At 43.7% G+C, this 72,089-nt stretch overlaps 1 protein-coding gene across 1 annotated transcript; it reads left to right on the forward strand.

The window, feature by feature from the left end:
• The first annotated feature begins 1,249 nt into the window (after positions 1-1,249).
• Positions 1,250-52,536, forward strand: ntsr1 (neurotensin receptor 1 (high affinity)). The gene is made up of 4 exons (XM_068000785.1): positions 1,250-1,944; positions 24,089-24,290; positions 47,548-47,638; positions 52,172-52,536. Exons 1-4 carry the CDS (start codon positions 1,261-1,263, stop codon positions 52,419-52,421), a joined length of 1,227 nt encoding a protein of 408 aa, XP_067856886.1. The 5' UTR covers positions 1,250-1,260; the 3' UTR covers positions 52,422-52,536.
• Positions 52,537-72,089: the final 19,553 nt, after the last annotated feature.

A 72,089-nucleotide genomic window follows, 5' to 3' on the forward strand; every position in this document is an offset into this window, starting at 1 on the left:
TCACCACATTATAGAAAAGATGTGATTGCATTAGAGAGGGTACAAAGGAGATTTACGAGGATGTTGCCAGGGCTGGAGAATTTTAGCTATGAGAAAAGATTGAAAAGGCTGGGAGTGTTTTCTTCGGAACAAAGGAGGCTGAGGGGAGATTTAATTGAGGTATATAAAATTATGATGGACTAGATAGGGTGGATATGGAGGACTTATTTCCCTTAGCAGAGAGGTCAGTGACCAGGGGGCATAGATTTAAAGTAATTGGTAGAAGGATTAGACTGTATCTGAGGGGAATTTTTTTCACCCAGAGGATGGTGGGGGTCTGGAACTCATTGTCTGAAAGGGTGGTAGAGGCAGAAACCCTCAACTCATTTAGAAAGTATTTGGATGTGCACTTGAAGTGCGGTAACCTACAGGGCTACGGACCAAGTGCTGGAAAGTGGGATTAAGCTGGATAACTCTTTTTCGGCTGGCGTGGACGCGATGAGCCGAATGGCCTCCTCCTGTGCCATAAATTTTCTATGATTCTATGAAGTGAATTAACCGAAATGAAAACTGCTCCATCTGCGTCCACACTGGTAAGTTTAAGATGCACTAACTAAAGTTGCCAGAATCTCTATACATAATCCAGAATGCTATTTATTCTGGTAAAAGACCAAAATAAATGGATTTCAAAGTCTCTCCCGACGTCTGAAACATAAAATCACGGAATCGTTTTTTCAGGCAAGCAGTGGATTCTCTTGCATTGCTTAAACTGCCAAATGCACCGAAAGTGATACCTGTACACACTAGCCAGGACTTCCCTCGGTTGGGCTTAGGAGCTGGTGAGTAAAGCTGTCCTATTAAGAAAGCCTTGAACTAAAGCTTGACCTTTTCACGCCGAGTAAAGCAAAGCCCGAATGGCTATTCACCCTTAAGGGAAACGAAAATGACAGATTTCCTCTTACACAACTTGCCCTATTCCCGGTGTGGTTGTGGTTATGTCTCCCATCGAATTCCGTTATCGTGTGCAACAAATATTAATTTCAGTATATTGATTTTTAAAAAAAATTCTGAACCTTACCAGTCTGCCCATTTATTCTGGTCCAGTCCTCCCTGCTCATTGCGTCACTTACCGAGGTAAGGTACTTGGGGCAACCCAGATATAAAAGGGCGCTGGTTCATTCGGCAGCAGCTATTACAGCCCGACCTCTACCATCACGTTGAACGCTCAGCCCTGTCCAAGATTTTTGCCCCCCCACGATCTATCGGAAAGTAAATCATAAAATGAGCCTTGTCTTGAATTCCAGTGTGGAAAGGCGCGATGCTTTGAATGGGCTGCCTGGTGATAACCTGCAATCGGACGATTATTCACCCAACAATCGCACCAATGTGGACCCAGAAGCCGATGAAAGCGAGCTGGATGTGAACACTGACGTTTATTCCAAAGTGGTTGTCACCCTGATCTACATCAGCCTCTTTCACCTCGGATCCCTGGGCAACTTCATCACCATGTACACGCTGGTGAAGAAGAAGACTTTGCAGAACTTGCAGAGCACCGTACACTACCACCTGGCCAACCTGGCTTTCTCCGACCTCCTGATCCTCCTCCTGTGCATGCCGATCGAACTGTACAACTTCATCTGGGTCCACCACCCCTGGGCGTTCGGGGACGCCGTGTGCCGTGGCTATTATTTCCTCCGGGACGCCTGCACCTACGCCACGGCTCTCAACATCGCCAGCCTGAGCATCGAGCGCTACATGGCCATCTGCCACCCGTTCAAAGCCAAGACCCTGATGTCAACCAGCCGCACCAAGAAGTTGATCTCAGTCATCTGGATCCTGTCTTTCCTGCTGGCCACTCCAATGATATTTACCATGGGGGAAAAGTACGCCAATACAGTCCCTGATCCGGATGATTTAATCTGCACCACTATAGTCGAGGAATCGACTGTCAAAACAGTCATCCAGGTAAGTAACTCACTGCACGCCGTCTGTACTGAAGACTAATATCATTTAAAGAATTCATTAATTCCAGTGCAACTTGTGTCCAAGCAAAAAAATAATTGTTCTTGTTCTTTTTAATGGTTCTTTCTCTGTTTAAAGGGTCACTGATCATTTAATTGCTGTTAGTTTCTGAATTGTTTCTTGTTGATGTAGAGGCTTTCTTGGAGACACGCTCATCGAAAACGGGAGCAAGCACCAGCGTTCAAAGTGGGACTTGGACTGTCCCCGTATAGGAAGCGGCATTCAGAGAGACATTGAGCGGGCTCGGAGCAGGACTTGGGCTTCACATTGGGGGCGGGGGGCGAGGATGCGCAGCGGGCAGTGAAAGGCTTGACAGGGAAGCATTTTGAATGGAAGAAAGGGGTGGGGCTTGGTACCACAAATGTAGGGGTATAAAGGCACAACTGAACGCATAAAGGTGGATCAGAGAGTTGAGGAAAATGAGACTCAGAGGCATTGAGGGATGCATAAGATTAAATTGGACGCATGAACATTAGAAGTGTAGAGTGAGGGAGAAGAAGGCGGAAGCAGAAATACAGAATGGAGGGAATCAGTGGCAGGGAGTGGGAAACAGAGGCAATTAATTCATACAACCCCCTCCCCCCACTAAAATGAATGAAATGGTTGGATTTCAAGGCTGCCTCCTGGTGTTATTTGGAGTACAAGCACCATAGCTCCTGCAACAGGAGATCATGCTTGACTCCTGGGCTTTAATTGGGAAAACTAATAGTAGATGTTGTTGGGGGACCTGAGACATATCGGTACTAAGAAATGAAACGCTTTACTACTTTGGGAGCTAGTATCAGTTTCAAGCACTCCCAAGTCAGGTAAAACATTGACTAGAGTCACTCTCCACTAAGTCCCAACAATATGCTTTAGTTCCCAATTTCACAAGAGCACAGTTTACTATTCAGCTGTGACATTCACCTTATTCACATGACCTTTATCGTTTCTATGAGTAAGAGGGGTTATTTAGTACAAATTTGTGCCAAATTATAGACAGTTTTATTCTTTAAAACTTTCTAAAGAAATAAGTGATATTTTACAGCAAAGTTATTTTTAAAAAAATGTTAAACTTTTTAAAGTTTAAAAGGCCTCCAAATGATTTACCCTCAGGCTTCTAATGTTAGAAAAAACAGACTCTTGTCTGTTCTTTTCAAACACTGGAATTTCACTGGCATTCAGATAGCAGTGAGCAGAATCCTATGCATGAGTTTAAGTACACCTGCACAGAACTGTTTTATCAGAATAGATCAATGCGAGCAGAACTTCGGGGAACATTTCTATTTATAGCCCCTTTCTTTTAACCTCTTAGAGTGAAACTGCCAAATTAGATTTACATCCATTAGAACTGAATTAAGACTAGATGCAGAGACAAGATCTTAATCCTTTCAGTCTGAGGCCAGATCCAAAGAGCTAAGGGACAGTGTGTAAACCCACTGCACCAACCACTTGCTTCATTTTAAATGCTTTTAAGTATCATTTGGCAGTAAAGGATATATACAAATATCAATGTCTGCTGGCTTTTCTGGGCCCCAGGATCTATCAAACATGATACCAACTGTACTTACCATCACAAATACTGAGACAGTTAATGGACTTGTGCTGCTTTTTCATTTATTACATCTTTATTCTGGTATTTTTTTGTTTCAATCTCCTCAAGTATCCATACTGTGTGCCTTGGGCAGAAGGTTCAGCTTTCCTTTGGTTGCCACATCAACCAACAAGCTCGAAAGAGAGAGAGAGAAAAGCAGAGGTGCAAAGGAATCTTCTCTCTCACTACATACATTCTGTCCAAAATTGGTAGGCTCTGAGGGATAGGTTTCTGGTTCAGCAGGAGGCAGGGAGATCAGTGACTTGAGAGAGATTGGTGTAAGTCCACAATTACCTAAACAACAAAGTGAGCTGGGATGGGTGGGCTGAATGACTTGTTCACATTTCTCCATTCTAATATTACCACTCTTCACCCACATATGCCAGGGCACACTCGGATTTCCACATTGTTGTTGCGTGCCACGTTCTGGTGCTTACAGTTGCACTTTCTCCTGCTTATATTGAAACCAACATAGGAAGGATGATATATTGAAAGAGAACCTTTGATTCAATACATTTTCGCAATCGTGTTGCCTCCTGATGATTTTGCCATGAAACTTATGTTGCTAAGTCTCAAATCACTGATCCCACTGCACTATCTCTGCTAAACAAATTAATCTAGCCACAATGGGCCTATTTTTATTTGATGCTATGCAGAGACAGTTATTCCACTGGAGAGGCCTTGTTTTAAGCATTTGAAGCATGGACACCTACCCAGGTTCATCCGCTTTACAGGGCCATCATGGGCAGGCCTCTCCAAAACAAGGCATTTTGGAGGGTAAGGCTAAAAAGTATAACAGGAGGTTGGCTATGATAGGCTGAGAACTATTTGTCTTATTGAACTGCCGACATAGACCAGTTGGGCTGAATGGCCTGTTTCTGTGCTATAGACTATGTAACTCTATGTACAATTCAGTACTTTCTGTTCACATTGCTTTCAAATCATGTGGTAGTCTCAATCATTTTTTTCATTTAGTCTATTTCTAACAATTCAGACTTTTTGTGCTAAAAATTGAATTATCCAATAATTTGAATTAAGCAACATAAAAACCACAGCAAGGTGGGAATTTATTGCTGAAAATTTTAATTATTAGATCATTTGAATTAAGCAATCTCAAAATAAGAGGAATATATTTGGAATATGCTAATAGATAAAGTTTATCCCTGACTGTGTTTTGTGCTGTTTAAAATGAATCTGAGCCTGCCTCTTACACTCAGTATCAGGAATTAATCATATTATTTTCATAATGAAGTGCCCATATGTCTGTGAGGAGTACGCATCAGAATACAAGTCCTTTTTTTCTACCAAGAAACTCTCTCAAAATGTATTCAAAAAAATGATACAGTTCGGCAGTCATTACTTCAAGTTTTCTTTCCTTTATTGAAATGGAAATTTTAATTAATAGAACTTGCTGAACCTTCAGTATCTCTTTAGCAATATAACTTCCACAGCTAATTATGCAGATTGACGAGGAGCATGTGTATGGAAGGTTGCATGAATAACTGAAGAGCTTTTTCCATTGTACCTCTGCAGTTTGCTGGCCTTTTGATCTTTGATGCTTAAACTTGAAATGGAATGCAAAGCAGGCGGGTTCCATTAAGGGTGGGCAACCCAGCCCACCAGATGACTGCCTAGGTGCTGAAGATAAAAAATCTACCCCAAATAGTGCAATATCCATAATAAAATGAATCAAAGAGATTAATAGTTTTGCCGATTTGATTGAAAGTAATTCAGACATTTCTCATTGCCCGTGAGTAGAACTTTGTCCCCTCTGTGTTTTTATTTCTGCATTTTCTCTCTCTTTTTCTCGCTACCCTGGCCAAGTACAAACCTTCCTTTCTCTCACACTCATGTCTCACATTCATTTTGGGTGCAGTTATATGGTCACTTTTTCAGTACACTATTACATGTGAACACTTAAACCCTACATTTAATTTTGTGTAGATCTTTCATTCCAGAGAACAAAGAAGGCTAATGCACAAATGCAGCAGATTCTATATTTTCATTTTACTTGACGTCAAAGGAAATTCTATAATTACATGATTAAGTGGTGATTTTAACAGTAACCCATCAAGCTGCCTGTGCAGTGCAACCTGGGTCTCAGGAAAGTGAGCTAACTGAGTCACCCTTCAGCATTTAGTTATATAATGTACAGCTGGTCTTCTTATAAGCCGACTACCCTTTGGGGCTCGACATTTCGTGCATGTGTACGGTGGCTATGACATTTTGGCCAGTGCACATGGTGTCACTATGGAGATAGCTGAGATGTTCATGCCTGCTGTCATGACGTCCTCACCAAAACATGGGCTGTCTTTGCCGTCAGTCTGAGAATATCAGGTAGGTTTATGTTGATGTAGCCACCGGCTGCATTAAACCCTTGTTACAGGAACCAATGGCCAAAAACAATATAAAAACAGCTTTACACTATTAAACCTTTAACAGTGACCAGTTTTAAAAGGATCTGTTTTCAGTACTATTAAGAGCTGTCCCTGTTAATTAATCTTCAGTTTTACTGTGTAATTTGTGGGCCAAATTATCCTCTAAAATGCACAGAAGAACTGGTCTGAGTCTTATCATAGACCTTCCGTTTTCCATGTTGAAATAATATGTGAATAGCAGTAACTTTAGGGTTTTTTTCATAGATGCTTTAATAACAAGAAAGGATTCTATGGGGCTGGTTTTAACATTTGGCTTGAAACGGGTGGGTGTTGAGCACAGTGCACCTTTCGCCCACTCGTTGCTGCTATGAGGGCTGAGGCATTTTGTTTTTAATCCCTTAGCACTGATTTCCATGTGGCGGAGCATCTGGGCAATAGTAATCAATGTGTCATCAGGTTTCAGTTGGTTCAGCAAACTACTGCTGCAGTTAATTTAATATTAGTACCAGATTTCAGGAGGATTCTGTTTTTTAGGATGAGGGAATAGTTGGGAAAGATAGACTGGGATATGCTGCTAGGCAGAAATAACTGCCACAGAAGTAAACAGAGTTTATTTAAAACTTATCACATGGACAGGTAAACCTTATATGTTCCTCCGAATAAATCGAAGGCATGATAAAAGTGAAACCCAAATGGCTCATCAGGGAGGTTGGTAGGGAAATTCATTTAAGAAATATATATAAATCACTTGCTTATAAGACAAAATATTGTCAAGTAGGGACAAATATAAGAAGTCACTGAGAATAACTAAAGCTACTATCAGATATGCCAAAATAGCATTAGAAAGGCATTTACCCCAGTGTGCTGAAGGAAATGTGAAAGAGGAGATATATCATGCAAGATACTGGCTCATATATTCAGGAACTCTTTGAAGTTTTGAATACATGCAGTGGTCTGAATGGAGGCTTATTTAGTCCAATGTTAAAGAATCTAAAGAAATAGGACTCTGGGAATGACAGACCAGTCAGTTTCATGTCAGTTGTAGGGAAGATGCTGAAAAGTTATTATTGGTCTCCCAGGATGGCTTTAGGAAACTGAGATCCTGCCTTACTAGTCTGATTAATTCTTTGATAAGGTGACCAAATTATTGGATGAAAACAGTCCAATAGCTGTTATAGACTTTGATTTTCATAAATAGCATTCTGTGTATTACACTTGATGGGTAGCTTGTTGTAATCTCATAGACAGAAAGTTATCAACAATGGGAATAGAATCTGTATGGGGCCAGCTGTCTGGGGAAGATCACAAATAGAGCTCCACATCATTGCTGTTCATCGTCTCCATTAATGATTTGGATGAGACATTAAGGGAGTCGAAGAGAATTTCAAAGAGTTTTTCCTAAATTGGTTTCATTTTTTCTTTCTCCTTTTTTGGACTCTCACAGGTGATTGCATGATTAGCTGAATAGACGGGGCAGGCTTGATGGATCAGATGTTTTTCTTCTTGCAATTTTCTTGAATTCCTTGCAATTTCACTCCAGAGCAAATATTTTGGAGAGAGTCATGTTGCTGAAGAGAAGTGGTTGAATATATAGTGGCACTTTATCAGACCTACCATGCTTTGCAAGTATGACTGGAATATGTGTTCATCGAACCAATTTTTTGAAAATGATTAAGTGTCTCCCTAGCCAATTAACATTACAATTTGAATAAATTCAGTTTATGCTAAACAGCAACAAGCTACAGTATATTATTTGGTGTTTCCTGGCTGCTGACTGAAGTTGAAAGAGTGTAAATGTTTATGTACTGGCACTAGTTAAATTTATTGGTTTAATTTTTAAGCTCATTCACTGTGAGTCCTTGACACAAAGCTTTAAATATTCTGTGGTGCTGTGCTAACTGTTTATAGGTGAATGGAATATTTTATATATAATGAAAGATATCCCTGTAGTAAAAATAACCATGGCCTATGTCCTGCACCTTATCTTGCTGAAATAAATCTCTGTGCATTTTAAAAGTCGTTGACCTGAGCATAGAGAATAATGGTTGGCTTTGAGAGTATCACAAGATTGTAATTAAATTTGAGATGGAGTGTATTACAAGACTCTAATTCTATAGAGAAGATCAGGTGATATCATAAACCATGATAGTAGCACTTGAGTGGGTTGTGGATCTCGTTTGAATCTTGCAGCCTTTGTTGCTACAATGTTTCTAACTTATTCCAATCTGAGTATTTTACATTGTGCTCAGGTTTTTTTTATATATAGTTATATTATTTAATATATATAGCAGTTATTTTTGTACTTATCCATGGTTGCTGTGCTGTAATGTCTGTTGTGGCATCGTTCATTCTGAGTAAGTTTTTTAGCACCATTGCAGATGGATACTTGAAGGATCACTTGTTTATTAAACTCTGATTTTAAAAAAAGAATACATTTTTCAAACATAGATGGCAGTTCTCAATTTGGGGAAATCCCTTCATCAAGCGATCTGCTCTGTTTACAACCTTCATCGTATGCTTTAGGCATTTCCATTTTAATCAATTTCCATTTGGTACCTCTTCAGCTTCAGAATATTTCCAGAGGCATGTCAATAAACTACATTAAATAACAAATTAAATAAAGTGCATTCAATTAAAAAGCTTTGTTTAATGGTGCATTAGTAATCCACTAGAGTGGACACAGACACTAGATAGTAATAACAACAGTACTTTATTCCAAGTACAGTTTCCACCTAATCTCCAACCCCCTCCCTAGCCCAGTATGTTTTTCCCGATTCTTATTCTGTGTACACCCACTCAGTGCTCCCCCTCCCAACCTTTTGGTTCATTACATATAACTGACTTATAAGGACAGAAATTGAGAGTGCTGCTGGAATGTGATCTGGCTATATGTTAGCACGGGGCACAGAATCCAGGCTAGAATATTCTGTGAGCATTTTTATGAATGTTTAATGCATTCATATCTAATTCCTGTCACCAACGTTATAATGGAGTCATTAACTCATTTAAAATAAATAGGTTAACACTGCTGTTAAAATAATGGAGACAAGAATTTGATATGAACATATGTGTTTCTATAAAACTACTCAAACTAATTTCTGGGCCCATATCATCAATTAGTATATTGGGCTGGGCTTGAATCCACAATGTGCTGTTCCCATTTTTCACTTTGAATTCAGAACTCTGTCACGAATATGCAAATAATACTTTTAATTAATTCTGTGAGCAGAATGACACAGTACGGAGCAGCTTTGTGATCACGTCTTCACCACCAGATGGCATTATTTAAAATGACACTGCTTACAACTCACTTGAAAACTCTATCTTTTTTAAAATCAGGTATACACCCAATAGCAATCACTGCATTGAGAACTGATTTTCATTTCCAGAAATGGTTTTAGAATTACATTTCACAAATGCTCTGATTTTCTGATGGATTTTTTTGTCTTTTCTCCAGATAGAAGTATATACATTGAAGAGTTATAATGAGATGGAAAGGCTAAATTAGATTGTTGCAAGTTGCTAATGCTAATTACTCACAGTGTGAATCTATTAATTTGAGTACTACTGGGTTCCTTTATATCTTTTTAAATTATGAAATGCATTAAATTGACATTGCTGAGTCAATGGTTTCTTTATTCTGTTATTTTTGCATTCTAAACTTTAATTTTATTTTATTCTTCTTATTCAAATCAATTAATATATTTGATTATTCATTTTTCAGGATATTGGTGGATCAATATTCATGGTAAAATGTCATAAAATTCATAAATTTGGTGGATTTTGTATTAAATTTTGTCTTATGAACTGTACCTATTGCAACACTTAAAACAGGGCTTTGCAATCCAGGCTTTTTCCCATCACTATTAATTCATGTGTCCACCACAAATGCAGTTTCTATAAGCACACCTGCATTTACAGCACCTTGTCTACAGTGATCTACACTGCTTTCCTGTCCCCTAACGCACTAAATTTAAAATCATCATCCTCATCTTCAAATCCCTGTATGGCCTTGCACCACTCTACCTTTGTGACCTGTTTCAGACTTATGTCCCATTGTTGCCATCAGTCCATTGACTGGCCTTCTGTGCATCCTCCCAATTTGCCCCAGTACTAGTGGCAGAATCTTCAATTATCTCAGTCCTACACTTTGGAATTCCCCCTCATAGCTCTCTTCTGCTGTCTCCACCTTTGAAACCCTTCTTCAAACTCATCTTTTTAATCACATTTTCAGTCACTTCTCTCAGTTCTATTACTCTGGTTCACTTTTTATGTCTCTCTATAAAGTGTCTTTGAACATTTTTCTACATTAAAAGTGCTGTATCAGTGCAAGTTGTTGTTTGTTGTGGTAATGGTGGTGATGATTAGCTGCTGCTACTGCAGAAAGGCAGTTTCTACAGGCAGACTGAATCTCCTATGATCTGAAACCTGTGGCTTTATACAATCCACGAGTCAAATAGTGTGCTATGGCACTAACAATTACACCTTAAGTACACTGGAGATTATGTAGAATGGCCAACACATTCTGCTGTCTTCCCTGAAAAAACAGTAAGTACCACATGTGCAGATCATTACATTCAGGCTAAAGCTTATATTTATTTAAAGTAAGATAACCTACAGAAGCAGTAAGACACATAGGAACAGGAGTAGGCCAGTCAGCCCCTCAGAGACAATAAATTCATCTGTTCCCCCAGTCTAGGCACTCGGGTACTTTTAACATCTCAAAAAATGCTACCCCAATCTTTTGACACAATTAATTTCTGAATACAAACAATGGCATCTACAAAGGGGACTAACCAACTCTCACTGAATATGTGGATAGTTTCTGTTCTGTTATGTGTACTGGCTCCCACCATCACAGAGACAAAGGGACTCCTTTAAATATACAGTTTTGTGAAACCAATTTTTAATTTACCACATCTATGTAAGTGGTTCTATGAGATATAAGAAAGAATTCTCCCAGCTTGCCACATTAAGTTTATTAAATTCCAGTAGACCATCCAGGTATCTCAAAATCTGTACCAGGAATTTCTTCCTGAGCTTCTCCAGTTCCACTGCCGTAACTTTGTTACAAGTTTGGCAGAAACCCCATTTACCCGCATAAATGGAGTTTTTACCGATCCTCTGCCAAAGTTTCAGCAGCAGAGCGGGCGATGCCTCAAGGAAATTCCCAGTAATGGATTTACATTGGACTGGAGTTATACTATTCTTAGTAAAAAGCACAATTGATGTGGGCTTTCATATTATAGGTGATCTCACAGCTCTTGACTTCAGTGCTCTGACTCCCCAGCAAAACTATCACTTTTGCTTCACTGAAAAGGAAAATTGAGCGGCTCGTAAAATGAGCTGCCAATTCGCTATTGCCCGTTTTACACTGCCGCCCAAGACCAATTTATATTCCAGTAATCCTTATAAGAATATAAGAAATAGGAGCAGGTGTAGGCCATGTGGCCCCTCGAGCCTGCTCCGCCATTCAGTAAGATCATGGCTGATCTTTGACCTCAACTCCAATTTCCTGCCCTTTCCCCATATCCCTTGATTCCCTTAGAGTCCAAAAATCTATCGATCTCAGTCTTGAATATACTCAATGACTCAGCATCCACAGACCTCTGGGGTAGAGAATTCCAAAGATTCACAACCCTCTGAGTGAAGAAATTTTTTCTCATCTTGCTCCTAAATGGCCGACCCCTTATCTTGAGACTGTGCCCTCTAGTTCTAGACTCTCCAGCCAGGGGAAACAGCCTCTCAGCATCTACCCTGTCAAGCCCTCTAAAGAATTTTATATGTTTCAATGAGATCACCTCTCATTCTTCTAAACTCCAGAGAATATCAGCCCATTTTATTCAATCTCTCCTCATAGGACAACCCTCTCATCCCAGGAATCAATCTAGTGAACCTTTGTTGCACCACCTGCAAGGCAAGTATATCCTTCCTTAGGTAAGGAGACCAAAACTGTACACAGTACACCATGTGTGGTCTCACCGAGCCCTCCTTCATCAAGACCTCCTTACTCTTATACTCCAACCCCCTTGCAATAAAGGCCAACATACCATTTGCCTTCTTAATTGCTTGCTGTACCTGCATGTTAACTTTCGGTGATTCATGTATAAGGACACCCAAATCCCTCTGAATACCAACATTTCTCAGATTCTTTTAATGAATTAATGCATAAAAATGGGTTTTAAAAAAAAGCAGAGTTCTTCATTCTCAGCAGATATATCAACTAGGCCAGTCTGAAAAAGGAGAGCTTTAAAATATAGCTGCAGGCCAAATTCAAATCCATACTTTTACCGCCACTGTAAATGTCTAGGTTTTGCAACCATCTTTAACAAGGTAAATTATTGTATTATAGTTTGGACTGTGTATCTGTCTATAGAGATTGAAAAGATGTTACATGATTTTTATGACATCTGAACTGAGATGTGTTTTTTTATGACATCTGAAGTAACAAGTGTGATTGTTTGCCACATATTCAGCTGCTGGCAACTATTATTTTGTGGAATCTATTCAATGTAGTGAGGTTTTGAATTGATGGGCAGTAATGTATCAGTTATTTTTAAGACGAATATCTTTACAGTTACTTCAGATAATGTATGTTGGGGCATAGTGGGACGGCTTATCCTATCCTTCAAAACTCACTCATGTCATTTTTACTCTCAGGATTTTCAGTCTTTCCCATTTGCAGATTGAACTGGATCTTCAAAAATCTCTATTGTAAATCATCAGTGTAACAATGAAAAACAAACAATGAAAAGAACAGCTCCCTAATCGCCTATAAACCAACAGTCTGAACTCTGGCTATGGTCTGATGAAAATGTTAGCTCTGTAGGGAAGCTTATCTGATGCAAGAAGTTCTTTAATTGCCTTGATGTATTTGATGCTCACCACTGTACATCCTGACCTGTCGATGACCTGTTTGACTTCATATGATGTAGCAAATGAGATGACACATCAGGGAGCATTGTCTTGCCTCAATACATTTTTGCTGTGACCTAATGCTTGCTGTCAACTCCTGTACAATTACAACTGTTGGGGGCATAGAAAAGAGAGATTCTGAATAGTTGCTTCAGCTGGCATGCTGCTTGTATGTGACTGACTGAGTCTGCCACACTAGTGGTCGTTGATGCTGAGTTACGTTACATCGAAACTACAGCACAGAAACAGGCTGTTCAGCCCAACTGGTCTATGCTGGCGTTTATGCTCCACACGAGCCTCCTCCCCCCCCCCCCCCCCACCCCCCAACCTCATCTAACCCTATGAGCATATCCTTCTATTCCTTTCTCCCTCATGTGCTTATCTAATTTCCCCTTAAATGCATCCATGTTATTTGCCTCAACTACTCCTTGTGGTCGTGCGTTCCACATTCTTACCACTCTTTGGGTAAAGAAGTTTCTCCTGAATTCCCTATTTTATTTATTAGCGATTATTTTATATTTATGACCTCTAGTTTTGGACTCCCCACAAGTGGAAACATTTTCTCCATGTCTACCCTATCAAACCCTTTCATTATTTTTAAGACCTCTTTAAGGTCACCCCTCAGCCTTCTCTTTTCTAGAGAGAAGAGCCCCAGCCTGTTCAGCTTTTCCTGATAAGGGTATCCTCTCAGTTCTGGTATCATCTTTGTGAATTTTTTTGCACCCTCTCCAGTGCCTCTATATCCTTTTTATAACATGGAGACCAGAACTGTGCACTGTACTCCAAGTGCGGTCTAACCAAGGTTCTATACAAGTTTAACATAACTTCAGTTTTGTGCTGTTGACTTATAGTTATCTGGAACTGGGTTGAGGATGGAGAAATGTATTTTATTTAGCTGTAAAGGTCTACACATCCTTATGGAGTAGATTTGAACCCAGATCTCTGTAATCTCCTCCAGTCCTACAACCCTCCAAGATCTGTGTGCTCCTCCAATTCTGGCCTCTAGCTCATCCCTGATTTTAATCGCTCCACTAGTGGCGGCCATGCCTTCAGCCGCTTAGGCCACAAGCTCTGGAATTCCCTCCCTAAGTCCTTCTGCCTCTCTACCTCGCTCCTCCTTTAAGACGCTCCTTAAAACCTATCTCTTTGACCAAGCTTTTAGTCACCTTATGCGGCTCGGTGACAGATTTTGTTTGACGACACTCCTATGAAGTGCCGTGGGATGTTTTATTACATTACTGGTGCTATATAAATGCAAGTTGTTGTTGCTGGAGAGGTAGGGCACATTCAGCCATGTTGAAGGCACTGGGGGAGCATCTCATAGGAGTATAGGATAGTTTAAGAAAAATTTAAGAAAAGCATTACGGGTTGACACGTGTGACAAATGAAGTTAAGGCTATTATGCATTAGCTGTAAAAAAAAAAATCACCTTTTGTAATTTTTCATATTTGTCTGCAGTGTGGTTTTATAGCAGGTTACGAGCCTGCAATGTCAGGACGTCACGTATATGATAGTTGGCTCAGAGGTTGGAGGCTCTTTATTGCAGGGTGGTAGGATTGGTAGAGGAGGTACTGAGGACTGTTAATGCCTAGAGGGGGTCGGAGAAGGTTTGAGGGGAATGAGCAGATCAAGTGAAACGCTAGGCAATCAACTGATCCAGAGCATCTCTGACTGCACACTGGTGTTTTTGCCCTCTCTCCTGTGCTCCTTCCTCACCTTCTTCCGAGTCTTCCTCATCCGAGGTTCTCTTGCTGTTCTTCCTCCATGTGCAATCCTCTTTGCGCAGCGAGGTTGTGCAAGATGCAGCACACAACCACAACTTGGGAGACACACTGTGTGCTGTACTGTAGCAAGCCCCAAGACCTATCCACATATCAAAAACATTGCTTGAGGAGCTCAACTGTGTGCTTGATGATAATCCTGGTAGCCCTTGTCTCCAAGAGGCCAACCTCTGATGTTCTGAGATGGGCAAAATAGTGTGAGGGTGGGGGGGGAATAGTTGATTGTTGATTAGTGCAGAATGAAGGCATCATGACAGCTGCCTGGAATCCGGGGAACAGACCTGCATGATTCTGTAATGGTGATCACTAACCAGCTGCTCATTGATTGAATGATTATCTTTCCAGTCAACGAAGGCTGCTGGCTGATTGTCAGGTGCCCTGATAGCTATGGGTTTATGACACTCTGCACTCCTGCGAAGCCAACTACTGCAGCAAATCCCACAGTCCTTTCATGCTGACTGCTGGGCCTAAATTTTAACACTGAGGCAAGATCTCAGCAGGTGGTGGTGGTGATGGGTGGTGATGGTGGGGGGGTGTCAATAAATGGGTGGGAAACCCGGAAAATTTTTTCGTGCGTGTTCCCGAACGATCGCGACTCAATTGAAGCCACTTAATTCAACTTCCCGGTTTCGCTTCCACAAGCTGCGCAGCGAGCGGACTGCGCACCCACATGACGTGATTTAAAACCCACTGTTTAAAGGGCCAATGCAACAATGCATTTTGAAGCAGAAAGGAGTATAAAGCAGAATGGAAGGACATAGAGGAAAGGCAGCACCCAGGTTCTCGGACGCCACCCTGAGATACTACTGGCTGCTGTGAAAAGCAGGAGGGAGGTGTTATACCCACCTGACAGGAGGAAGAAACCTGGTTCTGCTACCAAGAAGACGTGGCAAAACAGGTCAGCAGCAGGAGCACGGTGTCCCAGCCTTGGCTGCAGTGCAGGAAGCGATTTAATGACCTAACCAGGTCAGTAAAAGTGAGTACAGTTACTGATTCACCTGCATTCTGTGGTGAACATTATCCCCCCCCTTCCCACACTGTCCTGCGAAGCCTACTCCGTCACATCACTCCTCACACCCACCTAAGGCTCAGTGTCAAGTTACCTTCACTTTCTGTGCCCTTCTTCACTCCCCCCGTTTGTGCACACACCTCTCCCACTCACCCCAATCCTGATGCAATGTGATCAATCTGTCTGTTAGTCACCCTCATGATGCATCTCATTCATTGTCAGCCTGACCCAGAGCAATGCATCCATCGGGTGACCCTGTCACCCTCACTCACTCATACGTCTGTACTTTCTCCCTTTGTAGGAGAAGAGAGCGCAAAATGCAAGGGAGAGGAGTCGGACTGGAGGGGGGCCTCCACAAATCGTGGCCCTTACAGAGGCAGAGGAGGAGGCCTTAGAAATTAGCCGAACGGTGGAGTGCCTGGCAATCGGGGATGCAAAGACTGGAACCCCGCAAACGTCTGGTGACAGAACTTTAACATCCCTCACACACAAAGTGGATTGATGTTATCAATGATTGACGTGTTGCACACCTCAGTATGCTCATCACAACATTACTTCTGCAGTGAATTTTAATATTGCTGTATGTCCTATTCCAGGACCATCAAGGAGTGAAGATGTGGACTAGGGCGATTCCTCAGAGCAGCTCCCTGCCTCTGAGGGTGCACCGTCACATCTTAGCGAGCCATGCACCAGCGAAGATACTCACACCTCGATGGGTGCTATTAGAGAGGTAGTTGGGTTGTCACCTGCTGAGTCACCACACATAAGTAAGCACGAGCAGACACTGGTGGCAGTGGCAGCGGTGGAGAGTCCGTGTCAGTGGGCGGATTCCTTTCCATGCTCTGCTCAGCTTGGCACAGATGCTGAACTCCAGGGGCCATATTTGAAAAGGAGAATGATAGAGGCACAGATGCACCTTTACGACGTACTGGAAGACTTGCCACGCTGCTCAGTCTCCAAATTATCGCAGAGGATGGAGGAGTCCACCTCCAGCATTAGTAGACTGGTGACGCAGGTAAGTGCGGGAATGAATGTGATGGAGGAAATGGCAGCCTGCACCGTGTTTTATGCACGGCTCACAAATGAGTCCATTCAAGCCCTGGCAATGGCCGTATGGACTCAGGGTGAACAATATGCTGCCCATCTTAAACAGGCAGACAGAAACATTAGCACTGGCCTTACAAGGCATCAACACGTGCTCCAAACTGTTGTCCAGCAGAGTGGTAGGAGTGATGTAGCCCTGGCCCAGGAGAGGGATGATGGGGGTATGGAAGTGGGGACGCCACTCAAAGTGCTCCCACGTCTCACCCATTGCCCCTCCCTCAAATGGTACCCACAATGCCGCCTCCTCTCCAGATGGCCAAGTCTGCCCCTGCGCAAGCGCAGGTGGAGCCATCTTTGGAGGGGCCCTCATGCACTCCAAAACCCAGAGGTCATAGGCCGAAAGCATCTAAGTAGTCCGGGCATGATTCTGAGCATCCTGCCACTACCTCTGCTGCAGCCACATGGGATGCACCACGTAGAAGCGGTAGGAAGAGGAAGTCTAACATTTTGTAATCAGCAAGCGTATGCACAAGGGTGTCTGACAGAATGTCATGTTTTTCATTTATATTTGGTTTTTGTTAAATACACAAGAAATGTTATGCTTCTCACCACCACTGCCATGTCTTAACCATTCTTGAGTCCCTTTTGTGAAAGCGCCCTTTCACGTGTTTCACCATGAACAGCGCGACTTGATGCCACCCATTGGGTGCATTTGCAATGGGTGTATGTGTGGCTGTGGGACTGTTTTGTGCAACCTGGGGGGTGGGCTGGTGTTGGTGGTCATCCCAGGTGGTCTGCGTCCTTGACTATCTCCACTTTGCAGATCTCCCTATGAGAATCTATCAAATATGAGTGACTCTCTGGCATCACGAGCAGCCAGGTGAGCCACTGTTCTGCCAATGGTTCTCCCATTGTCCTCCTCCTCCTCCTCCACCTCATCGTCTTCAAGGTTGATGGAAGGTGCGGCTACTTCATGGCTCATGGGACCTCATCCATCGGTAACCCTCTCTGTTGAGCAGGTCGCAACACACGAGTATGATTCTGCGCACCCTTGCTGGTGCGCACCCCAGATCAATCCAGGCTCCTGAAGCGCATCTTCAGCATTCCTATTGCTTGTTCAATGACAGACCTGTTGGTGATGTGACTGTTGTTGTACCGCTGCTGTGCCTCGCTGGTGGGGTTCCTCACAGGTGTCATGAGCCATGTCTGCTTGGGGTATCCCTTGTCTCTAAGGAGCCAGGCCTTAAGTCGGTTTTGTGTGTAGAAGAGGGCCGGGATGTTGGATTTGCGCAGAATGAAGGAATCATGGCAGCTGCCAGGGAATTTGGCACACACCTGCAGAAACCTCTTCCGGTGGTCGCAAACCAGCTGTGCATTGATGGAGTGATATCCTCTTCAGCTGATGAACAGTCCTGGCTCATGTGCAGGTCCTCGGATTGCTACGTGTGTGCAATCAATTGCGCCCTGTATCTGTGGAGAGCCAGTCAGAGAGTGGAAACCCACTGCCCTCTCAGTCTGGTTGATGTCGTCGATGGGGAGGTTGACAAAGTCGGATGTCCTGGCAAACAAGCCATTCGTGACACTTGCATGCAAACGACTGAGATCCTGGTGATGTCAACGGTGGCGCCCTGGAAGGATCCGGAGGCAATAAATTGAGGGCAGTGGTGACTTTAACTGTGACGGGCAATGCATGGCCACCAGGCCCATCAGGGAGCAGTTCTGCATGAAGGAGCCTGCAGATATCTGTGACCACCTGACTACTCAATCTGAGCCTTCGTAGGCACTGCTCCTCAGAGAGGCCCAGAAAGCTCAGCCTCTGCCTGTACACCATCTCACAAGGGTAGTGCCTCCTGCAACCTCCATTGGTCCCCTCTCTGCTCTTCTGCAGGTCCTTGTGGTGCACCTCTGTCTTGTGGAACTGCAACTCCCAGAATTGCAGGCCGTGCCTGCCGCAGATGCTGATGTGCCTCCTCCTCAGATGTACTGCTGAATACATCCATTGTGTTCCCCCCCCATCCTTTTTTTTTTTATTCGTTCATGGAATGTGGGCATCCTTGGCAAGGCCAGCATTTATTGCCCATCCCTAATTGCCCTTGAGAAGGTGGTGGTGAGCCGCCTTCTTGAACCGCTGCAGTCCGTGTGGTGAAGGTTCTCCCACGGTGTTGTTAGGAAGGGAATTCCAGGATTTTGACTATGAAGGAACGGTGATATATTTCCAAGTTGGGATGGTGTGTGGCTTGGAGGGGAATGTGCAGGTGGTGTTGTTCCCACTTGCCTGCTGCCCTTGTCCTTCTAGGTGGTAGAGGTCGCGGGTTTGGGAGGTGCTGTCAAAGAAGCCTTGACGAGTTGCTGCAGTGCATCCTGTGGATGGTACACACTGCAGCTGCGGTGTGCTGGTGGTGAAGGGAGTGAATGTTTTGGGTGGTTGATGGGGTGGCAATCAAGCGGGCTGCTTTGTCCTAGATGGTGTTGAGCTTCTTGAGTGTTGGAGCTGCACTCATCCAGGCAAGTGGAGAGTATTCCATCACACTTCAGACTTGTGGATGGTGGAAAGGCTTTGGGGAATCAGGAGGTGAGTCACTCGACACACAATACCCAGCCTCTGACCTGCTCTTGTAGCCACAGTATTTATGTGGCTGGTCCAATTAAGTTTTTGGTCAATGGTGACCCCAAGGATGTTGATGGTGGGGGATCCTGATGGTGTCAGTTTGAGGGGTCCAAAATGTAGGTAAATATTTGTGAATACAAGAATTCTGAGTGTGAACAAAGAAATCCCAGTCTGAATACAAAGAACTCCAATCCAAAGGTTTGTCTGTGAGAACTGATTGCCCTGCTGCAAAAACTCACCTTTTCTTCACGTGTCAATCACTGGTTTCAAGGTCCAAATGGCTGCTGGCTGCAACTCGCCTCCGTTTCCATGGCCTCTGAAACACACCATGAGAGACACGTTCAGATAGAGTTAAAATCACTTGTCTGCCTCAATACAGTATAATTTAACTCCCTTAACTGCCCCTTTAAATGTCATCCCGCCAGCTTTAAGTGCCGGTGGGACTTCTGCGTTTATGAAATGCGCACACCCGGATGCATCTGGGTGAAACGTGAAAGTCGGCGGGTTGGAGCTGGGAGTCGTTCCCGCTGCAAACTTTTAAAATTTTTACTGCCCCCCACCCCCAACTCACCCCTTCTACGGGGTTAAAATTTACCCCCTGCTGTCTATTGGTAAACCGATGTAATTCGCCCTAGCAAAGAGGGATTAGTGAATAGTTTTATGTATTAATGGACTGCAGCCTGACTGATGTGAGAAACATCACCTGTTACAGCCTGGAAGGAGCCCGAGGCAAAGAGACTTTCACTGCCACAGTCAAAGCATGGCCACCTGGCCCAGTAGGCCGTCTATCTTGATGTAGGAGACTGCGACAGCCTGGCTGGAGAAGCACAGCCTCCTCATGCACGTTCCTCAGACAGTTCCAGGAAAGTGATTCTAGGCCTTTAAACCCTATGGGCTGGGTAAGGAATTCTCATGTATGGTCTCCTGAGAGGCCCAGCTGTTGCTCCTGTTGCCCCTGTTCATGCAACCAAACTGAAGCAGGCACCTCCGATGCCTAACAAAAACTGCTCGGTTATGATAGCAGTAGGCAGAAGTCAAGCAGGAACGGGGTGGTCAATCCTCTGCCATTTTAACTCCACTACCAACCAATTCCTACCAGGCTGAGGGAGTGAAAATGGCCCCTATAAATTTTAAAATGATGAAATTAGAAGTAAATAAAGCATTATAGACATATGAAGTAAGCAACCAAGGAAGGTCACAGAAGAAAAATATGCATGTAGGTTTAAAAAACAACTAGATGTGTTTCTGGAGAAAATGGATATGGTGAGAAGGCAGTTTAAGATAAATCAAAAAATCTTGTTGGGCCAAATGTTCTTTTCCCATTCCTAATATTCCTTTTACTTCTTGTGAACAATTCCATCTCAGAAAAGGAAAATATTTCTGTTCTATAACCAATGTTTTTATCCTATTGCTGTTGTGCTTGTTACCCGAAAACAATTTCTGGAATCTATGTTCAATGTTTCCAAGGTAACTATTGAATCATTTTGAGCTAACAGAATGCAGCAAAGTTACAGTTTACTACAATTCAGTTAATAGATGTCATTTAGCTCACAGAAGTAATTTGCTTACCAAAGAATCTGTCATGTTCTCCATTAAAGAGTCAATTCTAAAGCTGTTTGTCTGAAGTTTATTTAACATAGCTACATGCATTCTGACATCATGGGATGGAGAACTGGGTTTTTCAGTCCTCTCCAACGGTTTGTTTTTGAAACTACATTTGTCATTAAGGAGCTTTTGCTGTAGATGTCTTAAAAAGAGCACAAAGATATATTATTGGTGGCTGTAGCTGTAGTTGGGTTTCTGTAAGTCTGCATTTCGAGTATTTAATGGAATTTTTAACAGTTTTTCAACTTTCAGTCTATTTTATAAAGAGTCAGCTACTTCATATCAGTACCAATACCCCCATTACAGGAAGTGAATAGCTACCAGTGCATAGTATTCCTACGAACCTCTAAAAAGGCAAAAAAGAACAAAAGGGTGCAAGATCTGTGAAGTGATTACATTTCAATTAACCATCTCCTGAAGAGTTTCTTTCTCAGCTTGAAGCTTACATTTAACTAGTTGAAGTGAAGGGATGTAGAATAAATATGAATTAATTAAATGTGTTATCAACTGGGCATTGTTAGCAGAGCACAGACAGAATCGGAACTTGGTTCCTGATTATAGTTTTAATATATCACGTGGATCATTAGTATTGTATTCAATATGAATAGATTCTTCACAGTTACAATATTGTTGGGAAATCAGAAGGATGTATGGTGGCAGTAATAGTCTTTTTTACTTTCATTACCAATATAAAGACACACAAGTTATTTCATTCTATTGTTGGTCATTGTTTGACCCTTGCAACCTTTCCTTTCACCTTAAATAACATTAGGATCAATGGATGGTTTAGTCTACGGAAGTGCCTCTATTTTTCCAGAATATATTGTTCTAAAAAGTACTTGCAGTAGATAGATTATATGATGTTCAAGGTGTCATATTATTTCTATATTAGCTTTTGAAATTATATGTTTTGGAGCATAGTAGTGATTCAAATGATAAGCATGTGTTTTTAAATCAATTATAATAATCATTTCACTCAAGCTCATCGTTTTAGTGGTTTGTATATCTTCTGAGCACTTTTTAAAAAAATTCCTTTGTTGACTTATGAGCATTTTGCTGAAATATTTTTCCATTTACTTTCTGTGCTAGTCCTTTATATGTTACATACCGCTCTGTGGTTTACAGTTATCATAGAATCTTACAGCACAGAAGGAGGCCATTCGGCCCACCGTACCTGTGCTGGCTCTTTGAAAGAGCTGTCCAATTTAGTCCCACACCCCAGCTTTTCCCCCATAACACTGCAAATCAGTCCTCTTCAAGTGCAGGTCCAATTGCCTTTTGAAAGTCCCTATGGAATCTTCTTCCACCGCCCTTTCAGGTAGTGCGTTCCAGATCTTAACAACCCTCTGTAGGAAAAAATTTCTTCTGATTTTCCTTCTAGTTCTTTTGCCAAATATTTTAAATCTATGACCTCTGGTTACCGACCCAATTGCCAGAGGAAACAGTTTCTCCCTTATTGCTCTATCAAAACATAATTTTGAATACCGTTTTAGGTCTCCCCTTAACCTTCTATGCTCTAAGGAGAACCATCCCAGCTTTTACAGTCTCTCCACATCACTGAAGCCCCTCATCCTTGTTATCATCCTAGTAAACCTCCTCTGTATCCGTCCTAAAGAGAGATGCCCAGAATTGTACGCAATACTCCAGCTGAGGCCTAACCAGTGATTTGCAAAGGTTTAGCAAGACTTCCTTGTTTTTGTATTATTTACAAGGCAAAACATCCCATTCGCTTTCTTAACTGCCTTATCAACTTGCCGTGCCACTTTTCAAAGATTTGTGAATCTTCAAAGAGTTGTCGCACATTATCACTGGAACTATTTTACAATGCTGCCATGTGCACCCAAATCATCATCTGCTGGATCATAATCACTTACTTTCTTCTCAAGCATTGTCTCTGTTTAAAATGTTCCTCTCATGAATATACTTCCTTTTGTTCAGCTCTGTCTCTTTGTTATTCTCACCTCTCTTCATCTTTCCTAATTGCCTTTCCTCTTTGCTACTGTCCATCCAAGTGTAATTTTAATGAAATCCCCAATGTGTGCTCCAAATGACATTGGCTTCAGATAGTTTGCAGTACCAAAGGTATCAACCCACCAGCAATTGCACATCTGAACAATCTAGGACATTAAAAAACTCACCTTTTAAAATGACAGTTCTATGCTGTAAGGATAAGTGCATTGGCTTCAAATTTTCTCGCTGGACTTCCATGGCAACTCTGGTGGGAGTCCGGCAGAACCCTCCAGAAAAAGGCGACTGCAGGGGTTCCCAGTCAATGCTGTAAAGGGCAGGACCTCATCCTACCCCTTACAAGGCCAGTGATACAAAAGGGGCAGACTCAGGGGTGGGGACTTCCTACACCAGGAGTTTCTGCTTCCCTGGCTCCCAAGGCACCCAGCGTAACACTGGAGGCTGAGAGAGATAGTGTATCTGCCCCCAGAGGGGCACAGGCGACCCCAATAGAAAGAAAGAATTGCATTTAGAAAGAGCTTTTCACGACCTCAGGACACCCCAAAGTGCTTTACAGCCAATGAATTATTTTTGACATGTAGTCACTGTTGTAATGTAGGAAACGCGGCAGCCAATTTGCACTCAGCAAGCTCCCACAAACAGCAATGTGATAGTGACCAGATAATCTCTCTTTTATAGTGATGTTGGTTGAGGGATAAATATTAGCCAGGACACAGGGAATAACTCCCCTGCTCTTCTTCAAAATAGTGCCGTGGGATCTTTTACATCCACCTGAGAGGGCAGACGGGGCCTTGGTTTAACATCTCATCCGAAAGACAATAAGGAGGAGACCAGGCAAGGGAAACAGCCTGGACCCCCAAAGAAGAAGTCAGTCCTTTTATAGTAAAAAAAAGAAATATTTGCATGAGCCACCTTACACCTGTATCTAAGAGAGGAGCTCCATGGGCTCTTGAGACAGAGGGTGTGGGTGCTGAGCATCTCCTCAGATGGTAATCAGGTGCTGGAGATATACCCCTAGTGGCAAATGAGGTGCCCTCCTGCTAAATCCACAAACTCCAGCAGCGTCAGAGGGCACAAGTGGGTACGATCCCAGTGTAACTGCAAGGATGACAGCCCATGGATTTTCAGGACCATTATGTAGCTATGTTGGCGATAATTACATCCATTTTTCTATTTTCTAATTACATCTATTTGTCTTATTTGTAGGTGAATGCATTTCTCTCCTTTGTTATACCCATGGTAATAATATCAGTCTTGAATACAATCATTGCTAATCAGCTAATAGCGATGTTCAAGCAAGCAGCACAAGACAGCCGGGTGTGCACTATTGGAGGACAACGAACCATGCTTAACATTTCAGTGGAGCCAAGCCGTATCCAGTCCCTCCGACATGGAGTCAAAGTTCTCAGTATGTATCACCCTTTCCTTATTTATTTATTTAAGATAAAAGCATCCTATAGAAAGGACTTTGTTTGTGTGTCCATGTGTAGAAGCAGGGCAGTCTTCCCCTATATTGCTCTGACAGTATGGGGCAGAAAGTGCGCCTGAAATCACAGAGGAACTCAACAGCGCTCTGCATTTTCTATGACTAATCAAAGGAGCAAGTTCCCGCGTTTGAACATGCACACTAAAACGTGGAAACCGTGAACTTGCTCCTATTGGTTCGCCGCCGATTTGACAGCTACGAATTAAAGGGACATCGCATGCTGCAATCATAGAAATCACTGAAAAATTGCAAACTTGCTCATCTGCTCAGCTAGTTATGCCACCAAAAGGTACACTGAAAAATACCAGGTCTGAACTAAGTTTTAAAAGCATGATAACACTTTATGACTGCCAAAAAAACTAAAAATTTAAAATTTAAAAAATGTGACATCTCATATTACTCATTTTAATAATTCTTGGTGATTAAAAAAAAATAAAAATTAGTTTTTGTTTTACATTTCCCTTCAGTCTTTTAATTCAATTATTTCTTTGGCTTTTTATTAAAAAAAATCTAAAATTTTTGTTTATAATGACTTTCAGAATATTAACTTTAAATGAATGAAGTCTGCTTGCCTGCTTGTGGGCGTGACTTCTCGTCCTGACAGATTTTGTGGGTGTGTCTTCTATTCTCACAGACATTTCCATGCGAATCAACTTACCCTGTTCAGAGGCTAGGTTGATAGCGCACAATTCTTTAAAAGTTCAAAATCACAGAACCCGCAGCAAGTACATTTATTAATTTAATTTGCAGGAGCTGCAGCAATCGTTGCCATGGCCATCCTGCGCAAATTCTGGCCTCTATGACCTGCAGGGAGCACGTTTATATCTGGTTAATGCGAGCAGTGCGCCGCTCATACAAATTACACCAGCATTTTCCTCAGGATGTTCTCCCGATCGGCCGTTGTACTTTCAACGGAAGGTCAGTGGCAACCTCAGACATGCGGCATAATTGGATTTCCATCGATTTTCTGCCAAAATTATGGCACCTGGTTGGGAGAAAGTCCCGAGGAAATTCCCGGCAGTGGAGAACTAAATGAATATTAAAGGCTCATAGTAGCTCTGTAAGCAACAATTGAATTATTCTGATGCAGCACAATTAGACTACAGTTTAGAATACATACCAGTGTTGTCAACTTAACTTTACAGAACTGTCAGCTGAGTCGGTTTAGAGGTAATAGAATGATCTTGATGCAGAAGGAACCACAACCCGAGGAATTCAATTAATAGTACAAGCCTAATCCCATTTTTAATAAAATGAGGAAAGTTATAGTACTGGAGAAATCTTCTATTAAATAAATAGTGCAGCATCCAGGGGGTTAGGAGGGAGGGTGAGGGTGAAGAGGGATGGAAATGTTAGGCAAGCTGCAGAGGCGATTAACCTCAGGGCCTCAGGCTCTATTCAAGGTGGGAATAAAGCTAAAATGGTGGCTCCAATTGGAATGCTAGCCATAAATAATTTAAAATTTACGTCAAATAAAGGAAAAAATGTGACACTGAACTTCTAAAGTGAAGTAAGTCTTTAAAAATATTGCTACATTTTTGCAGCTGAAGATGTATATTATAAAATATATTTGTTTTTGTCCCAGTTAATAGGCTTCTTTCCATAACCATAACTAGTGGTTTAGCTGGTACTGCCTGATAAGAAAATGAGGAATGATTTTGGGTGAATGTTATTTGAAATGCTGAGATACTTCGAGGCCAAATCTTAAAACTGTGGCAGAATTTAACTAAATACATACCAAAACTTATTTGTTCTTCAACAAGTCCAAAGCATGCAATTTTAGGGTGATTCCTGATTTGATATTTCTACGTATTTCCACAATGGTTCACTCTGTGTGAGCACACCCATGCATCCCGAGCATACACCTTTCTGAATCGAGCATGTGGGGCCCGTGCCCTATTTGTGAGGTGCCGAATTGGAGGACCTAAAATTTTTAAAACTTTTTTGAGGTTTCATTCCACCTCTTAAATTATAGTCAATAATGTGTAAATTGCTCCCATGCCAAAATCAGCAACCTTTTTCACCTATTCACTCTTACGGTGATGTTTGAAATGTGCGCTGCTGAGATTTCCTGCTCTGGTCCTCAGAATTTTGATTCTTAAAATGTGTGAGTGATAAAAGTTCTCCTTAACTTTTCACATTCCTATTTCTGCATTACCTTTGGTGCATTACTTGCTACTGGTGTTTGTACTTTTTGCAGTTTGTACTGGGCATTTACAAAAGAACACAGGAATGCTAATGTAGTTTTGTATGTAGATTGCAGAGAATGCTTCAGCACAGTGCTGCCTATTTGCCTTGACAATTGTAAACAATTTTACAACACCAAGTTATAGTCCAGCAATTTTATTTTAAATTCACAAGCTTTCGGAGGCTACCTCCTTCCTCAGGTGAACGATGTGGAAAATCGCTCTTTTTAAGCTCTGATGCCCTTATCAAAGTGATGTGGAGATGCCGGTGATGGACTGGGGTTGACAATTGTAAACAATTTTACAACACCAAGTTATAGTCCAGCAATTTTATTTTAAATTCACAAGCTTTCGGAGATTTTCTCCTTCGGAGATTTTCTCCTTCCTCAGGCAAATGTCGAGATCTTGAAACATTTGCCTGAGGAAGGAGAAAATCTCCGAAAGCTTGTGAATTTAAAATAAAATTGCTGGACTATAACTTGGTGTTGTAAAATTGTTTACAAAACTCATCAAAGTGATAAGGCAACAACCATTTGTATGGAGAGATGACAAGTAAATAAAGCCACAGCAGGACAACATCCACTGTCATGAGTATGCACCAGGTCAGAGAAATAGTGATTCTTCACATGCAGTCAAAAGGCCAAGAAATTAGTTGTCATGAATACTCAATGAGAAATGCCATGGCAAGAATGCACAGTTGTCAGCTCTAAGATTGGATAGCTATTCTGAAGTTTTAAGATCATAAGATATAGGAACAGGAGTAGGCCACACGGCTCCTCGAGCCTGCTTCGCCATTCATTAAGATCATGGCTGATCTTCGACCCCAACTCCACTTTCCCGTCCGATCCCCATATCCCTTGATTCTCCTAGAGTCCAAAAATCTATTCATCTCAGCCTTGAATATGCTCAATGACTGAGCATCAACAGCCCTCTGGGGTAGAGAATTCCAAAGATTCACACCCTGCTGAGTGAAGAAATTCCTCCTCATCTCAGTCCTAAATGGCCGACCCCTTATCCTGAGACTATGCCCCCTAGTTATAGTCTCTCCAGCCAGGGGAAACAGCCTCTCAGCATCTACCCTGTCAAGTCCTCTCAAAATCCTATGTTTCAATGAAATCACCTCGCATTCTTTTAAACTCTGGAGAGCATAGGCCCATTCTACTCTATCTGTCCTCATAGGACAACTCTCTCATCCCAGGAATTAATCTAATGAACCTTCGTTGCACCGCCTCTAAGGCAAGTATATCCTTCCTTAGGTAAGGAGCCCAAAACTGTACACAGTACTCCAGGTGTGGTCTCACCAAAGCCCTGTACAAGTGAAGCAAGACTTCCTTACACTTGTGCTGCAATCCCCTTCCAATAAAGGCCAACATATTTGCCTTCATAAGTGCTTGCAGTACCTGCATGTTAATTTTTTGTATTTCGTGGACAAGGACACCCAAATCTCTCTGAACACCAACACTTAATAGTTTCTCACCATTTAAAAAAATCCTGTTTTTTTTATTCTTCCTATCAAAGTGAATAACCTCATATTTCCCCACATTACATTCCATCTGCCACCTTCTTGCCCACTCACTTAACCTGTCTATATCCCGTTGCAGCCTCTTTGCGTCCTTCTCACAGATTACTTTCCCACCTAGCTTTCTATCATCAGCAAACTTGGATACATTACACATGGTCCATTCATCTAAGTCATTGATATAGATTGTAAATAGCTGAGACCCAAGCGCTGATCCTTGTGGCACTCCACTAGTTACAGCCCGACAATCTGAAAGTGACCCATTTATTCTTACTCTCTGTTTTTTGTCCGTTAACCAATCCTCTATCCATGCTAATATATTACCCCCACCCCCTGAGCCCTTACCTTGTGTAACAACCTTTTTGTGTGGCACCTTATCGAATGCCTTTTGAAAATTCAAATATACTACATTCACTGGTTCCCCTTTATCTACCCTGTTAGTTACATCCTTAAAAAGCGCCAGTAAATTTGTCAAACACTATTTCCCTTTCATAAAACTGTGTTGACTCTGCCTAATCATGTTATGATTTTCTAAGTTTTTTTTTTATTCGTTCACGGGATGTGGGCATCGCTGGCGAGGCCGGCATTTATTGCCCATCCCTAATTGCCCTTGAGAAGGTGATGGTGAGCCACCTTCTTGAACCGCTGCAGTCCATGTGGTGAAGGTTCTCCCACAGTGCTGTTAGGAAGGGACTTCCAGGATTTTAACCCAGCGACGATGAAGGAACAGCGATATATTTCCAAGTCGGGATGGTGTGTGACTTGGAGGGGAACGTGCAGGTCGTGTTGTTCCCATGTACCTGCTGCTCTTGTCCTTCTAGGTGGTAGAGGTCGCAGGTTTGGGAGGTGCTGCAGTGCATCCTGTGGATGGTACACACTGCAGCCACAGTGCGCCGATGGTGAAGGGAGTGCCCCATTACTATGTCCTTAATGGATTCCAGCATTTTCCCAACTACAGATGTCAGGCTAACTGGCCTGTAGTTCCCTGTTTTCTCTCTCCCTCCTTTCTTGAATAGAGGGGTTACATTTTCTATCTTCCAATCCACTGGGACTGTTCTAGAATCTAGAGAATTTTGGAAGATCACAACCAATGCATCCACTATTTCTGCAGCCACCTCTTTTAGAACCCTAGGATGTCGGCATCAGGTCCAAGAGATTTGTTGGCTTTTAGTCCAATTAATTACTCCAGTACTTTTTCTTATTACTAATATTATTTACTTTAAGTTCCTCACTGTTGTTAAATCCTTGGTTCCCCACTGTTTCTGGTATGTTTTTTGTGTCCTCTACTGTGAGGACAGATACAAAATATTTGTTTAACGTATTTGCCATTTCCTTATTCCCCATTATAATTTATCCTGTTTCAGCCTTTAAGGGACTCACGTTTGCTTTTGTTACTCTCTTCCTTTTTACATACTTGTGGAAGCTCTTACAACCTATTTTTATATTTCTTGCTAGTTTACTCTCACATTCTATTTTCTCCCTCATTATCAATTTTTTGGTCATCCCTTACTGGTTTCTAAAACTCTTCCAATCCTCAGGCTTATTACTCTTCTTGGCAACATTATAGGCCTCTTCTTTTAATCTAATACTATCCTTAACTTCTTTGGTTATCCACGGGTGGATCAATTTTCCCATGGGGTTTTTAATTCCTCAATGGAATGTATATTTGTTGAGAATTATGAAACATTTTTAAATGTTCACCATTGCTTATCTTTTCATATCTTTTAATCTAATTTCCCAATCAACCTTAGCCAACTTGCCTCTCATACATGTACAGTTGGCTTTGTTTAAGTTTAAAACTCTAGTTTCGGACTTAAGTACTTCACTCTCAAACTCAATATGAAATTCTATCATATTATGATCACTCTGCCCCAGAGGATCCCTTACTATGAGATTAATAATTAACCCTGTCTCATTACACAAGACAAGATCTAAAATGGCCAGTTACCTGATTGGTTCCATGATGTATTGTTCTAGGAAACTGTCTTGAATGCATTCCATGAACTCGTCCTCCAAACTACTTTTGCTAATTTGATTTGCTCAGTCTATATGAAGATTAAAGTCCTCCATGATTATTGCATTACCTTTGTTAAAAGCTCCTCTTATTTCTTGATTAATACACTGTCCAACAGTATAACCACTGTTAGGGGGCCTATAAACTACTTCCACCAGTGTTTTATGCCCCTTGTTAGTTCTTATCTCCACCCATACTGATTCTATTTCCTGGATTTATCTTTAGATAGGAAGGAAAAACCTTGCAGAAAGTTTCTTCAGGTGAGTAAATGGGCTTGAAGTAATAAAGCAGACTAGATATTAATTTAACTTTACCCATCCTGTGGAGAGCTGTACTTGAAGCAAGAGTTGTAAAGAGCACCAGTCAGAAAATAAGCAGTACAGTACAGTATTGTAACCCTATCTCCAATCCACACTCTCTTCAAAGCAGCTGACTGCTGGAAGCGTGGGCTTGGTGAAATTACCCAAGCTACAGAAGGAATGGATTTGAGGGGCTGGTGGCCTTTATGAAGGTAACTCCCTCTTTCTCTCCCTTCCAGTTTTCTCCTCTTTTCTCCTGTAACACTGAATAATGCTTGGGTGTGGTTTCATGGACAGTCGCCATTTTGCATTACCTCAGCCAAGTGTCCATTCTTTAAGTGTAAGCTTAGACAATGAATATCAATGAAGTTACTATGATGGACATCACAGCTGAGCTCAATCCGGTCCACACACGTTCACTTTCCAGCAATAGACGAACTGCTGGTCAATCAGGACTAGCAGTGTTGGCTTTTCTTTTTGCCTTCCCTAGCCTAGAATTGCTAAAAAGCCAATTATAATGCCCCTATTGCTACCCTGGAAGGGGTGTGTTTGTGGAGTATTAATTATATAAAGGAAAGAAGTCATTAAAGGGATCAAACTCAAGCTGGAAGGATTTGAGTAGTATTGAATGTTCCTTTTAGTTTGGCTGCTGTGAGTGGGATGTTTGAAGTTCAAAATAAGGACTGAAAACATCAAAAGTGGGGTATGGGGGGATAAGGAACTTTGACGTTCATGCTGTGCTAGCATGCTCTGACACTGATTGCTCTAATTATTTGTCTTCATGATTGAGATGAGAAGGGAGGACACGTCATCCGCTTGCATTTTCACATTCTGCCTTGATCCAATTTCAAAGTAGATTAAAATTGAAGAGTTTTTAGATACTTTAGCCATGGGAATCCTTTCATCCAGTAGCTTCCTGCCCTGTCAGTAACTGTTGCGCTGCATTAACAAAATAGCGAAAGGACAAAGGCTGGTGATCACTAGCGTCGGACAAGTCTTTGAAACCTAAATCATGCATTATTCATGTGTGAAACTACTGGCAGCTGTGAATTACTTTTAGACTGTCCCTGTGGGCTTGTCCTGATGGGTTGAATAGTATGAGCTACATCAAGTTACATTGCAGCTACAGCACAGAAACAGGCTGGTTAGCCCAACTGGTCTATACTGGCAAAAAATTTCCTCAGGTGAGTAAATGTCTGCTTTATCACTTCAAACCCAATTGGTCCATGCCGGCATTTATGCTCCACACGAGCCTCCTCCTGACGATCCGGATTCTTTCCCCTCAGTCTGGTTCAGTAATAACTGAAGTCGAATACATTTTAAAGTTCAACACATCTTTAATAGCAGGGTACTTAGTCTGCAGCATTGATTTGGACTCCTGATAGAGTCCCTCTATGCTGGCAGAGCAAGAACAAAAACATACAGAAATCCACACGTTTTTATACAAATCAATAGGGTTGGAACATACTTAACGAGGGTCAACACCAATCATAAGCCGGGCATAGGTTGCCATGCGAGGTTACATTATTTCCGGCCAATCATAAATAATCATGTGCTGACCATGCTGCTGTTAGACATCAAAGGGGATAACTTCCTCACTTTCCAACTTGGAATGTTCTTCCCTGTTCCTTCTGTTCCTTATCTCCCAACCTGGAATGTCTTTCAACTTTGGCTAAGCTCGTTACCTATATTGATCTGCCATAAACATGGAGACATTCAGACCAGTCCTTGAATCACATCAAAGACTCTACATTGATAAGACCATGCAAACCTGCTGACTACGCAAACATATGGCCCAGCAGGAGGGCCAGGCCACTTGTATCAATCTCAGTTACTAACTAATTAACCCTTTCTAACCATTTTGCATTCTGCTTCTTTGCCACGTAGACATTTTAATATTTTACCGAAAACTGACCACGTAGGGATTCTCATTCCCCCCTTTTATCATTTCATGATAACCAATTATTACGGTGCTCACTGGTTCTGCAGGTTCTGCAGTGCAGCAACATTTACGTAAGCAATAAACTATAAGAATTATAACAATGAATATGACTAGCCCTTGAACTAGAGAAGTCCCAATGGAACACAGACATGTTTCATCAATACGCCTTTGTATCTTATCTGTTCTCAGGAACAGACTCCTTCTAAACATCTCTCAAGTAAGCTGCGAATGCCCTTGGTCAGCTAAACCTATTCATGTTAGTTTGAAAAGGCTAACATAGTCAAATATCCCATGGTGCTTTATATTTTGTTTCCAGCCTAACTAGACTGAATGGTACCTTTTAGACCATTTTACACCTGTGAATTGGTGCCCTCCCCATTATATCCCTTAATCCAAATTCTCCCTACAATATCCCATTAGATGCTGTACCTCATCTTAACCAGGTTCCCTTCGTGTTGGCCACCAGTCCGGGTGGAAGAGAGGCAGAGCATCTGATAATCCTATCAAACTATAATTGTCTTCCCTTTTACATGCACCTTACCCCAGCGGGTGCTACTCCCGGTACCATTAAGATGTGTTCTTAGTTGAAACCACAGAGACAATGGGGACATTCTCACCCAGGCTCTGTTTTACTATCTTTGCCAAACCCTTCATCCTCTACTTACATTGATTACATGCAATGAAAATCAAGAAGCACATTACAACAAACTGCACTACGACTAATACATATGAAATTAATCTAATCCAAGGATGGATCTGTATATTCAGTCCAAAATTCCAGAGGTCATTTCACCAGGTGGTGACTTTAATTTGGTCAATGTCATGCTTAATGTTGTTATTGTCCTGTTGTAGGTTATAATAAACCTTCTAGGAGAGGCGTATCTCCATTCGCAATGCTTTCAAGTATTTAGGCAACAGGGGTGTCAGATACCCAAATGTGTCCTGATATTCTTTTAAGTCCTTTCTGACATTCTCAGAAACTTGTACGGTGGTGAGGTTATGCCGATGTATCTCTACCAGTTCCTCGGGTCCAATCCGAACCAGGACTTCAGAAATGGAGTAGAATTCTGGACTTAAAATATCACAAGTTAGATTGGCATATTTAAACGTTTTCAAATTAGTTGTAACACAGTATTCGCCCTCTCCGGCATATACCACTTGAGTGGGTTTTAGATCCACCTCTAGGGCCTCCATGGTACAGTTAATATCCCGATTGGTACCGGTATTATTAAACCCACACTGTGCTTCTAGGCTGTGTCCAACACTATGTGGACACACAGTGACAGCATGTCTAGTAACACATCCCTTTAATTTTGTTCCAGCCAATCAGCTTAAATCTACGTCCTCTAGTTCTTGAACCCTCTGCTAGGGGAAACAGGTACTTCCAGTCTACTTTATCTGGGCCCCTCATAATCTTGTAATTTTGTATCCATCGTGCGGATATCTTCTAAATATTGTTTCTCCCAATTTTATTGTTAACTGATGGGAACCTAACCCGGAATTTTGGAAATCCAAATTACTGTGTCCCTCTTTACTTTAATTTCAGTCCTTCTGATTGATACCAGTGTTTCCTGACTCTTTCATTAATTAGTTGGTTTCTCTATGGACCATGTGTCAGTGCCTTGTTTAAAAGGATTTCTCACTCGCCTGGACCACATTAACCATTTTCCTGTTCTGTTGTCAAGTAACTGAGCCTGTCTGAGACTCATTCTTCAATGTATCTTCTTCATGTATCTCCGCATACTAGCAGCATCTCATAGGAATGAGCTTAGTGTTCTTGGATATTAACTTTCTGCTGGCCAGTCTCTTCTTCCTCATGGTATTTCCGAACATTCTCCATGGCACACATCATATGTCCTGTAGGATTCAGCCCTGTAAAAGCAACTGGTTTGTTTAAAGAGTGGTTGCAATAGCTCACCAGGCCATAGGCCTTTGTAATCATGTTCTTCATCCTGATCTCCATTTCAGATGATGGCAACATACATTTGTATCTTTTATGTCCACTGTAGCCATTCTTAGGTTTTCAGGTTATCTTATCAAAAAGATCAGGGGTGTCTAGAGTGCTTATCTCCCCCTGCATGGTCCCGATGTCAGGGTAGTGGCCAGGCTATTGAGTGTAGTTTTCTCATTATTCATTATAGGCAAGGACACAAATATCTCCACGAGAAAGCTATCAATTTACTATTCTCAACTACACTTTCCTGACTTCCACTAGATTATATATTTATGCCAGATTGATTTTTTTATCATGCCCAATTCAATGACTTTAGAGAAATTCCCATATCTCCCCACCTCGAGCATTCTGTCTCGGAAGACAACAAATAGGCTAAAACAAAACAAATCAAAATGTTTTCAAAAGAAGAGAATCAGGTTGATATCACCTCACTGTGACATTTGGTATCTGCTGATGTCTGCAGCTAAAGTCTTAAATCTTTAACACCACTGGATCGTTTCCTGCACCAAATTTCTCCAGCAAAGGTTGCACCGTAACTTTGTAACTACTCTTGGTAATCCTGCACCATCAACACTCACGTGGTCCCCAAAAAAAAACCAGGGTCACCTGTTTTAAAAGAAACACAGAAAATCCATTGCGGCTCTTCTTGAGAGCCCAAGCGATTAATTTGTCAAATCTTCATTTATTATTTATTTATCCAAAGGAATAATCCCTATACCCGAAACAAATTTAGAAAACAAAACAGGAGAGAGAATTTGCCTAGTTCCACTCTCTCCCTCTCTCTGAAGCACGCAGCCTGTCTGAAATAAACACAGTCTCTCCCACATACAGATGTACGCAGGGCTGCAGACTGGAATTTCTAACTCCAAGTCCTAATCTCTGTGTTTTCAAGATGTAACCACATTAAGCAGATATCATTAGCAGCCGCCTACTAAGATATGTTATATTCCTCTTTTATTAATTTATTAATGGTTTGGGCATGTGTTTCTAGAACTGTAGCTATCCTTTGCAAATATATGGTCAGCATTTGATCCTCAGACAATTCCTTATCTGTATTTTCATTTATCTTTTAATATATCATTAATGCGAGACCCTAAATCTCTGACCTTTTGATCTAATGTTGTCAAATCAATGGTGTTAACAACTGAGGCAAAGGCAGTTGCTATATCACTTATCACAGATCTTTACGTCTCCATATTTGCCTATCTCTTTTTACGATGTCCACCTCCATTCCATGTCGCTCTTTGTTTTAACACTTGAGTTAGGAGGTGTTGATCTAATTGTTGAGTTTTCTTAGCAGTCTCAATGCGAGTTATATAATTTGTCAGGGAAGGTCTCCCCTCTTTGGTCAGATCTTGTATTCTACTATTAATTTCAAATAAAATTGAATAGCCCCAGAACTTGTCAAAACTTCCTTTATCATACTGTGGCAGGGTAAAACTGATAGGTGTTTAGTACCCTGTGTCAGTACATAGCTCAAGTAATGGACTTCAAATTGTCTAACCTATGCTTCCTTTTCATATGATTTGTTTTACATTCCTTTCTTATCAATTTTTCACTGTAGCGTGAAAACTTATATCTCAGTCAATTGTAGCCTTTGGCATTTCCGAGTGATTGGGACAATTTTACTAATATAACCTATACCAATTATTACCTCATGTTCACCTGTGTTCTGGGCAAGCCTCAGACAGTTCTCAACCGACTGGGTCATTTCTATCTGTTTGAACTGGTCTTGGCATGACAGTCTGGCTTCTTGGGATGGAAGGGGTTAATATTAACTTGCTCTTGTGGTAGGAGTAACTTGATCCTTCTCCCTTTTAGATTAAGTTCCCACCTTCAAAATTTCACTTCACACAGGTTTGACTGATTTTTTACTTCTCACATTTGTGGATTGCTTTATACTATATTTTTGCACACTATTTTTTCACATACTTTTAGTGGATGTGATTATACAACGCTGCGAGCTGTTCCAGCTTTCCGACTTTTCCTATCACAATGATACCAGATAGTTCTTTTAATCTATCCCGTTAATTTTTAACCTCTTTTTAAACCACAGCCAATCACAAAATAAACATTCAAAATGCCAATTTTTTGAAGATCCCATGTCTGGAATTTAACATGCCCACACTTTATAAGAACCAGAATTTAATAGGTCACTTAACCTCAATAACTCCAATTTTAATTCAGCAGTATCAGAATTAAACACACGACAAGACAGATACATTACACAAAGGAAGAAAACACACAAGACACAGTAAGAAGGGGGCGTAGCCCACAACACCGACAAAAAAAACACTGATCAAAGACAGGCTTTTTAAAGGGACAGTACACTGAAACAACAAAACCTTTCTTTTTCGGGTCTCTGTCTTTTAAACATTTGTCTAGTCACTTAATTCTATCCATTTTTTTCTTACAGTACTGTCTCCATAAAGCAATTAGTTCTTTGGCTGAGGTACCTCTGTTATTTTTCCAAATTAATTCCTGAGCCTTTTTTTTCCGGCATCTAAGTTTTATCAATAGTTCCTGTTTATATCCAATCATCAGGAACTTAAACCCTGACTACCCTCAGTGATATTAACCACTGACCTACCGCTTACAAGTTATTCCCTCAGTGATATTCGACCACTGACCTCTTCCTGCTATTTCTGTGTATTCGCCAGACTGACCTGAATCTTGTAAGGACACCACACGAGTGTTAGCGATTGGACGATTCGTCGTCAGACTGACGGATTGGAGGAAAACCGACGTAGTAAATGAAGACGACTTACATCGGGGCGCCATTTCCTTCCTCCGTGTCTGAGACAATCCGCCTCTTACTCCGCGAACTCTCGGTGAACGACCGTTAAGATCCCACCGCTGCCACCAAATGACGATCCGGATTCTTTCCCCTCAGTCTGGTTCAGTAATAACTGAAGTCGAATACATTTTAAAGTTCAACACATCTTTAATAGCAGGGTTCTTAGTCTGCAGCATTGATTTGGACTCCTGATAGAGTCCCTCTATGCTGGCAGAGCAAGAACAAAAACATACAGAAATCCACACGTTTTTATACAAATCAATAGGGTTGGAACATACTTAACGAGGGTCAACACCAATCATAAGCCGGGCATAGGTTGCCATGCGAGGTTACATTATTTCCGGCCAATCATAAATAATCATGTGCTGACCATGCTGCTGTTAGACATCAAAGGGGATAACTTCCTCACTTTCCAACTTGGAATGTTCTTCCCTGTTCCTTCTGTTCCTTATCTCCCAACCTGGAATGTCTTTCAACTTTGGCTAAGCTCGTTACCTATATTGATCTGCCATAAACATGGAGACATTCAGACCAGTCCTTGAATCACATCAAAGACTCTACATTGATAAGACCATGCAAACCTGCTGACTACGCAAACATATGGCCCAGCAGGAGGGCCAGGCCACTTGTATCAATCTCAGTTACTAACTAATTAACCCTTTCTAACCATTTTGCATTCTGCTTCTTTGCCACGTAGACATTTTAATATTTTACCGAAAACTGACCACGTAGGGATTCTCACTCCCTTCCTACTTCATCTAACCCTATCAGCATACACCTTCTATTCTTCTTTCCCTTGTGTGCTTATCTAGCTTCCCTTAAATGCAGATGCCGTTACATAATGACAGAAGCAAGTGCCATGTAATGCAAAATATATGTTCATCTAAGTAGCTAATGGGAACATGTTATTTTTCATCTTTCGGTCTTTCTATGCTTTTCTACTTCCCAGGTCTCTGGAATGTCACTCACTAGATAGTTATTAGGACATGCAAGGCAGCAGCCTGGGTCCCTCTCATTTTACTTCTCTCCCTGTAGGAATGCCTGGCCCATGCTTACTGCCACCCATGGTAACATAGTTGAAATTTGAATCTCACTATGTGGGGAATTGTGGATGTAAAGCCGCATAATGCCACTCTTGGAGTTCCAGCACCATTCCTTGAAGCTTACAGAGCACGTTCACGTAGCTGGGTTGTGAAAGTTTGACAGTGTCACACTTATCCTGTTACTAAATTAGATTTTATTTCAAAGTTCAGCAGTTAACTGAACTAGTGTTCCCCTGGGCCACCTGGTTTCAGGCAGACACAAGACTTTATTCATAGTTCATTTCCCTTTTCAATTGAAATTATCATGCTCCAAAGGGCCAGGATTTGATATGTATCCTGGATTGAAGCTTATATGAAAGTTGTATAAATTTGCATTGCTAGGTTTTCTCTAGTAGTTAATAATAGGAACATAGGAATATATGGGGCCAGAAAAGATCAATGTGACCATCTAGTTGGATCCAAAATTCAAAAAAGAACCATACTCTACCCTATCCAATTATTTTCTCTGACAAATATATATCCAGTTGCCTTTTGAATTTGCTGACATTATCAGCCCATACTGTCCTCCATACATTTGCCAGACTTATTAAAGTAATCAAACTTAGAGTTGCTTACAATGTTATTATATCAATGTTATGTGGTTTACTCTATCAGAACATTTACAGTTTATATATCCTCTAAGGAATTACTACAATATCAGATCACTAAGTGATCATGTATATCATCACAATCTTGTGACTGGTTAAATTCTGACACAGTTGCAGGATCAGTCTTACCCAACCTATTGCAATAGCTGACTTGGTTGACACTGGTGAAGCAGTAATGTTAGCTGTGGCGAATTACAAACCCTACACATTCCTTCCAGCCTTTTGCTTGAAGGAAGAGATGTGAGGGCAGTGTGAAGCTATGGAGGAAATAATTTTTTTAAAAATTGATAGCCTTAACACATATAAATTACTTGCGAATGGTGGTTTTCAGAAAAATAAACTCACTAATCGTTCAGAACCATTGTTAGAGCTAGAGTTTTGAAATTAAGCATCTATTCAGAATCCTGGTCCATAATTTCCTTTGTGTCTTAGTTTTACAAAAAAAAAATGTGTTTACACAAGTGATCAACACCAGTAGAAAATTGGAACAGACTTTCTTCAATTTTACCACTGCTCCCATGCTAAGATTTTTTTTTATTATGGAAATTATTTGCTTGTTAAAGGCCAGTCATGAAAAGCTTTATTTAAAGGTAGCAGGGAATAGGGCTCAAAAGGAGCATGGTTAAGAGAAACAATGCTATTCTGTGTGTAGATCTATCTGCGACCCACACTCCCTTAAGAATTTTAACAATGTTAATAACTGGTATGTGTAAGCAACCACGACAGACAGATAATCAATAAATATTTATGTGCAACCCATTGTATGGAAGACAACTACTGACTTTTGATATATAACTGGTTTCAGGTGCAAATGGACAACCATCTGCTGTCCCAGTTTCAGTATCCTGTAATATACTGTGTCACCAAGTCCCGTTCAACCATCGCCCCTGTGCTCGCTGACCTACGTTGGCTGCTGGTCCGGCAATGCCTCGATTTTAAAATTCTCATCCTTGTTTTCAAATCCCTCCATGGCCTCGCCCCTCCTAATCTCTGTAACCTCCTCCAGCCCAACAACCCTCCGAGATCTCTACACTCCTCCAATTCTGGCCTCTTGCGCATTCCCGATTTTAATCGCTCCACCATTGGCGACCGTGCCTTTAGCTGGCTAGGCCGAAAGCTCTGGAATTCTCTCCCTAAACCTCTCCGCCTCTCCACCTCTTTCTCCTCCTTTAAGACGCCCCTTAAAACCTACCTCTTTAACTAAGCTTTTGGGCAGCAGTTCAAGAAGGCCGGTCACCAGCACCTTCTCAAGGGAAACTAAGGATAGGCAATAAATGCCGGTCTTGCTAGTACTGCCCACATCCCAAGAATGAATTTTTTTAAATTTAAAAGGGGGAAATCAGTCAGAGTTCCCACTTCTGATTAATAAGTAATCCCTGCTGGGAGTGCACATGTATAGATGTCGGATAAGGACAATTGCAAAAATAAGGAATCTAACCTATCATGTCTTATTGGGATATTGCAGTAAACCAAATACAAAATCAATAAGGTGGCCATGTTCTCTCTGAAAACTCATCAGTGCTGTCAATGACAAGAACACAGAAAGTGTCAGCAAGACTCAGGTTGTTAAGTTGCAAACTAAAAGTGGTGTTTGTGATCAAGGAATGTACTGAATACCTTTAGAACTTTTGGACTTCAGGAACTAAAGTGCCTCTCCAGACATGTTCCCATATGATCTTTCATTTTAACTAATGGGACTTATGATGACATATATTTTAATTGGTTGTCTAATCCTGTGGGCCAAGCGCAATGAACTTCACTGAGCCTGAAGTAAGGAATATAATTGGATATGTTGCATTCAAAATCATTTCACTTTAGGCAATAAACACCTTTGAGTCTATCCCTATCATATTGGTGACCTTGCAACTGAATGTTAAGACACACAGTAGAAAATGTAAGAAAGTAAGAATTTATTGTCCCAGTTACATAAAAGTTCCAAATGCTTCAGAGTTTGGTTGTATCATTAGACCTGTCTCCTATTTTATCATCTGAAAAACCTGGAGATTTTACCTACTTCACCCACAAGTAAGTCATCAATCCATTTTTGTAATAAAATCCTTTCATCTAGAATGCATCCATAGAATGTGCAAAAATCAGTCAGCTCCAACCTGTCGACTTCCGGGTTCCCCACAGACGTGTCTGTGTCCGCACATGCCTCACAAATGCAGAAGTCCCACTGGCAATTAAAGCCAGTGGAATGATAGTTAACACAGTCATTTAGATAGTTTAAGTATTTGAAATAGTTAATTTCATGGTGATTGAGGCAGGGAACTGATTTTCATTCAGCCTCAGCATGTTTCCCGTGCTGTGGGAAACACTCCATGTTTTAGGAGACGTGTTTCAGCCAGCAGCCAGTTGGACATTGAAATGCTTGTTTGACAGATGGGGATAAAGGTGAGTTACTGCAGCAGGGCACATTGGTCTTTCAGACAAACTTTTGGCTGGGAGATCTTTGTGTTTACACTGAAAATTCTTAGTTTCCACTCAATTGTTCTGTTGACACATATTTACCAACTTTTCGGACACCCTCAAGATGGGGGGGCACCATGGTTGCATTCACCGTTACATCCGAGGATGAGCAACATCACCAGCAAGGCCAGTTGGAGCCAGAGGGTCTACAGACCAAGGCTCAGCTTCCTGGATCTCTCTGAGGAGCAGTGCGTTCGGAGGCTGAGAGTGAGTCGCCAGATGGTCGCAGACATCTGCAGCCTCCTTCATACCGAGCTACTCCCGGATGGGCCGAGCGGCATCTCATTATCCATCGCTGTCAAAGTCACCACTGCACTCTACTTCTCCGGATCATTCCAGGGTGCCACCGGAGACATCGCCGGGGTCTCTCAGTTGTCTGCACATGAATGGATAAGGCAGGTCACCGATGGCTTGTTCCACAGGGCCTCGCAATATGTCAACTTGCCCATGGACGACCTCAGCCAGACGGAGAGGGCAGTGGAATTCCACTCTATGGCTGGCCTCCCACGGGTGCAGGGTGCAATCGATTGCACCCATATAGCAATACGAGCACCTCCACACAAGCCAGGACTGTTAATCAACAGAAAGGGGCATCACTCCATCAACACTCAGCTTGTTTGTGACCACTGCAAAAGATTCCTTCACGTGTGCGCCAAAGTCCCTGGCAGCTGCCACGATTCCTTCATTCTGAGGGAATCTAACATTCCAGGGCTCTTCCATGCACCGAACACCCTTAATGGCTGGCTCCTCGGGGACAAGAGATACCTCCTGCACATGTGGCTCATGCCACCTCTGAGGAGCCCCATCACAGAGCAACAGCGTCAATACAAAGACAGCCACATCGCTACCAGGTCTACAACTGAGCATTCTATAGGGCTGCTCAAGATGCGATTTAGGTGCCTTGATCGTTCTGGGGAGCGCATCAATACGTACCAGACAGAGTGGGACGCATTATAGTAGTGCGTTGTGTCCTGCATAACATGTCACCACAGAGAGGGGTGCCACTAGAGGAGGCCCCATCACATTGAGAAGGAGGCGGAGGGGGAGGAGGAACCCATGGCCAGAGCAGCGGCTCACCTGGCTGCTTGAGAGGCCTTGGAGTCACTGATATGTGAAGGGTTCTCCTAACATCAGAAAGTGTGAAAAGCTCAGTCCTCAAACCATCTGGAAAGAGCAGCACCAACACCAGCCCCCTCCCCCACACAAAACAGTCCTGCAACTACATACACCCACTGTAAAGTGACCCAATGGGGGGCATTAAGTGTCGCTGTTCATGGTGAATTACATGAAAGGGCCCTATCACAAAAGCCGGTCAAGAATGGGCAAGACGTGGCAGTAGTGGTGAGAATGATAACATTTGGGTCCCGGTCTCAGGATACGGGGTATGCCATTTAGAACCGAGATGAGGATAAATTTCTTCACTCAGAGGTTGGTGAACCTGTGGAATTCTCTACCACAGAAGGCAGTGGAGGCCAAGTCATTAGATGTATTCAAGAAGGAGATAGATTTATTTCTTAATGCTAAAGGGATCAAGGGATATGGGGAAAAAGCAGGAACAGGGTACTGAGTTAGACGATCAGCCATGATCATTTTGAATGGCGGAGCAGGCCCGAAGGGCCAAATGGCCTACTCTTGCTCCTATTTTCTGTGTTTCTATGTTTCTATTTTTAATGTGAATATAACCAAAACCAAATATAAATGGAAAACATGACTGTCTGTCAGATACCCTTGTGCATACCCTTCGTGCTCACAAATCCTTAGCCTTCCTCTTCCTACCTGCGTGGTGCTTCCCCTGTGGCTGTAGCAGAGGTAGTGGCAGGTTGCTCATGTTTATGCCATGACTGCTTAGATGCTTTCGGCCTACGCCTTCTGGGGTTTGGAGCCCATGAGGGCCCCTCCAAAGACTGCTCCACCTGCACCTGTGCAGGGGCAGACTTGGCCACCTGGAGAGGAGGCAGCATTGCGGGTACTGGTTGAGAGGGGGGAAACAGGTGAGACGTGGGAGTTGTTTGAGTGGCGTCCCCACTTCCATGTCCCCTTTCGCCATTATCCATCTTCTGGCCCAGGCCCACATCACTCCTACCAGAACAGTTTGGAAGACATGTGTGATGCCTTGGAAGGCCATTTCTAAAGTATCTGTCAGGCTGTTTAAGGCAGCGGAATGTTGTGCACCCTGAGTCCGAACGACCGTTGTCAGGGTCTGAATGGACTCATTTATGAGCCACGCTTGAAGCTCAATGGAGGCTGCCATTCTCCCCATCGCAGACATTCTCACACTGTGTCACCATTCCACTAATGCAGGAATTGAACTCCTTTATCCTCTGCACTATTGTGGAGAGTATGCATGGCACCTGTTCCAGTCTCTTGCAAATGTGCCGCTGTCCCTCGATCATTCTCCTTTTAAAGGACTTACCCCCCCCCCTCCCCACCGGGGTTCAGCATTTGCCTCCAGCTGAGCAGAGCCTGGAGAGGAGTGAGCCCACCGACGCAGAATCTCTGCAGCTGCCTCTGCCACCAGTGTCCGCTCGTGCTCACTTGTGTGTGGTGACTCACCACGTGCCAACCCAACTAACTGACTACTAGGACCCACCGAAGTATGAGTATCTGCACTGGTGGATGGCTCGCTATGATGCAACGGTGCACCCTCAGATGCTGGGAACTCCTCTGAGGAATCGCCCTCTGTCGTCACTGTGGTCATTAACGGCCTGTAAGAGAACAGAAGGCAATATTAAGCATCATCACAGACGTGTCATGTTGTGATAAGCATACTGAGGTGTTCAACATGGCGAGCATTGTTAACATCAATTCATATTGTGTGTGCTGAATGTTAAAGTTGCGTCACCAGACGTTTGTGGGGTGCCAGTCTCGGTATCCCCGACAGACGCACTCGAGGGTGCGGCTGATCTCCAGTGCCTCCTGTTCCGCGTGTGTGAGGACCACTATTTGTTGTGGCCCCCCCCCCCCCCTCCAGTCCTCGCCCTCTCTCATGCATTTTGCACTCTCTTCTCCTAGAAGGGGAGAAAGAACAGATGTGTGAGTGAGTGATGGTGAAGTAGCCAAAAGATGAATGCGTTGCTTTGGATGAGGCTGACCACGAAAGAGATGCATCAGAGGGTGAGTATGAGACAGATCCATTTGATTGAATGAGGATTGGCGTGAGTGGTAGTGGTGGGGTGACTAATGGGGAGGTGAGGAAGTGCTCAGGAAGTGCAGGTAAGTTGAGGATGAGCCTTAAGTGAGTGTGAGGAGTGATGTGATGGAGTAGTCTTGACAGTGCAGAATGAGTTGCAGGGGTGAGGGGGTAGGAGCTGGAACTGTGGAACATGGAGTGCAGGAGAATGAGTAAGTGTACTCACTTTGGCTGACCTAGTTAGGTCATTGAAGCGCTTCCTGCACTGGATCCAGGTGCAGGAGATGTTGCTGCTGCTGGTGACCTCCTCTGCCACCTCGAGCCAGGCCTTCTTGGTTGCAGAGGCAGGGCATTTCCTTCTGTCCGTGGGGTAAAACATTTCCCCCTCCCCCCCCCCCCCCCCCCTCTCCCCCCCCCCCCCCTCCTCTTCCCTCTTCCCCCCCCCCCCTCCTCTTCCCCCCCCCCCCTCCTCTTCCCTCTTCCCCCCCCCCCCTCTTCTCCCCCCCTCTTCCCCCCCCCCCCCTCTTCCCCCCCCCCCTCCTCCTCCCCCCCCCCCCCCTCAGAATACTCAAACATTTTTTTCCACTTCCTTTTGGTTCCTCAGCTAGTCTACTATATACAATTTATAACGTACAAAACTTAAGCAATTCAGACTAAGTCTTCAAAATGCTTATCTGCTGTTGGAAATCGATTCAATAGATTTTGCCCCAGAGGCCTATACTCTCACAAAGGCCTGGGGCTTGAGTTTTGCTCCTTTCTTGATGTTTGCTTTCTTCAAGCATCTGGACCAATCCAGTCCCTTGTGTTTCCTTACCTGTCCCAACTTCTCCCTGGTCTGACCCTGCCCAGTTTGGTCCTGTGTGCTCTCCTGGCCATCCCAATCCAACACTAGCTACTTTCCGGCCCAGCACAACTTGTCCTGACTGCTTCCAAAACTAACCTAATCCTCCTGCTTTTTCATCTCAACCCACCCTGTCTCAAGAGCTTCAGCTCCACTCTTATCCTTGCTATCGGGTCTGACCTCTCGACCTTTCAGCCTCTCTTCTGTATTCCTCCTTCACAAACAGTTAATGGACAGAAAACACAGAGTAGGAATAAATGGGTCATTTTTGGGTTGGCAGCTTGTAAATAGTGGGATGCTGCAAGGATCAGTGCTTGGGCCTCAGCTGTTTACAATCTATACCAATGACTTCGATGAGGGGACCGAGTGTAATGTATCCAAGTTTGCTGACGATACAAAGCTAGGTGGGAAAGTAATCTGTGAAGAGGCTGCAAAGGGATATAGACAGGTTAAGTGAGTGGGCGAGACAATGGCAGATGGAGTATAATGTGGGGGAATGTGAAATTATCCACTTTGGTAGGAAGAATAGAAAAGCAGAATATTTTTTAAAAGGTGAGAGACTAAGAAATGTTGTTAGTCACACGGATTTGGGTGCCCTTGTACATGAATCACAAAAGGTTAACATGCAGGTACAGCAAGCAATTAGAAAGGCAAATGGTATGTTAGCCTTTATTGCAAGGGGGTTAGAGTATAAGAGTAAGGAGGTCTTGCTGCAATTATATAGGGCTCTAGTGAGACTACACCTGGAGTACTGTGTACAGTTTTGGTCTCCTTACCTAAGGAAGGATATACTTGCCTTAGAGGGGGTGCAACAAAAGTTCACTAGATTGATTCCTGGGATGAGAGGGTTGTCCTAAAAGGGGAGATTGAGTAGAATGGGCCTATATTCTCTGGAGTTTAGAAGAATGAGAGGTGATCTCATTGAAACATATAAAATTCTTAGAGTGCTTGACAGGGTATATGCTAAGAGGCTGTTTCCCCTGGTTGAAGAGTCTAGAACTAGGGGTCATTGTCTCAAGATAAGGGGTTGGCCATTTAAGACCGAGATGAGGAAAAATTTCTTCACTTAGAGTTGTGAATCTATGGAATTCTCTACCCCAGAGGGCTTTGATGCTCAGTCATTGAGTATATTCAAGACTGAGATCGATGTATATTTGGACACTAAGGGAATCAAGGTATAGGGTGGGAAAGTGGAGTTGAGGTAGAAGATTAGCCATGATCTTATTGAATGGTGGAGCAGGCTCGAGGGGCTGTATGGCCTACTCCTGCTCCTATTTCTTATGTTCTTATATTCTTCACAGTACTAACTCCTGAGTCCAGCTTTCCTCTCTCCCTGACCAGGTGTCTCTGACTCCAACATTCCAGCTTAAGAGCTACACCACAAGGGTCCTCTAGTTTTGTGCTGCCATCCCTCTTTCTCTCAAGAAAATTGTGATTGTAGGAGGAAAAAATTCTTAACTGATATCATACCTTTTCAATCATGGTGTTCGTGTTCATCTGTGCAATCTTTATTTTTATACTACAAACTTAATGAAAGCAAACAGCTGTGCTGCATCTGTATAAACTTCATTAAACATTAATAAGAAGCTTCAGTGATTCATTTTATAATACTTCAATTGAAATTACAATCTGCCTGTCTCACTAGTCAACCTTCAGATCATAATGACTGCCTCCAGATGGTATTGGCACAGTCTTTCTGTCAACACATTAATTCTCTTAGCACAGTCTTATAGACATACTAACCTACTCCTTTATAGTCAATGAACACTAAATTAGCAGATCACTTATTTGAGAACAATTCTGGGGAGCAGACACTCTCTTGTGATATCAGAATTCTTCAGTGGCTAAATTTATAGCACAAGTTTCAACAGCCAGCTTTTCATTTTGTAATACTAACCAATTTCCTTCTAAGCTAAAATAATTTTAATACGAAGGCTGGATATATCTACTTAATTGCAACGCATGAAGAGAAAATTACACCTGACGCTTTGAAATTAAACTTCTGCATTTATGATGTTAACCAATTTGTGATACTTAGCAATGTGATCTTAAAAAGTATTGACTAGATTACCAAATCTTTAACATCTTCCCAACCTTTGTGTCATTTCTCCCAGCTACAGTTACACACACTGGATAGTTTGACTGCTTCCTACAGCTGTGTTGCTCATGTGCTAATCAGTAGAATGTGTACTTTCACAAGGAGTTTGTATGATGGCAGAATGCCTCCATTACCTTATCCCAGATTTTCTTTATGTTCTCTCCAAAGATGAATTCAATAAGCACAGTAACATAACATTAAGAGTAAGAGTTAAAAGCTCTTGTTTTTTTTTCCCTGCAGGGGCTGTGGTCATTGCCTTTGTGGTCTGCTGGCTTCCATATCACATACGTCGACTCATGTTCTGTTATGTCCCCAAACACCTCTGGACAGAGTGAGTGCTTATCAATCGACTAGAATTCTAATTTGATGACAATATTCATGTTTAATATTGAATGAGGAAAGCACAAGAATGAAATTCCTATTATTTTTATTTGTATTTTATTATGATTTGTACAACATATTGCTCAGTTTATGAATAAATGTACCAAGCAAATTAACTGGTTTCAATATTAGGTTTATTGACCCGAACTGAATTAAACTTCTCAAACCCAAATCCAGAACCAAGCCACTTAAGTCTCATTTTGCTACATGAAACTCAATGTTCAAATTTAGAAATATGTCAGGTAGCAGAACTGAGTAGCAAAGAGTCAACACAGATGGGCCAAATGGCCTCCTCCTGTGCTATACGCTTCTATGGAACTGGATTTATGAATGATTCCCCACCCTAAAACATTTGCTGCACTCATTTCATTTTGGCTGCCACTTGCTTTGGCTTTCTTTTCAAGTAAAACAGGAAAATTTAGTTTCAAAATAGTTTTCAAACATGTAGATACATACATAAGATGCTGTGTGTACAAGTTTAAAATATTGTGCCTATGGGACCACCACAAAACATAGCCAATGGTGTAGTTTTATTAAGCTATATTCAGAAATTAAAACTCCAATTATAGCATTGGTTTCCATCATAATCGACGAATGTAAAAGAATTTGAATTACTAATTTGGTCTAGTGTCTGTGACTTTGGCAGCGTTTGTAGATTTGCAAATTTTACAGCTCCTTGCTTGGTGCCTTCACTTTAATTCACTTGTACATTTATACAACTTGCGGTAAGTAATGAAATGTTATAATTCAACTCTTCCCAGCGACTGGGTGCAACACAATCCTTTCATACTTAAGATCCAGGTGTGACTGATAGGAAGAAAGCCTGTATGGAATCAGCTCAGGCCATCTGAAGACAGTTATTAGGGAATAGGAATCCACAGCAAAAGACTTCACTGTGCCTGCCTAGAAATGTTCGTGAGGTGTGAAGTGAAAATATATTCTATTCTTTAGCGCTCACTAGATTAGGACCAAAAAACAAATTCTCCTCCATTCAATAGGGATGAAATTGCTCTTTGGCGAAAGCGCGTAATGGGTGATAGTGAATCGGGACCCCATTTTACCCCGTGCCCAATTTTCTTTTCCTTTGAAGTCAACAGCTTAATTTGGTTTCACTGTGCACCAACGCTATAGAGTAAATGCAACCTCAATCCAAAGTCAGGGCCTGACCTGACACCAAAGCAAAGTAGTGTGAGACTCCCAGTGAAAAGGAACCTTACCCCAGAGTCAGTCCATGCTTTAACTCAACATTCACACTTCACTAGTTTAATATAATGATATGGTGAATGGTACTGTGCCCCTCCCTTTCAAAAACATTTACCTGAGGAAGGAGAAAATCTCCGAAAGCTTGTGAATTTAAAATAAAATTGCTGGACTATAACTTGGTGTTGTAAAATTGTTTACAATTTTCAAATCTTCCATCATCACCCCCGCCTCCTTAAAAAACCCACCCTTGGCCCCTCTGTCTTTGCAAACTACTGCCCCATCTCCAACCTCCCTTTCCTCTCCAAAGTCCTTGAACGCATTGTCGCCTCCCAAATCCGTGCCCATCTCACCCGCAACTCTGTGTTTCCGCCCCTGCCGCAGCTCTGAAACAGCCCTTATCAACGTCACAAATGACATCCTATGTGACTGTGCACTATCCCTCCTCATCCTTCTCGACCTGTCGGCAGCCTTTCATACAGTTGACCACACCATCCTCCTCCAACGCCTCTCCTCCGTTGTCCAGCTGAGTGCAACTGCACTCAATTGGTTCCATTCTTATCTATCCAGTCTGGCCAGAGAATTCCCGCTCCTACACCATTACCCCTGAAGTCCCCTGAGGATATATTCTTGGCCCCCTCCTATTTCTTATCTACATGCTGCCTCCCAGCGACATCATCTGAAAACATATCAGATTCCACATGTTAACGACACCCAGCTCTACCTCACCACCATCTCCCTCGACCCCTCCTCTGCATCTTATTTGTCGCGCTGCTTGTCCGACATCCAGTACTGGATGAGCAGAAACGTCCTCAAATTAAATACTGGGAAGACCAAAGCCATTGTCTTTGGCCCTGCCACAAACTCCATTCCCTAGCCATCGATTCCAACCTCTCCCTGGCCTCTGTCTGAGGCTGAACCAGACGGTTCACAACCTCACCGTCCTATTTGACACTGAGCTGAGCTTCCAACCACATAACCTCTCTGTCACCAAGACCACCTACTTCCACCTCCGTAATATCGCCCGTCTCTGCCTCTGCCTCAGCTCATCAGCTATTGAAACCCTCATCCATGTTTTTGTTACCTCCAGGCTGGACTATTCAATGCCCTCCTAGTTGGCCTCCCATCTTCCAATCTCCGTAAACTTCAGCTCATCCAAAGCTCTGCTGCCCATATCTTGACACACACCAAGTCCTGTTCACCCATCACCCCTGTGCTCACTGACCTACATTGGCTCCCGGTCCAGCAACGTCTTAAATTTAAAATTCTCATCCTTGTCTTCAAATCCCTCCACGGTTTCGCCCCTCCATATCTCTGTAACTTCCTCCATATCTCTTTAACCTCCTCTAACCCTACACCCCGCTGAGAACTCGGCATTCTTCCAATTAAGGCCTCTTGTGCGACCCGATTTCCTTCGCCGGTCCATTGGCGGCAGTGCCTTCAATTGTCTAGGCTCTAAGTTCTGGAATTCCCTCCCTAAACCTCTCCACCTCTCTCGCCTCCTTAAAACCTACCTTTTTGACCAAACTTTTGGTCACTTGTTCTAATATCTCCTTATGTGGCTCGGTGTCAAATTTTGTTTGATAATGCTGCTGTGAAGCACCTTGGGACATTTTACTACGTTAAAGGCGCTATATAAATGCAAGTTGCTATTATTGTATAAATGCACCTTAAGAGATCAAAGTACAATAGGATGGTAGGCTGGGAGGATTAGGATGCTAAAGAAATGAGGTTCAGTAGAGCAAATGGCCTTTTCTCATCCTTGACTGTTCTTATGTGAAATTATTTTTGAGAAGTGAGTTGTATCTTGCCAGAGCAGTCTGCTTTGACACGATTGAAGAGTTATTACAGATTTGATCAATGTGCCCTTTATCCTGCAATTCCTTTTTAGAAGGCCCAGTGATGTACAAGGGCACATTCAATGGAGTATTTATTCACATAATTAGATACATTTTTCAGTATTCAGGCTAACCCGCTAGCTGCATGCTATGAATTAATGCAGCACGAGCATGGGAATCTAAATTTCCCACTTTATGCCGTACAACAGCTGATAAATCTCACTCAATCTGTAAGTGATGGCTGACTGCTGAGACTGATGCATCATTTCGCTTCCACTGGCAGTTATGAAGATTATTTTTTTCTCTTGTGATTAACTGATCATGTTAAGCTTTTGTAACTGGGGAATTAAAGCTGAGGGAATCCTGATGAAAAATAATACATGCATCATTTTTTATGAGGTTGTAGGATAGTGGAATTGAGTATATGGGAAAAGTAACAAGTCAAAAGATAGAGTAAGATTACTAAAATGTTAAACCATGCTATGTTCCAACTATTCTTGTATCGCGTTATACTTTTAACTTTGAATTTGAGATAAATGACATTTCAGGCTACAAATTAATGTTGGCTCTGGTAGCAAATGAACACTGCACATATTTGATACTCTGTGCTCTATTTTATCCTAAATGTTAACCCGTTTATTATAAGTAGGTTAACACCTCTGCTAAAATAGCAGAGGAATGTCATCTGTGTTTATTCACGGATATTTTTGACAGTAATTTCTAAAATAACCAGTAACTTCAGACCTTAGCTATCCTCCATTTTCTTTCCTGAAAAGGATAGTAGTGTTGGGAGGTGGGGGACCTGTTAGATTCCTGGGAAGGCAGGTTAACGTTCTAGGTATAGACCCTTCATCAGCACTCAATATGTATTTCCAACTTTTCTTTTTTCATTTCTGTTTAGCTTATCTCTAATTTTCTTACCTTTTTTCCTTGGGTGGGCCTATCAATGTATTAGTTATTTGCACATTCTTTTGGATCTTTAATGTCTTCCTGACTGAGATTATCTTTTATATCGTCTAACAAACACCTGCTTTTCTTTGAAGCAATCTGCAGGTAAACCTTAAATTCCTGTAATTGGTGTATCTGATTTTTTTTCCTTCCTCTTCCCTTTTTTCTGGTTCTATTAATATGCTTGTTTATATCTCATGTTTCAGTTCTAAAGAAAGTTTCTGCTGACCTGTCTTTTCTTTTACAAATGCTGGCTGCCAGTATTTTCTATTTTTGTGACAGTAATTTCTATGCCTGTCAGAGCCTGAGAGTAGCATTTTCCATGCTGCATGTTAACATGACTCAGAGCTTTAATTTTAATTTAGAAATTTTTTGCCCTTATTTTTCTTTAAAAGCCAATATTTGAGATGAAATTGGGTTGGAATGTCAAAACATTAATGTATGTTATTAATTTTGCTGCATTTTGTAATCTTAATCCCATGAATTACTTATTCCAGATTTCTCTACGATTTCTATCATTATTTCTACATGGTGACAAATGTCCTCTTCTACGTCAGCTCCACTATCAACCCTATCCTGTACAACTTGGTCTCTGCAAACTTCAGGCAGAACTTCCTCTCAACGCTCAGCTCCTTCTGTCTTCTCAGACGGCAAAAGGCAAAGCCTCCTGCACTCAGCAGAAAGTCAAACAGCATTTCCAGCAATCATACTTACTCCAGCAATGTCACCAGGGAAACCACGTACTAACAGATTCTAATAGGGGTCAAATGGTTCAAGAAGAAGGGGAAGAAAGTAATGAGGTTAATAAATACCATCATAACTTTTGGAGACAATCACAATAGTGAGAAGTTTTTTTGCCTCAATGAGAATTTTTTTCAAAATAATTTCAGAGAGGAGCTTTATAAAAATTGAAAGATACCATCTTCTGTGTGACATCCTTTGCTATGCTGTTGGGATGAAAATGTTCAGAATGTGACAAAAATTGGCTGAACAATAGTGCCTGTATTTGTTTCATTCTGCACTTTCACAGTAAACTCCTAGTGAACTTCAAATAAATCCCCGGAAACTTGCCATGAATCAGATATTACCCTTGGCTGAGGCTCCTTGTGTGTGTGATGCAGGATGCTCAAGAATCCAAAAGAAAATCTTAACAAAGTGAATATAATTTCTCATGAAGTTTGTGTAGGAGATAATGGGTGGAAATATTGTCCTTGCAATGCACACGTATCTTTGAAATTCCTCTTTGTTACCTGTGAAAATTTTAATTTTTTAAATGGCAGCATTTCGATTCTTTAAAACCATTTTGTAAAAACCACAATGAGCAGATTGACAAAAGTTTCTAAACCGGAAAGTGCAGCATTTCCTTAATTAATATTGCAGACTAGCTTTGTAAAACCCTGCCCTTTCAATTTCATTACATGTGTTTTCACTGATTTGTGTCTATAATTACCACATTAAGACACAATCTTTATTCACAGGCCACAAGGCCATTAAACCTAATATAGTATAGTAATTAGAAACACAAGTACAAATGGGTTTTTTAAAAAATAAAGTGAAGTGAAATTGTTTCCTTGATACAAATTACACTGTTTGTGCATTATTCCAGTTTGTTCAAAACTGTTATTGAATTAAGTTCTATTTGTTCCTACACAGTTGAAAAGAATAATGCCAGTCCTGGTAGGAAACATGTTTAATTGAAAAAATGGGTGTGTATTCCTTTTTTTTTGCAGAAACTCTATTTTTTCTAAAAAAAAATATAATGACTACCAAAATAACAGCTGAGCACAATTTTTCTATGAAACATGTTTTTGTTAGTGGGAACAGCTGAAACCAGACATTCTCACAACACAACTCTAATAACATGCTTCTCAAGTTGCTAAACAGCCAATTACTTGGTAAAATTGAAGAAGTGTACAGTAATCCAGCCACAGTACTTGTGTGTGCTGCCTCCCATGAGCACCCTAAGTTTTGAGGCAGAACGCAACTTGAAAATATAAAATCTGTAACTTAAGGAAAAATTACTTAGCAAAAATTTATATTTATACATTACCAGGAATGAATAGAGTAGCTTAAGAAAGGGGAAAAGTTCTGACATCTACCCATAAATATTTCTTTAAAATGAATAATATAACTTCACCATACTTATTGTGTTTTTGATGGGCTCTGATTCTTGTATATCCAGGAATTACGATTTAAAAGAAAACATATTGCCATTTTGTTTTGCAAGAAGAATGTTAAATAATAGGTAATGTAAATAACTTGCATCAAGATTCATAGCTCTTGTGAGTTCCTGTCTCTCAGAATTCGCACATGGCTGGTCTCCCTCAATGTTTTGATCTGATGGTCCATACCTCCTCGTAACAGTCAGTTAGGCCTCAATTTTAACTGAGGGCCAGTTTTTGGTGGGTGAATTTTGATTTCAGTTCAAACCTCACCCACTCGGGGAAGTAAAGAGGCCAAAGGTACTTTAACTTTCAGGCCTCATTTAAGTGCCGACTTCCCACTCCTTCCGGGGGGGATGTCAGCGGCAAACATTGCAAAGTCGTGCAGCCCGGAGGCTGCCTGCCATGTAGGTAAATCCATGGGATTGGCTGCCAGGCCATCCAGCTGAGGTGCCCACAATTGGGAGGGTGAGGGGGAGATTGTGACAGTGGAGGCCTCAAATTTCTTTGTAGGGCCCAGTGGAGCCTCCTGGCCCCACAAGGAAACAAAAAAAGTTTTTACAAATACCTTTATGGTCTTCTTCTGGTCCTGATACTGCTCTGTGGTGGTTTGGCCTGGTGGGAAACTGGCTGCCGTTTCCCACTCAGGCCTCTGAGTAAATATTGCAGTTGGGTGCTGCTGCCGTCATTAGGACCTCACATGCTAAAAATGACCCGGCCATCTTTGGACTGGTATCCTTGTTTCTTGCTCAGGAGAGCAGGTTAAAATTGAAACCCATCAGGTCCTGATGGCTTCAGAATGGATAGGTAACTTGAGGGATTTTAACTGCTCACCTGCCCAGTTTCCACCAGGTGGATTGGGTTCAAATCATCCCCAATCTCAGATGCAACATATACGATGTGCACAGCTAATGAAAGCTAGATTTATCTATTAACTATTGTAACACATCCGTAGCTGTGCTTCATGCTAAATGTGTAACACCTTAGAGCTGGGCATTGCTATGGTGATAATTTGAAACTTTGCTCATAGTGTTTACAGCATTAACTCCAGGGCTGACCTGAAGCTCAGAACTTACTTTACATTTTTAATTCCCCCCATCCTTGCTCCCACCACCTCGTCCCAGTTCCCATGCAATTTGGCTTATGATTAGCCTTGCACCTCAGTAACCAAAATTAGCAAAACATTGCATGCTAACACATTTTACAAAGGGAGCAAGACTCAGGGTAATGGCACAGACCAGCAAAAAGTCTGTAACCACTTTCTTTTAGTTTTGTTCCCTGTTTACTCACATCTATTTTTCTGTTAGATTTATCACATAGAGTAAAATATGCCAGGGGACCTCAAGTTTTGAACTAAAGTGAATAAGTGCTGACTTAGGGGGTGTCAGGGGAGCAATTACTTTACCTTCCTGTATCTTATGTAACCTCATTGTGCATTGATGAAAATAAAGATGAAATTCTGAGACTCAAACTGCGGTGAAAAATAAAGATGTCATCAAAACATTGCTCAAAAATGTATTTTAAAACTATCAAATTAGGCCAGAAAATGACGAATGAGAACAAAATCTGGATCCTCCCCTCTCTGCCCCATGGTGCATGCGTGCCACACACGCACACAAGAACATAGATAGATAACACTGGGTTCACAAAGCAAAGACAATTATTGGTATGTGATAAATATTAGATTCTGTTCCAATAAATATCTGTTGAACTCTTTCGTGTTCCAACATTCAACATAAACTCAAAAAGATGCAGCATTGAATCATGTTACATCTATCTTTTGATTCTAATTTTCAATGTTGCTATAATAAGGAGACTTCGTGCCTGCTCTCTAATGACATTAAAATGTAACCAGCCAGGGAAAGGAGCATGTGCAGAGTGCCTTCATTATTGGGCAGATTGTAACATGCAGCCAACAGTATAACTCAGGTCTGCTGGCTGCACATTGCACCAACAGGTACCAGTCTGAGAGTGGTATCTGTATTAAATGACACCCCTATGTCTGTATAAAGGGGAAAAGTGATAGAGAACATAAAAGTGCACGTTATTTCATAGTTGCACAAATAATGCAGTGACATTCCTGAGGCAGTTTCTGAAAAGAATAATGCAATGCAAATTATATCATTGCATTGCTTTGCTGACTAACATTTATGAAAAGCTATCCCAGTAATTTTGCTGCGTGGGAGGTACCCCTTTAAATCTGTATGATAAATATCGACACACTACCCAATGAATGTAGATCCTCTCCATAAATCTGCTTTTTGGGACCATACAAAAAGCATTTTGTAAAGATGGTGTTTGTCTTCACTGGTTGCACGTATACTTTACTATGTGTACAATTAATTTTCAGATTTTGATTGTCTACAGGGTAATATTAGTTTTCTGATGAAGCAAGTTCTCTAAACAGTGTCTGTTAATCAGAATTCATAATATGTCAGTGCTATATATTGTGCATTATAAGTAATATATAAGTCTACTTTTATCATTAAAAAATTCTGTGTCCAGCACACTGAATACCTTATAGTATAAGTGTTGTTCAGTCTAACAAATTACTTTGGGCTCAATTTTAAACTTAAATGTTGTGGGCGGGGGCCTGCAATTGCAAAAATGCAGAGCAGGTTCGGAAGCCGGCTCCAACCCACTGACTTCTGAGTTCCCCACAGACGCACCTGTGTGCGCGCGCGCTTCCTGAATCTGGAAGTCCCACCGGCAATTAAAGCCAGCGGGATGATCGTTAAAGAACCAAATGTACCTCATTGAGGTACTTAAGGTACTTTACTTGTGACATATTAGGTAGTTAGAACGATTTTTAACTTACCTGGGCAGCTTTCCCACAGCTTCCGATTCATGCCTGGTGAAACTTTTCCCCCCCGATCTTCCCCTCTTTCCCCCCCCCCCCCCGATCTTCCCCTCTTCCCCCCCCCCCCCCGATCTTCCCCTCTTCCCCCCCCCCCCGATCTTCCCCTCTTCCCCCCCCCCCCCCCCCCCCGATCTTCCCCTCTTTCCCCTCCCCGGATCTACCCCTCTTTCCCCCGCCCCCCCGATCTTCCCCTCTTTCCCCCCCCCCGATCTTCCCCTCTTTCCCCCCCCCCGATCTTCCCCTCTTTCCCCCCCCCCGATCTTCCCCTCTTTCCCCCCCCCCGATCTTCCCCTCTTTCCCCCCCCCGATCTTCCCCTCTTTCCCCCCCCCGATCTTCCCCTCTTTCCCCCCCCCGATCTTCCCCTCTTTCCCCCCCCCGATCTTCCCCTCTTTCCCCCCCCCCGATCTTCCCCTCTTTCCCCCCCCCCCCGATCTTCCCCTCTTCCCCCCCCCCCCGATCTTCCCCTCTTCCCCCCCCCCCCGATCTTCCCCTCTTCCCCCCCCCCCGATCTTCCCCTCTTTCCCCCCCCCCGATCTTCCCCTCTTTCCCCCCCCCCGATCTTCCCCTCTTTCCCCCCCCCCCGATCTTCCCCTCTTTCCCCCCCCCCGATCTTCCCCTCTTTCCCCCCCCCGATCTTCCCCTCTTTCCCCCCCCGATCTGCCCCTCCTTCCACCCCCCCGATCTTCCCCTCTTTTCCCCCCCCGATCTTCCCCTCCTTCCCCCCCCGATCTGCCCCTCCTTCCCCCCCCGATCTGCCCCTCCTTCCACCCCCCCGATCTTCCCCGATCTTCCCCTCCTTCCCCCCCCCTCCTTCCCCTCCTTCCACCCCCCCCTCCTTCCCCGATCTTCCCCTCTTCCCCACCCGATCTGCCCCTCCTTCCCCCCCCGATCTGCCCCTCCTTCCCCCCCCCGATCTGCCCCTCCTTCCCCCCCCCGATCTGCCCCTCCTTCCCCCCCCCGATCTGCCCCTCCTTCCCCCCCCCGATCTGCCCCTCCTTCCCCCCCCCGATCTGCCCCTCCTTCCCCCCCCCGATCTGCCCCTCCTTCCCCCCCCCGATCTGCCCCTCCTTCCCCCCCCCGATCTGCCCCTCCTTCCCCCCCCCCCGATCTGCCCCTCCTTCCCCCCCCCGATCTGCCCCTCCTTCCCCCCCCCGATCTGCCCCTCCTTCCCCCCCCCGATCTGCCCCTCCTTCCCCCCCCCGATCTGCCCCTCCTTCCCCCCCCCGATCTGCCCCTCCTTCCCCCCCCGATCTGCCCCTCCTTCCCCCCCGATCTGCCCCTCCTTCCCCCCCCCCCCGATCTGCCCCTCCTTCCCCCCCCGATCTGCCCCTCCTTCCCCCCCCGATCTGCCCCTCCTTCCCCCCCCGATCTGCCCCTCCTTCCCCCCCCGATCTGCCCCTCCTTCCCCCCCCGATCTGCCCCTCCTTCCCCCCCCCCCGATCTGCCCCTCCTTCCCCCCCCCCCGATCTGCCCCTCCTTCCCCCCCCGATCTGCCCCTCCTTCCACCCTCCCGATCTTCCCCGATCTTCCCCTCCTTCCCCCCCCCCTCCTTCCCCTCCTTCCCCCCCCCTCCTTCCCCTCCTTCCCCCCCCCCCTCCTTCCCCTCCTTCCACCCCCCCCTCCTTCCCCCCCCCCTCCTTCCCCTCCTTCCACCCCCCCCTCCTTCCCCGATCTTCCCCTCTTCCCCCCCCCCGATCTTCCCCTCTATCCCCCGCCGATCTTCCCCTCTATCCCCCGCCGATCTTCCCCTCTTTCCCCCCCGATCTGCCCCTCTTCCCCCCCCGATCTGCCCCTCCTTCCCCCCCCGATCTGCCCCTCCTTCCCCCCCCGATCTGCCCCTCCTTCCCCCCCCGATCTGCCCCTCCTTCCCCCCCCGATCTGCCCCTCCTTCCCCCCCCGATCTGCCCCTCCTTCCCCCCCCGATCTGCCCCTCCTTCCCCCCCCGATCTGCCCCTCCTTCCCCCCCCGATCTGCCCCTCCTTCCCCCCCCGATCTGCCCCTCCTTCCCCCCCCGATCTGCCAGTCCTTCCCCCCCCGATCTGCCCCTCCTTCCCCCCCCGATCTGCCCCTCCTTCCCCCCCCGATCTGCCCCTCCTTCCCCCCCCGATCTGCCCCTCCTTCCCCCCCCGATCTGCCCCTCCTTCCCCCCCCGATCTGCCCCTCCTTCCCCCCCCGATCTGCCCCTCCTTCCCCCCCCGATCTGCCCCTCCTTCCACCCCCCTGATCTTCCCCGATCTTCCCCTCCTTCCACCCCCCTGATCTTCCCCGATCTGCCCCTCCTTCCCCCCCCGATCTGCCCCTCCTTCCCCCCCCCGATCTGCCCCTCCTTCCCCCCCCGATCTGCCCCTCCTTCCCCCCCCGATCTGCCCCTCCTTCCCCCCCCGATCTGCCCCTCTTCCCCCCCCCCGATCTTCCCCTCTTCCCCCCCCGATCTTCCCCTCTTCCCCCCCCGATCTTCCCCTCTTCCCCCCCCCCCGATCTTCCCCTCTTCCCCCCCCCCCCGATCTTCCCCTCTTCCCCCCCCCCGATCTTCCCCTCTTCGCCCCCCCCGATCTTCCCCTCTTCCCCCCCCCCCCGATCTTCCCCTCTTCCCCCCCCCCCCCGATCTTCCCCTCTTCCCCCCCCCCGATCTTCCCCTCTTCCCCCCCCCCGATCTTCCCCTCTTCCCCCCCCCCCCGATCTTCCCCTCTTCCCCCCCCCCCCGATCTTCCCCTCTTCCCCCCGATCTTCCCCTCTTCCCCCCGATCTTCCCCTCTTCCCCCCCCCCGATCTTCCCCTCTTCCCCCCCCCCGATCTTCCCCTCTTCCCCCCCCCCGATCTTCCCCTCTTCCCCCCCCCCCGATCTTCCCCGCTTCCCCCCCCGATCTTCCCCGCTTCCCCCCCCCGATCTTCCCCGCTTCCCCCCCCCGATCTTCCCCGCTTCCCCCCCCCGATCTTCCCCGCTTCCCCCCCCGATCTTCCCCTCTTCCCCCCCCGATCTTCCCCTCTTCCCCCCCCGATCTTCCCCTCTTCCCCCCCGATCTTCCCCTCTTCCCCCCCCCCCCGATCTTCCCCTCTTCCCCCCCCCCCCGATCTTCCCCTCTTCCCCCCCCCCCCGATCTTCCCCGCCCCCCCCCCCGATCTTCCCCTCTCTCTCCTTCCCCCCCCGATCTTCCCCTCTTCCCCCCCCGATCTTCCCCTCTTCCCCCCCCGATCTTCCCCTCTTCCCCCCCCCCCCCGATCTTCCCCGCCCCCCCCCCGATCTTCCCCTCTCTCTCCTTCCCCCCCCGATCTTCCCCTCTCTCTCCTTCCCCCCCCGATCTTCCCCTCTTCCCCCCCCCCCGATCTTCCCCTCTTCCCCCCCCCCCCGATCTTCCCCTCTTCCCCCCCCCCCGATCTTCCCCTCTTCCCCCCCCCCCGATCTTCCCCTCTTCCCCCCCCCCCCCGATCTTCCCCGCTTCCCCCCCCCCGATCTTCCCCGCTTCCCCCCCCCGATCTTCCCCTCTTCCCCCCCCCCGATCTTCCCCTCTTCCCCCCCCCGATCTTCCCCTCTTCCCCCCCCCCCGATCTTCCCCCCCCCCGATCTCCCCCCCCCGATCTTCCCCCCCCCCGATCTTCCCCCCCCCCGATCTTCCCCCCCCCCGATCTTCCCCCCCCCCGATCTTCCCCCCCCCCCGATCTTCCCCCCCCCCCGATCTTCCCCCCCCCCCGATCTTCCCCCCCCCCCCGATCTTCCCCCCCCCCCCCCGATCTTCCCCCCCCCCCCCGATCTTCCCCCCCCCCCCCCGATCTTCTTCCCCCCCCCCGATCTTCTTCCCCCCCCCCGATCTTCTTCCCCCCCCCCGATCTTCTTCCCCCCCCCCGATCTTCCCCCCCCCCCCGATCTTCCCCCCCCCCCGATCTTCCCCCCCCCCCGATCTTCCCCTCCCCCCCCCCCCGATCTTCCCCTCTTCCCCCCCCCCCGATCTTCCCCGCTTCCCCCCCCCGATCTTCCCCTCTCTCTCCTTCCCCCCCCGATCTTCCCCTCTTCCCCCCCCCCGATCTTCCCCTCTTCCCCCCCCCCCCCGATCTTCCCCTCTTCCCCCCCCCCCCGATCTTCCCCTCTTCCCCCCCCCCCCCGATCTTCCCCGCTTCCCCCCCCCGATCTTCCCCGCTTCCCCCCCCCGATCTTCCCCTCTTCCCCCCCCCGATCTTCCCCTCTTCCCCCCCCCCCGATCTTCCCCTCTTCCCCCCCCCCCCCCCGATCTTCCCCTCTTCCCCCCCCCCGATCTTCCCCTCTTCCCCCCCCCCCCCGATCTTCCCCTCTTCCCCCCCCCCCCGATCTTCCCCTCTCTCTCCTTCCCCCCTGAATTTCCCCTCTCTCTCCTTCCCCCCTGAATTTCCCCTCTCTCTCCTCCCCTCCCGATCTTCCATTCCAGCGCCCGATGACGTCTCGCTCTCCCTCTTTCTCCCGCTCCCTCCCCCGCCCCCCCCCCAGCATTACACCTCCTTTCGACAGGCTGGCTGCTGGGCGCAAAACCCGGAAAGAACTTTAATTACCATCAATTACATCGCGATCGCGTCGGAAAAGGTACGTTTATTTTATTCGGGTTTGCCACATGCACCTTCACCCCCCCGCTGCCAACCCACCACCATTTCAAAATTGAGCCCTTTATGTCTGTATTTTTTCAGATCAATGTTTATCCGATTATATCTAATTTTGGTATTAACTTGTAATGGTAGGTATTGTTCAACTTGTCATGTTGTACAAAGATTTCTATTAGTGGGTTTATGACTGTTCAAATCTATTATATGGTGAATTTCTGCTCTCTGTGTTCACTGATGTTTCATTTTCACCATTTAAGTCCACAAGATCTTCTGACCAGTTATTAAAAGCTAACTATACTCAATTCTGACTGATAAGTTGTTTATTTGTAATATTGGCTGCCAATAATGTGAGTTTAGAGTTTGTAGTAAGTTTTACATTATGCTTTTGGTTTTGACCACTGCTTTTAAAGCAGTTATTCTTACCTAGATTCGAATATATTCGAGAAAAGACTTCCTAAACAGATTAATGTGATTATAAATGAGAGGTTATAGTTATAAGGCTTGAAAAATTGGAGCTTTTTCGCTGAAACTGGGAGGGTTATTGGAAGAATTAACAAAGGGTTTCAAGATTGTGAAACACTTTGAGAAGGTAAATTTGAAAGATTGTTTCTACTGGTTGCTGAATCGGTAACAAGAGGGCTCAGTAATTCAGGATTTTCACTAGAAAAAGGCAAAATTAGGGAAAAAAATTCACATAGAAGGTTTTTAGAACATGGAAGTGGCAATCGCGGATGAAAATAAGCCTCAATAATTATTTGAAGAAATCAGGGAAATAGGATTTGAGTTGATAGCTCCAGTTGATCAGTTAGCACCTGTACAGGTCTGGCAGGCCACATGTCCTCCTTCTGTGTTGTAACTTCTAGAATTCCAAATGAAATTAATCAATTAGTTCTAGCAAGTTGCAATCACGACACAATTTAGAACTCAAACTACTGAATCTGGAAGTTTAAACCGACCAAGGATTTGAGAGAGATGAGCTGAAATGAGGGCTCCTTAAGATAACCACCATTTCCACCCAACCTTTTTGTGATATATAATATATATTTTGCAGATCTGCCATAAAGAAAAGATTTAAAGATGCAAATTCAGTAATTAAAACCATTTGGTTTAATTCAGCAGTCAAAGATCTCTGGTATTTCTTTTCTGTCAAATGGTGTGAAGTTTGGGGGTTTAAAGGGTCCAAATTACACCAACATAATTATTGTTTGTACATCAGTATCTGTTCTGAAGTGCTTTGTTCTTGACTGGATATATCTATTAACCCTTTGGGTACTGAAATACAATTTTAGCTTTCAAAATGTGTAACTATTCTTCTCGGTAGTGAAGTTTTTATTGCAAATTCCTCAAGATGAATGATGAGTATAGTGTTGTACAGATTCAAAGCACATTGATAACTGCACTGAATTCGTGGAACAAACTGATTGTTTTCTTCATTACTTTGCTGTTGGTCACTATGGTGCAGGCATGTTACTCAGAGTTGATTAACAGGCAATATTATAATAAGAACATAAGAAGCATAAGAAATAGAAGCAGGAGTAGGCCATACGGCCCCTCGAGTCTGCTCCGCCATTCAATCAGCTCATGGCTGATCTTTGACCTCAATTCCATTTTCCCGTCCGATCCCCATATCCCTTGACTCCCCTAGAGTCCAAAAATCTATCTATCTCAGCCTTGAATATATTCAATGTGTCAGCATCCACAACCTTCTGGGGTAGAGAATTCCAAAGATTCACAATCCTCTACGTGAAGAAATTCCTCCTCATCTCAGTCTTGAATGGCCGATCCCGCATCCTGCGATTATACCCCCCAGTTCTAGACTCTCTAGCCAGGGGAGACAATCTCTCAGCATTTACCTTGTCAAGCCCCCTCATAATCTTATATGTTTCAATGAGATCACCTCTCATTCTTCTAAACTCCAGAGAGTATAGGCCCATTCCACTCAACCTCTCTTCATAGGACAACCCTCTCATCCCAGGTACCAGTGTGTGTAGTGACCAGTTGTTTTGGGAGGCATTTTAAAGAGAACAGGAATTTAGAGTTTATGTTTTGCACATACTAAACGCATCAGCAAAAAGACATCTTCATAGTTTCGAAGGAACTAACTGCACCTTCAGGTAGAAACTGTATAAAACTGTCAATATAGATTAGTATTTGCAAGCTTACCTGCAGTGACTAACTAATGGATTGAGTGTAATATCATGCGGAAAATTTAAACTTAGCTAAATTGGACTAGTTCAGTGTGCAAACTCACACCAGAATCATGTACCTTAGATAAAGAAGGCAGATGTCTGGCTCCTACATAACATGAGCATTGCTAAAGGTATGATAACAAGGCTTTTGCTCTAATATGTAATTGTTCGGACCCAGGTTAGACTATTGTCAGATTGGGTCATACAATCACAAAATTGAAATATTTTACTAACTATTATGATCTTAACCAGTTAATTGGACAAGAGTTGCAAGTAAGTGAACTTGCTAACATCTTGACCCTGATATTGGTGGGGAGGGCACACATCAGCGGCCAGGATACCTGGAAATACCGGGAAGACGGTAGCACCTCATTAGAAATCTTTGACCCCAGCTATTGAGAAGATCGAGGGTCGTGGGGGAGGGGGGCCTCGGAGCGCGGCAGCGAGAAGGGAGATGAGAGATCACAGGGTTGGAGAGATCGCGGGGAAGAGATTGCGGGGGGTTCTGAATATCACGGGGGTGGATCAGCAGATTGTGGCAAAAGGTGTGCTTGAGGGATTGGGGGGAAGCATTCTTGCTCCTCCTGGCCCACAAGCAGTGCTGGAAAAGCACTTACCTGCTGGATTTGGCAGTTCTCGCTACCTTTCAGCTGCTGAGTTTCCCGAGCCCTGGGACACCTGGCCCGCAGCCGTTAAATTTAAATGACTACCAATATCTGAGGAACGTAGCCTCATTTAAATATTACAATCACTGACCCGCCTCTCCAGAACGGGTCACTCGGCCGCCCCCAGCCCGCCTCGGTAAAACCGGAATTGGCGCGTTCACGGCGGGTTGGAGTCTGGTTTCACATTTTTAACAATTTAATCCTCCCCCCACAAAGATCCTCTCCTGCCCGTTGTGGAGGGTTAAAATTACCCCCCTTGGATCTAGAGTGAAAGTATGTCTTTTCCTTTGCAGACAATCCATGTGCTTCTAAGTTTAACAAAACCAAGTTTGGTTCATGTTTTGATTTATTTTTCTCAGTGATTTCTATGAACTTGAGAAAGCATGGAATGGGAAAAGGCCATTTAGTCTATCCTAAACCCATGTCTTCATTCAGACAATGTACGAGCGACTCTGCCAGTTCTATTTAATCTCCTGGGAGAAAATCAAGTGCGACTCCAAAATAACTATCTGCATATCTCCACAGACTAACTGCGCACCACAGACAACACTACCTCATTAGGAGCAGATTATTGACAGAGTAAATGCTACGTGCAGGATACAGCAAACCTGGATACAGATCAGGAAGAAGCTGTCTGGCCTGGAGAAAACTGCTAAAGTACAGGTGTCAATACCAACTACCTGTCCCAAGTATGCATTCCACATAGTGTACCCTCATAATTCATGCCTCTGCTGCAGTGCCTAAAGATTCTGATCTCACAAGGCCTGTTTATAAAAGGAGACAGAATCATCTCCAAGAGTCACTTGAATCCATGCAAAACATCCTGCAAGATCTGGTAAGGAGTATGAAGGATATTTATTTTTAATTCATCCTGGGGATGTAAGCATCGCTGGCAAAGCTGGCATTTATTGCCCGCCATTTATTGTCCAGTAGCTGGGTCTGCACGGTCATCAATGTATGATTGCCTGCACTGCACACTACCATGGACCATGTAACAGCTCCCATAGCTTTTGCAGCAGAACTTTGTGTCACAGGTTCTATGTCTGGCTGTAAGGGTCCGATGTGAAATGAGTTTGGCATTTTCAATCCAGTTCCTGGTGGGCATGGGCCTACAGTACAAAACTGTTCCTAATTTGGCTCTAATTGGCAAGGGCAATAACACTGCTGACAATAATTCCTACCCTTATAAATTTGGTAAACTTCGACAACTTAACTATTTTTTCTGCTGGTACTTCGGATTTCATGAGCCATTGTGTCAATTGCTTTAATTTTCTTCTTCGCCCGAGTAAATCCCCCTAGCTGAGATGCTTGGAAGAAGATGAGGAGGATCATTGAAAAGATGCTAGCATGTCAGGCTGCATGGGAGATGCTCTATGCCCACCTGCCAACATCTGTTTACTCATATCTGCAGATTTGGCTGACTTTTAGTGCCAGTGAAATTTAAAGGGGTGGGGCAGTTTTGAAGGTTGGTTGTGGCAGCAAGCTCGATGACAAAAATATATGTAAACACCTGACTAACCATTATGCTGCTTCAGAAGAACCCCAATCATAGCTTGTCATCACGCTTTGCATGTAATTGCATGAAAGAAGGTATGCCGGGGTGATCATTGGCCATATTTGCAGGCATTGTTACATCTACCTGGCGGAACTCCCTACCTAACAGCATCACATGGACTGCAGCAGTTCGAGAAGACAGCTCACCACCACCTTCTCGAGGGCAATTAGGGATGGGCAAAAGATACTGACCTTGCCAGTGATGCCCACATCCCATGAATGAATTTTTAAAAAATGATCAGGGTCAGCAGAAAGCCAGAAATAAAGCTGTGCCATCTGCTGTAAGGACAACTGCTGTTAACATCCATTGGTTACTGTATCGATTAGCTACAGCTCTTTCCAGGCATATTGTAGTGTAGACTTATGGGAATGGTGCTGTGGAATGGCACAGAAGTGACCCTCCTTGCAACCACTGCATGCAACTTCACCTTGACTTCAGCAGCTATCAAATGGGGATTAGATGTTGGGCTGCTTCATCACTTGCCTGCAGACGCATGTCTGCGTATGAGGTTTCTTTTGCCTTCCTTTTTGTCACTTCTTAATATGCTGCTCTTTCAGCCCTGGTAAAGACGATAATAGATTGAGATGCCCTTTGAGTTTTTCAAAAGGCTTTCAAAATTTTTGTCACCCTATTATGATACTTCCCTTTAATTGCCTCATCCCTTTAAATTTCATTGGCACAAAACTTTTCACACCCACCATTGATGTGCTCCCTACACCTGCCCAAATCTGCACTTGGGTAGGTAAATAATTATGCAAATAGACCGACAATAGAAATTTGAATGCTATTAGCACTTTATGGGGATGAAATTTCAATTCAAACCCTGCCTGATTTTTTTTGGGCAGGTTGCATAATGGGCGGCCGATCCTCTACTGCCTATTTTGTTTGTTTTTATTCGTTCATGGGATGTGGGCGTCGCTGGCGAGGCCGGCATTTATTGCCCATCCCTAATTGCCCTTGAGAAGGTAGTAGTGAGCTGCCTTCTTGAACCGCTGCAGTCCGTGTGGTGAAGATTCTCCCACAGTGCTGTTAGGAAGGGAGTTCCAGGATTTTGACCCAGCGACGATGAAGGAACAGCGATATATTTCCAAGTCGGGATGGTGTGTGACTTGGAGGGGAATGTGCAGGTGGTGTTGTTCCCATGTCCCTGCTGTCCTTGTCCTTCTAGGTGGTAGAGGTCGCGGGTTTGGGAGATGCTGTCGAAGAAGCCTTGGCAAGTTGCTGCAGTGCATCCTGTGGATGGTACACACTGCAGCCACAGTGCGCCGGTGTTGAAGGGAGTGAATGTTTAGGATGGTGGATGGGATGCCAATCAAACAGGCTGCTTTGTCCTGAATGGTGTCGAGCTTCCTGAGTGTTGTTGGAGCTGCATTTATCCAGGCAAGTGGAGAGTATTCCATCACACTCCTGACTTGTGCCTTGTAGATGGTGGAAAGGCTTTGGGGAGTCAGGAGGTGAGTCACTTGCCGCAGAACACCCAGCCTCTGACCTGCTCTTGTAGCCACAGCATTTATGTGGCTGGTCCAGTTAAGTTTCTGGTCAATGGTGACCCCCAGGATGTTAATGGTGGGGGTTCGGCGATGGTAATGCCGTTGAATATCAAGGGGAGGTGGTTAGATTCTCTCTTGTTGGAGATGGTCATTGCCTGGCACTTGTCCGGCGTGAATGTTACTTGTGCCATCCAAAGTTGAATTTTACCTCCAACCATTTGGGATTATCACCAGCTCTTAACTACTTAGAACTGAATTACACCAGTAGGCAAAAAATCAAGTCCATGGTATGCGTAAATGCAAGTGAAACTGGTAAACTCCAAGGTATGTGGATGAAATTGGGGGGTGTCAGAAGGGCTTTGATACCTCAGGTTAAGGATGGTCATTTTTGGCTGCTGCTTTCACTCTCCTCACACTTACACAGTAAACAGGGATGTTTTGCCAGCAGTAGAGTGAACCCTGACAGCACAGAGTCTGTTTTGAAAGCAGTTCTGTACTAAAAATTGTGTACAGACCTATTAGCACATCTTTTGTTGTGGCACCAAGTCCAAGGAATTACAGACAGTCTAATTCAGTAAATTTTTGTGATTTTTTTTGTCCGTTTTTAAGTGGGTAGATCATTGCACCATGAGGAATAAAGGTCACATTAAATGGTTTCCATCTTGGACAAAAATTAGTCCCTTTTTCTTATCGCGAAATGTATCTTTAGAGATATAAGGATGGAACAACAAATAAGGAGAAACTGTTTCCAGTGGCAGAAGCTCGGTAACCAGAGGATACAGATTTAAGGCAATCGGCAAAAGAGCCAAAGGCGACCTGAGGAAACTTTTTTTTACGCAGCGAGTTGTAATAATGTGGAATGCTCTGCCTGAAAGGGTGGTGGGAACAGATTCAATAGTAGCTTTCAGAAGGGAAAAAATTTACAGGGCTATGGGGAAAGAGCAGGGGAGTGGGACTAAATGGATAGCTCTTTCAAAGAGCTGGCATAGGCAAAATGGGCCAAATGGCCTCCTCCTGTGCTGTACCTACTATGATATGATACTATGAATATTAAAAAGCATGGACGGGAAGGGAATAATTTTGACTTTGACTGATGGTGTAAAACGGGCGATATCGGATCAGCCACCTGTTATATATCTCTCCTGATTTTCATTTCCATTGAAGTCTGGAACTGATAATCGGGAGAGATGTAGAACAGGAGACTGATCCAATGTCGCCTGGTTCACACCATCGCCCAAAAATCAAAATTGCCCCTGTCATCCAGTTTCAGCAAACTGAAAGGGCAATGCTTGGGCAAAAGTACTGCAAAAGTGGAGAGATAAAAGTGATATAACTATTCGTGACTTTACTTAAAAGACAGTCAAAACAAAATTATCACTGTCTAATTAAGTATTGCATTTGTTTTTTTGCGTGGTTTTAAACATTCTTTTCAGTGAAATTCAAACACCAATTGTACTTACTACTCAAAAGGTAAGAGGGTCATGCCTCAGGATTAGTTGGAGTGAGATCAAAAGGAATCGAGCAGCAAATGCAATCTCCACAGTATCATTAGTCTCAAGTCTATGGACATGAGTTTAATCATTAAATGCTTTAATTAAGCATGAAATTGAGAGAACAGACCTTTCATAGTCAAAAGGGCTTTTGGATGAATATTGTCAAACAATAAACAAAATAATAGAAAGGAAAAATCCTTCCCTGAAACAAACATGACTATTTTTACATCTATTCATGTACTTGGACAAGGCTTGAGAATAATAAGTTATATCTTAATGTGAAAATAACACAGTATGATTAGAATATCTTTAACAAGTGACAAATATGCAACCAGCACCCAACCACCAATCTTTTAAAATCTGAAGTTTAAAAGTTTTATACTTTGGGAAACTAGATGATACAATGGGCAAGCACACCAACCTTCTGTCTGTGGGATTTGGATTTGAATCCAACCTAGAAAAATGGAATAAGCCTTCAATTTCTGTCCGCTATAAGGCCCCTGGGGCATTTTCTGTGTGAAATTAATTTCAGGAATCTCAAACCATTTCCAGCCACATAGAAACATAGAATCTTACAGCACAGAAGGAGGCCATTCGGCCCGCCGTACCTGTGCTGGCTCTATGAAAGAACTGTCCAGTTAAGTCCCACACCCCAGCCTTTTCCCCATTATCCTGCAAATTAGTCCTCTTCAAGGAGATGTCCAATTGCCTTTTGAAAGTTCCTATGGAATCTGCTTCCACTACCCTTTCAGGTAGTGCATTCCAGATCTTAATAATCCTCTTTTATTTTATTCATTCATGAGATATGGACGTCGCTGGCAAGGCCGGCATTTATTGCCCATCCCTGATTGCCCTTGAGAAGGTGGTGGTGAGCCGCCTTCTTGAACCGCTACAGTCTGTGTGGTGAAGGTACTCCCACAGTGCTGTAGGGAATGCCAGGATTTTGATGAAGGAACAGCAATATATTTCCAAGTCAGGATGGTGTGTGACTTGGAAGGGAACATGCAGGTGGTGGTGTTCCTATGCTCCTGCTTCTAGGTGGTAGAGGTCGCGGGTTTGGGATGTGCTGTCGAAGAATCCTTGGCGAGTTGCTGCAGTGCATCTAGTAGATGGTACACGCTGCATCCACGGTGCACCGGTGGAGGAGGAAGTGAATGTTTAAGTGGTGGATGTGTGAAAATATTTCTCCCCATTTCCGCTCTAGTTCTTTAGTCAATTATTTTAAATCTATGAGCTCTGGTTACTGACTCACTTGCCAATGGAACAGTTTCTCCCTATTTGCTCTATCTAAACCCCTCATTATTTTGAATATCTCTATTAGGTCTCCCCTTAACCTTCTCTGCTCTAATGAGAACAATCCCAGCTTCTCCAATCTCTCCACATAACTCCACATCTCCTCTGTACCCTCTCCAAGGCCTTGAGATCCTTCCTAAAGTGTGGTGCCCAGAATTGTACACAATACTCCAGCTGAGGCGTACCCAGTGATTTGTAAAGGTTTAGCATGACTTCCTTGTTTTTGTATTCAATGTCCCTATTTGTTAAACCAAGTATCCCATACGCTTTCTTAACCGTCTTATCAATTTGCCCTGCCGCCTTCAAAAATTTGTGAATATGCAAATATCATCTGCAAACTTCGAAATTGTACTCCCTATACCCAAGTCCAGGTCATTTATATATAACAAGAAAAGCAATAGTCCTAATAGCGACCCTGGGGGACCCCACTGCATACTTCTCTCCAGTCAGAAAAACATCTGTTCACCACTACTCCCTGCTTCCTATCCCTTAGCCAATTACGTACCCAAGTTACCACCGTCCCTTTAATCCCACATGCTTATGTTTTCTGAATAAGTCTGTAAGTGCATGTAACAAGGGTAATACAGTAATCACGGGGGACTTTAATCTACATATAGATTGGGCAAACCAAATTAGCACTAATACTGTGGAGGACGAATTCCTGGAATGGATACGATATGGTTTCCTTGATCAGTATGAACTAGTGAACAGGCTATTTTAGATCTAGTATTGTGCAATGAGAAAGGGTTAATTATTAATTTTGTTGTAAAGGAGCCCTTAGGAAAGAATGACCATAATATGATAGAATTCTTCATTAAGTTTGAAAGTGATGTAGTTCAATCCGAAACTAGAGTCTTAAATCTAAACAAAGGAAACTACGAAGGTATGAGGTGTAAGTTTGCTGTGGTTGATTGGGGAACTACATTAAAAGGCAGGACAGTAGACAGGCAATGGCTAACATTTAAAGAATTAATACATAATTTGCAATAAATATATATTCCTTTAAGGCACAAAAACACAAAAGGAAAAGTGGTCCAACTGTGGCTAACAAGAGAAATTAAAGATAGTATTAAATCAAAGGAAGAGGCTTATAAAGTTGCCAGAAAAAGCAGTAAGCCTGAGGATTGGGAGCATTTTAGAATTCAGCAAAGGAGGACCAAGAAATTGATGAAGAAAGGGAAAATAAAATGAGAGTAAACTAGCGAGAAACATAAAAACGGACTGTAAAAGCTTCTATAGGTATGTAAAAAGGAAAAGACTGGTGAAGGCAAATGTGGGTCCCTTACAGACAGAGATGGGAGAATTTACAATGGGGAATAAGGAAATGGCAGAGAAATTAAACAATACTTTGTGTCTGTCTTCACGGAAGGAGACACAAAAAAACCTCCCAGAAATACTAGAGAACCAAGGGTCTGCCGAGAATGAGGAACTGAAAGAAATTAGTATTAGTAAAAAAATAGTACTGGAGAAATTAATGGGACTGAAAGTCGATAAATCCCAAGGACCTGATGATCTACATCCCAGGGTTTTGAAAGAGATGGGTATAGAGATAGTGGATGCATTGGTTATCATCTTCCAAAAATCCATAGATTCTGGAATGGCTCCTGCAGATTGGAGGGTGGCAAATGTAACTATTTAAGAAAGGAGGGAGAGAGAAAACAGGGAACTACGGACTTGTTAGCCTGACATCAGTAGTAGGGAAAATGCTAGAATCTATTATAAAGGATGTGCTAACAGGGCACTTAGAAAATAATAATAGGATTTGGCAGTCAACGTGCATTTACGAAAGGGAAATCATGTTTGACAAACCTATTGGAGTTCTTTGAGGATGTAACTAGTAGACTAGACAAGGGGGAGCCAGTGGATGTGGTGTATTTGGATTTCCAGAAGGCTTTCGATAAGGTCGCACACAGGAGGTTGGTGAACAAAGTTGGAGCACGTGGAATTGGGGGTAATATACTGACATGGATTGAGAATTGGTTAACAGACAGAAAACAGAGAGTAGGAATAAATGGGTCTTTTTCAGGTTGGCAGACTGTGACTAGTGGGATACCGCAGGGATCGGTGCTTGGGCCCCAGCTATTCACAATACATATCAATGATTTGGATGAGGGGACCAAATGTAATATTTCCAAGTTTGC

Source organism: Heptranchias perlo, chromosome 19, assembly GCF_035084215.1.
Source record: "Heptranchias perlo isolate sHepPer1 chromosome 19, sHepPer1.hap1, whole genome shotgun sequence".
NCBI classification, from domain to species: Eukaryota; Metazoa; Chordata; class Chondrichthyes; order Hexanchiformes; family Hexanchidae; genus Heptranchias; species Heptranchias perlo.

Excerpts from the sequence above, each read along its gene's own strand:
- ntsr1 (XM_068000785.1), top strand. The coding sequence starts at position 1,261 with ATGAGCCTTGTCTTGAATTCCAGTGTGGAAAGGCGCGATGCTTTGAAT. Across the intron at positions 24,291-47,547 it reads ACATGGAGTCAAAGTTCTCA|GGGCTGTGGTCATTGCCTTT; the intron begins GTATGTATCACC and ends TTTTCCCTGCAG. Across the intron at positions 47,639-52,171 it reads CCCAAACACCTCTGGACAGA|ATTTCTCTACGATTTCTATC; the intron begins GTGAGTGCTTAT and ends TACTTATTCCAG.